The 68,961-nt window shown below is 40.5% G+C and overlaps 9 protein-coding genes and 1 pseudogene across 9 annotated transcripts in view; 1 reads left to right on the top strand and 9 right to left on the bottom strand.

Moving 5' to 3' along the window:
* Positions 1-173: 173 nt before the first annotated feature.
* On the bottom strand, positions 174-4,578 carry LOC138596815 (extracellular calcium-sensing receptor-like). The gene is made up of 9 exons (XM_069668230.1): positions 4,469-4,578; positions 3,981-4,275; positions 3,808-3,894; positions 3,349-3,618; positions 2,699-2,905; positions 2,346-2,621; positions 1,376-1,603; positions 1,155-1,278; positions 174-1,087 (listed from the first exon to the last, which is right to left on the bottom strand). Exons 1-9 carry the CDS (start codon positions 4,576-4,578, stop codon positions 174-176), a joined length of 2,511 nt encoding a protein of 836 aa, XP_069524331.1.
* Positions 4,579-7,445: 2,867 nt separating this feature from the next.
* LOC138597418 (uncharacterized) lies at positions 7,446-24,290 on the top strand. The gene is made up of 20 exons (XM_069669015.1): positions 7,446-7,589; positions 7,737-7,889; positions 8,049-8,201; positions 8,288-8,488; positions 8,690-8,830; positions 8,969-9,199; positions 9,343-9,473; positions 9,589-9,685; positions 9,778-9,901; positions 10,026-10,498; positions 10,586-10,666; positions 10,881-11,219; positions 19,962-20,203; positions 20,336-20,684; positions 20,866-21,153; positions 21,430-21,981; positions 22,078-22,299; positions 23,079-23,202; positions 23,310-23,782; positions 23,868-24,290. The coding sequence occupies exons 1-20, from the start codon at positions 7,446-7,448 to the stop codon at positions 24,288-24,290; spliced, it is 4,941 nt and encodes a 1,646-aa protein (XP_069525116.1).
* LOC138596816 (extracellular calcium-sensing receptor-like) lies at positions 13,123-16,517 on the bottom strand. Its single transcript, XM_069668231.1, has 6 exons — positions 16,381-16,517; positions 16,024-16,309; positions 14,724-15,548; positions 14,397-14,618; positions 14,180-14,303; positions 13,123-14,021 (listed from the first exon to the last, which is right to left on the bottom strand). The coding sequence occupies exons 1-6, from the start codon at positions 16,497-16,499 to the stop codon at positions 13,123-13,125; spliced, it is 2,475 nt and encodes an 824-aa protein (XP_069524332.1). The 5' UTR covers positions 16,500-16,517.
* A 1,734-nt stretch (positions 24,291-26,024) lies between the features above and the next one.
* On the bottom strand, positions 26,025-29,262 carry LOC138596808 (extracellular calcium-sensing receptor-like). Its single transcript, XM_069668217.1, has 6 exons — positions 29,126-29,262; positions 28,709-28,994; positions 27,785-28,603; positions 27,442-27,663; positions 27,198-27,321; positions 26,025-26,917 (listed from the first exon to the last, which is right to left on the bottom strand). The coding sequence occupies exons 1-6, from the start codon at positions 29,242-29,244 to the stop codon at positions 26,025-26,027; spliced, it is 2,463 nt and encodes an 820-aa protein (XP_069524318.1). The 5' UTR covers positions 29,245-29,262.
* Positions 29,263-31,756: 2,494 nt separating this feature from the next.
* On the bottom strand, positions 31,757-34,778 carry LOC138596850 (extracellular calcium-sensing receptor-like; annotated as a pseudogene).
* A 12,828-nt stretch (positions 34,779-47,606) lies between these two features.
* Positions 47,607-50,636, bottom strand: LOC138597419 (extracellular calcium-sensing receptor-like). Its single transcript, XM_069669016.1, has 6 exons — positions 50,437-50,636; positions 50,049-50,337; positions 49,145-49,957; positions 48,840-49,067; positions 48,604-48,730; positions 47,607-48,526 (listed from the first exon to the last, which is right to left on the bottom strand). The coding sequence occupies exons 1-6, from the start codon at positions 50,634-50,636 to the stop codon at positions 47,607-47,609; spliced, it is 2,577 nt and encodes an 858-aa protein (XP_069525117.1).
* A 912-nt stretch (positions 50,637-51,548) lies between these two features.
* Positions 51,549-55,100, bottom strand: LOC138596783 (extracellular calcium-sensing receptor-like). The gene is made up of 6 exons (XM_069668136.1): positions 54,895-55,100; positions 54,473-54,770; positions 53,554-54,336; positions 53,240-53,467; positions 53,005-53,128; positions 51,549-52,462 (listed from the first exon to the last, which is right to left on the bottom strand). Exons 1-6 carry the CDS (start codon positions 54,996-54,998, stop codon positions 51,549-51,551), a joined length of 2,451 nt encoding a protein of 816 aa, XP_069524237.1. The 5' UTR covers positions 54,999-55,100.
* A 2,360-nt stretch (positions 55,101-57,460) lies between these two features.
* Positions 57,461-60,605, bottom strand: LOC138596781 (extracellular calcium-sensing receptor-like). The gene is made up of 6 exons (XM_069668133.1): positions 60,400-60,605; positions 59,980-60,265; positions 59,045-59,869; positions 58,733-58,963; positions 58,507-58,630; positions 57,461-58,374 (listed from the first exon to the last, which is right to left on the bottom strand). Exons 1-6 carry the CDS (start codon positions 60,603-60,605, stop codon positions 57,461-57,463), a joined length of 2,586 nt encoding a protein of 861 aa, XP_069524234.1.
* A 1,193-nt stretch (positions 60,606-61,798) lies between these two features.
* On the bottom strand, positions 61,799-64,899 carry LOC138596782 (extracellular calcium-sensing receptor-like). Its single transcript, XM_069668134.1, has 6 exons — positions 64,679-64,899; positions 64,310-64,598; positions 63,402-64,211; positions 63,085-63,312; positions 62,828-62,951; positions 61,799-62,709 (listed from the first exon to the last, which is right to left on the bottom strand). Exons 1-6 carry the CDS (start codon positions 64,897-64,899, stop codon positions 61,799-61,801), a joined length of 2,583 nt encoding a protein of 860 aa, XP_069524235.1.
* Positions 64,900-66,476: 1,577 nt separating this feature from the next.
* The window catches only part of LOC138596784 (extracellular calcium-sensing receptor-like), a 2,990-nt gene continuing 505 nt past the window's right edge, over positions 66,477-68,961 (bottom strand). Inside the window, exons 2-6 of the mRNA XM_069668137.1 lie at positions 68,877-68,961; positions 68,045-68,794; positions 67,739-67,966; positions 67,530-67,653; positions 66,477-67,375 (exon numbers count right to left, since the gene is read on the bottom strand). The exon at positions 68,877-68,961 is cut by the window's right edge and continues 204 nt beyond it. Coding sequence (XP_069524238.1) covers positions 66,477-67,375; positions 67,530-67,653; positions 67,739-67,966; positions 68,045-68,794; positions 68,877-68,961 — 2,086 coding nt within the window. The remainder of the gene's footprint in view (positions 67,376-67,529; positions 67,654-67,738; positions 67,967-68,044; positions 68,795-68,876) is intronic.

A 68,961-nucleotide genomic window follows, 5' to 3' on the forward strand; every position in this document is an offset into this window, starting at 1 on the left:
CCTCATTACAACCCTGGACCAACATTAAATACAATCACATCCCTTTGACAAATTCAGGTTAGAACAATTGAATAGTAAAGAGAACAGATAAAAATCCATGTATAAAAGAATTACAGGAATATCTCTGAAAAACTACCTTGAAACTGTCATGCCAGTGTGCATTACACAACGTTTTATGACTTAGGGGTTCCTCGACCCATGATTGCTTTCTTTGTGTTCCTCTCTGGTCTCAACAGGATTATGTAACATTTGGGTCCAAACAGTGCCACCAAGAGGCCAAAACTGGAGGCCAGGATGGCAAATATCTCCACTGCATCTGCATATTTGCCGGGTGAGTTGACATACACAGGGACAAAGGCCACCCACACAGCACAGAAGATGAGCATACTGAACGTGATGAATTTGGCCTCATTGAAGTTGTCAGGAAGATTTCTTGCCAGAAACGCTAAGAGAAAGCTGAGGATAGCCAAAAGGCCAATATAGCCAAGCAGAACCGCAAAGCCAACTGTGGACCCAACTACACATTCATACACTATCTTGTCATTGTGGTACTCAGTGTTTTTATGTGGAGTTGGCGAGGAAGACACAAACCAAGCAGTGCAAATTGCTGCCTGGATAGATGTAAGAACCAGAACTGTCCCTCTTTGTTGCACAGCACCAAACCACTTCAGAACCTCCCCACCTCCTGGCTTGGAGGCCTTGAACACAGCCAGAACCACCATGGTTTTCACCAGGATGCATGAGACACAAAGAACAAAGATGATCCCAAATGCAGCATGTCTCAGCTGGCATGTCCATAGTCTGGGGCGGCCGATAAACAACAGTGAGCACAGGAAGCAAAGTTTTAGTGACACCAAGAGCAGGAAACTCAGTTCTGAATTGTTGGCGCGTACCATGGGTGTATGTTTATGATAGCTGAAGATTCCAAGTACAACAGCACAGATAAAAGTGCCCAGCAATGAGGCAGCTGTCAAGCAAATACCCAAAGGCTCATGGTACGAGAGAAACTCTGTTTTCTTAGGAACACAGTGGTCACGCTGAGGGCTGGACCAGAAGTCCTCTGGACAACTGGTGCACTCCATGGAGTCTGAAAAAAGGGGAAGTAGATGAAGTACATTGCTTTGTACGGAAAAATATGGAAGATGAAAACTCACCAGTTTTATTGCTGATCTTGCCGTCAGAACACAGGATGCAGTCAAAACAACACAGAGGTTTCCCCTTCTTTCTTGCCATGCGGGTACCTGGGAGACAGCTCTCACTGCACACTGACCGAGGTGGCTGCACAGAGGAAATTAAATCTGTCACCATGTTGATTGTAAATTTCTTTGCTCTACCGTCCAAAATAGGAAATTGTTTCTGAACAAAAAGAGCTAACCTTTTTCAGTTTAAAGCTCCAGACGATTTTGTCTTCATCAATTTTGAGTTCTTCACCTCTAGAGTCTGACCTCTTAACCTCACCCACGTTCTGAACTATAGTTCTTCCATCAGGGAGCCACACCCAGTTAATGATGTCATAGATTGGCAAGGCATCACCATTCTTATCAAACGACACTTGATCACCAAATTGCGTGGTAAAGTTGACCTTTTGCAAATAATGTGTAAGCTACAGATGGGTGAGAAAAGACACAAACAATAATGATACAACAAACTACCAAATGTAATCCTTTTACAATTCACTTGTTACTAATCAAATTTGAAAAAAGGGCAGAGTGTCATGAATTAGATCAAAAAGGGTTAGTAACTTTTTAGAAAGTGTACTGGTGTTGAACACAATACTTTACTATTTATTGTATTATTTTATAGTAAATAGTATTGTACTATATATATATATACAACTCTATAATAACTCTTTGATGGAAAACACCACTTAGTTGGCCCCTCATGATGTGAAACATACGGTGGCCAAGAGATTTTGAACGAACTCTTTTATCCGAAGCACTCTGAAAATTTGAAAAACACAAATGCTAAAGCCGAAACACGAAAACAAAAGTCACAACGGAAGTGAGTAAAAATGTGCAGAATAGTGTCTCCAGTCTGTAATTGTTGTTGCACAACCTTATACATGTGGGAGAGAGAAGTACCTGCCCATCTGAGAAGTAATTGAAACCTTGTTTGCTGGATTATTATTAATTATTGTCACTATCACTATGTATTTGATCCAAGTGCGCAATGTTGGGCAATGTCTTCATATTTTCAGATTTATGTGAGCCTAACATTAAACGGCAGAGTAGCCTACATAAATCTAAAATATATACAGACATTGAACAACATTGCAGAACCTCTCAGCCACCGTAGAAACAGCATTTAAGAATAAAAAACGGGTGGAGTCTAAACTTATACCACACCTGCCAAGGCTCCAGTCTTTGCAAACTGGCACAGCTGTGCCCACTGAAAGGCCCTCTCCCGGGCACACAGCGCAGCAAGTCATTGAGGGCATACGCCAGAGAATACACAGCCTTGTACACATTGTACTCAGGCCTGAGCTCTGACACATCCAACAACTCTGTCCCCACACTCTCCAGATCTTCCTGCCCAGTGCATAGTGCTCCCCCAGCTTCCAGCCAACCTGCTGGAGGGGGTGCAAATCTACACTGAAATGTGAACTCCCAAAACTTTCTCACCTGAGAGAAGAAATCAAGATTATAATTATGATGACAATGTGACCTTTACGTGCTGATGTAATGAAAAGGGACATTACTAAGCTATTTCCGTAGGTGTTGTTGCATTGTTGGTCGGGACGTATTTGTAACAGGAATTCCCTGAGCCCTGGTATTTCCCCTCGACGGATGGCGATGCCCAGTGTGCCACCCAAGTATGGCATGTTCTTTGGGGTTTGGAGCACAGTGGATGCTGTCCAGGCTTCACTTGCCATCCACTGTCGGCCTGTTACATTTTGCCTCACCACCTGTACAACACACCATACATAAATTGTTAGGTCACAGTGACACTCAAGTGAATATTATGTGACAAATTTTCCATTTAGTCTTTTGGTTGAACCCTAATATTACACAGTGGTTTATACCATCACATACTCTAATTCATATAACCGTATTTCAGAACAAAAGGTAATAAAAGCAAGATCAAGTTTAAAAAGTCAAAACAATTATAACTATTAAACAAGAGCAGCACAAAATAGCAATAACAAACAGGTGTATATGATCATTTTAAATCATCAAATCATCCTTCATTACAGCAGTAATAAAACTCTAATTCATATAACTGTATTTCAGAACAAAAGGAAATAAAACCAAGATCAAGTTTTAAAAGTCAAAATAACTATAACATACCCCTGTGTATATATGATCATTTGAAATCATCAGCAGTAATAAATAATTTTTAAAGCCTTACCTCTTCCATGAGGGGAATCATGTGGGCCTCATGTGCAAACACAATCACCACACGGGATGTGGATGTTTTTATCAAATCCACAATCCTTCTGAGTTTGGCTGGGTCATTGCCCCACGGCAAGATCTCTAAGAAGGCCAGACAACCTCCACCAGACTGTGCTAAGTCAGATTGAAATGACCGGGCAGCGTGTAGTCCATAATCATCATCACTGACCAGAAGGCCCACCCAAGTCCAGCTGAAGTGGTTTAGAATCTGGATCATAGCACGCACCTTATTATATTGGGAAAAAACAGAGACTATATCTTTAGAACTCATTTGACAAGAACAATCATCATGTGCATCATCAAATCCACATAGGTTCTTAGTGACACATAATATACTTTGTTTTAGATACAAGGAAGTGAAAATATCATGCAGGTTAGTATATTCTAAAGTATTTGATTTGCTGCTCTAGAGTACCTGGAAAGTGTCGCTTGGAATTGTTCTAAAGAAAGATGGAAAGCGTTGCCGATCACTCAGACAGGGACACGTGGCAAAGTAACTCACCTGTGAGAGACATGTATGAATGAGGGGTGTGTGGACCCATTCAATAAACTTTGAATATTCAAAAATAAAGAATATATGTTACTTACAATGGGCAGTTTGTATAAGCCTATCACGCTTGACATGGCGATAGTAAACGTTGAGTACGAATCACCCACGATCCCCAGGACTGGAGGTGACCCCACACAGGTCTCATCCAAAAGAAATTGCTCCTCTTGACCACTGGCCAGAGACAATGAAGCCCGAAATGAAATTCCAAGTGTTTCACAGCTGTCATACAGACTGTATCCCAGAGTCACATTTGGTAGCAGGTTTGAGTTTCTGTTGATCTCATTAATAGCAAAGGCCATGGTGTGAGCATACCTGAATCCTAGAATATCAAAGCTAACACACAAAAAGTCAACATTACCAAACAACAGATAATGTGTCACCATTACAACTGAGTACAAAAACACATGAACACTCATATTGTCATTAATTCATGACAAAATCCTCAGCAGTTATTTCATGTTAGTTTCTCTGCTAACTCAAAGGAGAGAAGAATAATTAACTACATTTTCAGCTGTGTGAAACTCACCCTTGGCACCTTGGCTGATTTGGCTCAGAGGTGAAGGAAAGTTCAGGGAAGATGGATGAGTAATGGACCCCAAACAGTCCACCCAGAACCACATCACCAGGCATGTGCATACCTTCGAGATGAAACCGTCTCCGTAAATTACAAGTTTGGTAAAGAGACAAACACAGAGGCAGTAAGAAAGAGGAAGAAAACAAAAACAAGACACACAGGTGTGTGCCAAAAAATGTACCCATAACTTCCCTCCTCCTTTCACCTGTTTTCTAATCTATTTACACAGTCAGTGTTATATATACAACTATGCCATCCCCTTTGATATACGTCATTGTTTGTTTAATCTCTTACACCACCCAGTTCTGTAGGTGATGTAGAGGCAGGGTATATTACACATTAATGAGCCTCACTGTCAAATTTTTGTTTATCACATAATATAATATTATCTGATAATTGCATTAGACCTTTTTTTAATCACATTTTTAATAGATTCTATAATTATAGTTTGAGATTAACAAATAAGTTGCCCTCAGAGAAAGGCCAATTCCTATAATTCAAATCATGAAAAGGTCAAATAAATAATGACCCTTTAGGAAAGTAATGCGCAAGTTAGTGATGGAATAATCTTATTTATTTTAAATGATGATAATTTATACAAATCGGCTAAGCATCAAAAATGCTCAACGTTGAATCAGCAAAAAAACGTGCATACAACACACCCTAGCTTTGAAGTCCAGTAGGTGGTAGCAGTATACCAAGCCTTATTCTGAGGTCAAGTGGCAACTATACCTTTTCAATAATGATACCTAAAGTAGGATTTATTTTTTGAAATAATACCAGAAATTACAAAGATTTACTATTTCCATATACATGTCCTAATGCAATGTTTTGGTATAAAAGTTGAAATTAAAATGTGATTGTTTGAATTTAAATTGAGCCTTCACAGTTCTGGCAAGTTACTGTGACTACAGAAAGTTGTTTACTGTCAATGTATATTCTCCCTGGCACCTTGTGGGGTATACTACGAAGCAGGATTTGCTGTATCAAGATAACTATCAAGGTTAACTCCGGGTTTTCAGTTTCCCACTAATTTGCCCAATAAGCGTTTTTGACTTATTTTCTATAAATGTTATTATAAAGAATAAGGGCTTTTTTTTTTGCCAAAAGCTATGGTCATGTGACCTAATGACTCAAAATTAATAAGAAAAAATAATCCTAAGGGAAATTAATAAAATTATGTTTCTTTCAATAGCTTCCATGTCATGTGACAGTGTCCTCAAATTAAAAAAAAAACCTTCTTATATTGGATTTTTTTTTTTGCTTTGTCCAATTTTAATTATTTATTATTTTATTGCCTTTTCTATTAATATTTTCATGAAAAATGTTTTTTTTTGTCAATAGCTTCCATGTAATTTGACCCAGTGTCTTCAGATCAATGTCTGATGTTAATACTTAGTAGTACATTTTTTTAATTAATTAAAAAAAAAAAAATTATCTCATTAGCTCCATGTCATGTGACCTAGTGTCCTCAAATCAATGTCAGATGTTAATACTCACTTTGACAAATAAGACTCACCTCTTTATATTGGGTTTGGTTTGTTTTCTTTCCATTTTTTCAATAGCTTCCGTGTCATGTCACCCAGTGCCCTCAGATCATGATGACACCGAAGCTATCGGCAAAAACAGCCTTTTTCTTCATAAAATTATTTATAGAAAATGAATGAATAACACTCAAGCATTTAAAATTAGTGGGCAACATGTACCCAAATTAGTTGAATTGTTTAATCCTAATTTTTATATTGGCAAGTCATGGATTTATTATTATATATTTATTATAATATTATTTAATATTTAACTGTAACAGTAATTTAGTGATGGTCCCTAAGTCTGGCTTAGCCTGTTCAGTGCGAGAGCTTGAAGTTCAGCTAACCATCCTCCCTCTTCCAACTCTGGGGGAAGCCGAGTAAGAAAGTGTTGCTGGTTCCTGAGTGAAAGTCTTGCTTTTTCAATTAAAACAACTAATGACTAATTTCTTTAGTACAGCTAGGTCTAACCATACAAACAGGACCTAATATCAAAACCCCACAACAAGTAAAGTTTGGGATAAAATGACAGTAATTGTTGAAATGCTACATGGAGGAGCTAAAAAAAATCTTTCTTTTTTGTTATAGTCATTTGTAACAAGACTTTTAATGTGTTTATTCATGTGAAACATCTCGTATCCTCTCTCCTCTGCTTTTGCTTTCCACTGTGATTGGTTCATCTTGTGATGACTCATGTTACCTTTGAATATGAGGCAAGCATCACAGTTTTTATATTGCCTACTTGATTAGCCTTTCAGAGAGTATGTTGGAAAACAATCATCTCCAGCACACACACTTTATTTCTTTATGGGGTCAGTATGGACGCTGAATTCAACCCTTATTGGGGCTTCTCTCTGGTTGTTTCTTTGGGCATTATTTACTCTTCTTTCTCTGGTGTGCTCTGATGTTTCTAAAATTGTGGATGAAAAGAAAGAACTACATTTGGAGAGAGATGTGTTGAAGAAAGAGGAGGCTATATCAGAGAGACTGGGAGGTGTGGGGATGAAGGGAGAAAGTGGTGTCAGTTCTAGATTTCAGTGTGTGAAACTGAGCCACAGTGAGCATCTGGCCCTGCAGGCTGGAGGGGATGTTGTGATTGGAGGGTTTTTCCCTCTGCATTATGTCGCTCCTAAGCCTCAGCACAGCTACCAAAGCAAACCTCAGCTCACACCTTGCAGCGGGTGAGGATCCTTTTGATATCTGACATGGTCCTACATTTAAAATGTGAATTTAAAAAGAAGTAATTGAATTGATTTCCTCTTGATGTGATTTGATCTCACTGTCATTCCTACTGTGTATATTTTGACTCAATGTGCAGTGATACTGTTTTTCTTAAGTTCTCATGCTGAATTACATAGACTGCATTCAACCTCTGCAGCTTTGACCACAGAGCATTCCGCTGGATGATGACGATGGTGTTTGCGGTGGAGGAAATTAACCGTAATTCGAGCTTGTTACCAGGTGTTAAACTAGGCTACAGGATCTTGGACAGCTGCGATCATGTCCACACAAGCCTGCAAGCTCTCTTCTCCTTAGTCGGACACTCTGTGGATATACTACAGGACAGGGGTGCTAAAAAGGAGACAGTTGAAAAAAGAACACAAAAAATGACGCTAAATGCAGGGAAGAAAAAAGGCGCTGTAATGAATATGACAATGCCTCAAAGTCTTGAAAATCAAGGGAGTCACAGTAAGGATAATGTGACACAGGAGAGAATGTATGGTTCGAAGTCTGAAACTTTGTCCTCATGTCTGTCTGATTCTCCTGTGCCTGCTGTGATCGGCCTTGCATCCTCTTCTCCGACAAGAGCTGTAGCTCAAACTCTTGGCCCTTTCAACCTCCCACTGGTAAGAAAGGAATAAAAAGTACAAGATTGTGCACTGTACTGTTGTTTTAATAGGCTGCCCTTCCTGCCTCCATTAGTTTTTTGTAATAAGCACAATGTTTTAAATGTTTAAAAAATGTTTTGTTTTTGGCTTCTGAAAAACCCTATTATATCCTTATAGGTGAGTTATTTTGCTACTTGCACTTGCCTGACTGACAAACATATGTACCCGTCATTCTTACGGACTGTGCCGAGTGATCTCTTTCAAGTTAGAGGTCTTGTTCAGCTGGTCACCTTTTTAGGCTGGCTCTGGGTGGGCACAATAGGAACCACGGTGAGATAAAAACTTTGTTTTAACCTTTCATTAGTTCGTTTTAAACACTATCATAATTTACAAAATCCTTTCTCTACATATTTCAGGATGACTACAGTCAATATGGCATCCAAGCATTTTCTAATCAGTTTAAACAACAAGGGGGGTGTTTGGCATTTCATCTGACTATCCCCAAATCACCCACAGTGGCTGAAATACAAGTAATGGCGGACAGGCTGCAGAGCCCAAACGCACAGGTAGTGGTGGTCTTTGCAACGGAGGGACAGCTGGTGGATCTGTTCTTAGAAGTAAGCACTCTCAGTAAATGTTTATGTATTCAGTGAAAATGGTGCTCATGGAAATCTGTTTGATTTCTCATTTATATTGAATTTCTCTGCCTTGTTTTCCAGTTGGCTGAGAGAAATGTGACAGGGATCCAATGGGTAGCAAGCGAGGCCTGGGTGACCGCCACCTTGCTGACCTCATCCCGCTTCCACCCTCTCCTACAGGGCACGCTGGGCTTCTCCTTCCCTGGAGTCAGGATCCCCGGCTTGAAAGAATTCCTGTTAAATGTCCGCCCCTCTCCCGAGCCCGGGATGGAATTTGTCAACATGTTCTGGGAAGAGCTGTTTGGCTGTAGGCTGGGGTTTACAGATGACAGATCCAAAGAAAATGATGCAGATAGGGCGGATAACTTTATGGGATTGCAAGGTTACAAATCAGACCCTCTAGACGTCTCTAGGTCCCTTGTTAGGCCGACTGTTGGGAAAATAACTGCATTCAAAGCATCGGCTGATAAAAACTATGAAGGTGCGGGTGAAAAGCCTGTATGCAGTGGTTCAGAGGAGCTGAAGTACACTGATAGCAGTTACACTGATGTATCTCAGGTTAGAATATCCTATAATGTGTATAAAGCTGTATACGCCATCGCCCATGCTCTGCACACTTTATTGAACTGTGATTCTGCAGGACAAAAGAAGGGAAAGTGTGAGAAGCATACATCCTTTACTTCAAGGCAGGTCAGTTAAATGAGTGCAAAATACATAAATCTATTATTTATTTGAACTACATGATTTCTTAATTTTTTTTTATTTTGGTGTTATGAATTTTTCTTCTGGCCTGTTGTTCTCTTCCCTGTTTGTTTCTTCCTCCTTTCATACAGTTGCTTCATCACCTGAAGACTGTGAATTTCACCAACCAGTTTGATGAAAAAGTATATTTTGACTCCAACGGAGAGCCGGTCCCTCTCTATGACATCATTAACTGGAAGAAGGACAGCATGGGTGAAATTAGGTGGAATATTATATTTCAAGGCCCAGCCATAAAACGACCAATTTCAGCACGACTGAGAAGATATGATTTGTGTTTATTGGCTTTTTAAGCATTGTGAAATTGTTTGTGCTGTTAGATTTGTCAGAGTGGGGAGCTATGATGGTTCAGCTCCATTGAGACAGCAGTTGCAGCTGGAGCAGAGCACCATTGTATGGACAAAAGGACAGTCACAGGTGGGTCAAATATGATATTATTTGTCCTCCAGAGCATCCAGTCTGCTGCAAAGCAATTTTTGATGTGGGATTTTACACCTTTGTTTGTTCAGGTGCCTGTATCTCAGTGTAGTGCTCCGTGCTCCCCTGGCAGCAGGCAGGCCAGACGTCCAGGAGAGCCCCACTGCTGCTTTGATTGTTTGCCGTGTGCAGACGGAGAGATCAGCAACCAGACTGGTAAATGCTTTTTATATTATATTTTTTGTAATAGGAAAAGGTCATTAAAACCACATTCAAGTGTCACAAAAGCATGTAATGTGGATACAAACACAGTGTATGCCAACGATATGTGTCCCCAAAGGTTCCACCGAGTGTACAAAATGTCCGGAGTACTACTGGTCAGACAAAGCCAAGGTGAAATGTGTGGCCGGGGTCGAAGAATTCCTGTCTTTCTATGACACCATGGGCATCATCCTGGTCGCGCTCACACTGCTGGGTGTCGTCTTAACAACCATCATCACTGCAGTCTTTCACCATTTCCGTTCCACGCCGATCGTCAGGGCCAACAACTCGGAGATAAGTTTCTTGCTTCTCCTGTCACTCAAACTCTGCTTCCTGTGTTCCCTGATGTTTATTGGCCAGCCGTCTGTGTGGACATGTAAGCTACGCCAGGCAGCATTCGGGATCAGCTTTGTCCTCTGTCTGTCCTGCCTCCTCGTCAAGACTATTGTGGTTCTTTTGGCTTTCAGAGCCAATGCGCCTAGCTCCAGAGCTCTGAAGCTGTTTGGTCCCTCTCAACAGAGGACTCTGATTCTTTGCACCACAACTCCTCAGGTTAGAGGGCTTACTGAACTTCCACCAACCTGAAGTTGTTTGTGCTATCTTTTTTGAAAAATGCCTATCATTTGCTTTTGCTGTCAGGTTTGCCTCTGTGCTGGTTGGCTGTTGTGCGCGCCTCCCTTCCCATTCAGGAACCCAACCTACCAAGCCTCAACTGGAAAAGTAAGCATTTAACCACAGTCTCCTCTTTGATCTACCATGAGAGGTCACCAGAGTCAGAAATATTCAAATCCAGCACATATGGGCTTTCATGTTTATTACTGAGATCAGAAAGGAACCAAACATAATTATATAGAATTTGTTCATTAACACCGTCATGCAAATTGTACTATAAGTGTTTATTAATTTGTACTCTTGTTTTGTTGGACATAATCAGATTGTCGTGGAGTGTAAGGAGCCATGGCCACCAGGATTCTATCTGGTCCTGGGCTACATCGGCCTACTGGCCTTCCTCTGCCTCCTCCTGGCGTACCTCGGACGCAAGCTGCCAGATACATTCAATGAGGCGAAGCTCATCACCTTCAGCATGCTTATCTTCTGGGCTGTGTGGATCTCTTTCATCCCAGCATATGTGGGCTCTCCTGGGAAGTTCACTGTCGCTGTGGAAGTATTTGCTATATTAGCCTCCAGTTTTGGGCTGTTACTGTGTATTTTTGTGCCTAAATGTTACATAATTTTACTGATGCCTGAGAGAAACATAAAGAAAGGCATGACAGGGACATATCTCAGATGAACTTGGCATTTATGTTGTAGATGGTGATTTTAAGTTGCCAGTAAACAAACAAAAGCAACAACTATTTTATTACATTTACCCTTAATTTTTTGGTCAAGTTCCAATATTTGACGTGTAACAAAATAAAATGGCACATTTAACTGTATACTGTTTGCTAACAAAACCATACCTGATGAGTTAATTTTTTTTACTTCTTAATACTGCAACACACACAAAAGAATAATTTGTTCTAACTTCTCTATACAAGTGACAAATTATTTGCAGAGGTATCTGTATGTATAAACAAGTCCTCCTGAGGCCTTTGTCAATCAAGATTAGTGACTCTGAGCAGAAGCATGAAGGCTCCCCCTAGTGACTCATTCAAGCCTCTGCATCTTTAAAAATGTGGTACAATTACTGGCCTCGATGAATCTGTTGAGCTTCTGATCCTAGTTTTCCTGGGACCCTAAAAGGTGCAGAAACAAGTTACGGATGTAACTACAGTTCTATGAATTCTGGATGACTACCAGAGTCGGTACTTTAGTCCTGGATATAATCCGTCTCACGCATTCGCAGGTCAAGTATATGATATCAACAGTCACATGTGACCTGAGATTGCATAGGGTGCATGTATATAAGCCCTACCACAGAAGTTGTTCCTACAGAATCTTCTCAAGATTCAAAGTAACAGAGAATTCTGGCGGTAATCCAGAAAACTAAAAAACAAAAAACAAAAGTTGATTTCATTCACGGCCCTTGTCATGCATAGCAGTAGTAACATAGCCTGTTCCCTCAAGTCCCATAAGGGAACCTTGAAAGCCTACAGGGGTTTTCATTGAAGTGCTTGTTTACAGATCACCAGAGTATGGGACCATATGGTCTGGTTATCCACTCTATGATGCCTGGCGGAAAACGCTGCAACATAAACCCTCAGAGTAGAGGAGCTTCTTGTCCAATAAAAACTGGGCTCAGTTGCCGGATGACACTCTCTAGCTGCGGCAGAGGTCTCACCTCTTGGGCAGGCACCATGGAACTCCACCCAAAGCCTGTACATTACTGGCGTCCTGTCCCAATGGACTCGTCTTCATCCCTGCCTTCGGCACTGACATCAACATACCCAACATTTTGAAACATGCTGAACTTCAACTTCCTGTTCTAAAAAACGAAAGAGAAGCTGGAGTACTGCCTCCACATCTGATGGGAGTCCATGGTTAAGCCAATGAACACTACCTTTTGGCTGAGTGTGAGAAAACGTTTGGCATGCCTTGGCTCTAGTATCCTGTGTTGGAGCACAGCTTCAGGTCTCAAGACCTCTGGCTCAGACAATAACAGTTGGCATTCTGCATAGAGGCCAAGGCGAGACAAAGACCTCAGGTCTGGGCAGCCGCTCCTTAATAGCTGAGAGGGCAGCAACAGAAAGAGCAGCCTGGGGTGGGGCCAGTCTAAAAACTTAATAGATATAACCACTCAAATGATCAATAAGAGTGTTGACAGTTGGCAAATTTGTGTGTTTACTGCATATACACTTAGTTCATTAAGGTGTGTCCCAAATATAAGGAATCCATAGACTTCCCAACGTTTTTATTTTCTCTATAGTTTCATCTTAGTTTTACACACCAACTGCTGTATATGCACTGAAAAAACAACTTTGTCACTCAATAAATGTTTGTTACATAACATTACAATGATTTTGTGGATATGCAATGGAAAATCAATTCCTGATCCAACAGTTCATTATTTTGAAATTACAGTACATCTGTGCATCTTTAATGTAATGTAGAGAACATTTGTCAGTAAGTATCACTGTACGATGTAAAATGTTACATTATTTAGCTTTACACGCATTAGATTACATTTAGGAGTAACAGCACGACCATCTTGTAAAACTAAATCATATTTCTTTTTTTCACAGCTTTCCCATGACATGTTTCTTGGTATTGTTTTCTGGCTTGATCAATATAATATAACATTTAGGTGCAAAAATGCTAATTAATAAGCCAAATGCTGATGACAAAATTGCAAATATCTCCACAGCTACAGTAAACTTTCCAGGAGAGCTGACGTAAGCTGGGATAAAGGTGATCCAGACAGCACAAAATATCAGCATGCTGAATGTGATAAATTTGGCTTCATTAAAGTTATCAGGCAACTTTCTCGCTAGAAATGCCAGGACCAAACATATTATTGCAAGTATCCCTATGTAACCGAGCACTGTGTAGAAAGGAGCCTCAGAGCCTGTGTTACATTCTAAAACAATCTTCTTATTGTTGTATCTGAAAACCATGTCTGGGAAAGGTGGGTTTAACTTCAGCCACAACACACAGATCACTATCTGAATCAAAGTGCAGGAGCAAACTATTATCCTTTGCTGTGCTGGACCAAACTTTCCTGCAACTTTCTTTCCAGGAAATGTGGCTTTGAAAGCTGTAACGACAACAATAGTTTTACCAAGAACACAGGAAATACAAAGTGCAAATGTTACTCCAAAAGCTGTGTGGCGCAGCATGCATGTCCAGACTGTGGGTCTGCCAATGAAAGTGAGGGGACAGAGAAAACACAAAAAAAGAGAGAACAACAGGAAACAGCTGAGCTCGGAGTTGCTGGCCTTTATGACAGGAGTTTCTCTGTAGCCGATGAAGACAATCATTGTGGCCAGTGACAGGGAAGCCCCTAGCAGGGATACAACCGTGAGAGCTATTCCCATCGGCTCATGATATGTCAGGAACTCAATTGTTTTAGGAACGCATTCATCTTTCCTCTCATTGGGCCAGTACTCCTGTAGACAGGGTGTGCAGTCCACTGCACCTGTTGAACATTAACAGAGGGAATCAGTTATATTACATTTAGAGAAGAAAATGCAATGGGAGATCCAACACTGAATAGTATTTTAAACCTACTGAAACTAAATACACGCTATGACATTGTATTCTGTTTGATTGTTTAGTATGGCATGCTTTTGATACCTGTCAAGTTGGCTATAGTTCCATCAGCACATGGGATACAGTCAAAACAGCAGATGGGTTTTCCCTTTATCCGAGCTTTTCTGGTTCCTACTGGACAAACATTAGAGCACACCGAAATCGGGACCTGGAGGGACAAAAAGTTCAAAAGACCTTTTATTTTGTAGACATGGTAAAATAAATCTTTTAGCTTATTGCATGAAAATGTCCTGTAAATTACCTTATTTCCTGTCTTCCACACAATTTCTTCTTCCTTGAAGCTGAGCCTATAGTCACCGTTAGCAGCAGAGGCAAAGTGACCCACTGTGACATGTTGCACCTGCCCATCTCTCAGCTGCCAGTTAATCATATCATAGGAAGCAGGAGGGTCACCATTGACATCAAAAAACACATCATCACCAAACTTGGTCCTAAAATTCACCCTTTGTAGGTGTTCAGTGACCTGAGGAAAGGAACAGATTGTTTCTCTAATGTTTCTACAGAGATGCAGTACATTTGTTTGGCAGAGAGTTTTGGGTGTTGGGATTATACTTGCACTCTTTCTCACCTCTTTGGGTTGAATTTCTGATAAATTCAAACATGGCCTCCCTGTTTGTCCTCCAACTGGTTGGCAGAATACCAGCTGATGCAGGGCATGAGCAATGGCATACACTGCTTTATACACATTATAAGACACTCTAAGCTGTGTGACATTGAAGAACACATCCTGAGAATTCATTAATGTCTCACTGCCCGTGCACACTTCAAGTGTTGCATCAGTACCAGTGCGCTTCACAGGTGAAACGGGTTTACAGCCCACCACAATCTCCCAGAAATCTCTCACAAAGGCTGCACTTGGATCAGTGTAGGGGCTAATGCTTGTGAGAAATTCTTTCAGTTTTGGAATAGAAATCTTCTGGGGCACAAAACCCAAGGCTCCACCAAAAGCTGGGTACATTTCAGGTGGCGAGAGCAGAGTTGCAGTTATCCAGGATTCACTGGCAAGCCACTGAATTCCTGTAATGTTCTGTTTCACAACCTCTTTCATCAAAGGGTGAAAGTCGCCCTCTGGAACAAAAGCGAGGATGACCTTGACAGCTGACTGCTTGATCATATCCACAACATCCAGAACTTTATCCATGGTGTACGTACGTGATATTGTCCTGACAAATGCAATGCAAGCCCCATGCTTTTGAACCTCCTCAGAAAAAGCCTTGACCCCGTTCCGGCCGTAATTATTGTCTGAGTGCACGGCCCCAATCCACTTCCAGCCAGAACGTTTAACCAGTGCTGCCAAAGCTTTCGACTGGAAGTAGTCGCTGGGGATTGTCCGAAAAAAGGTAGGGTATTTACTTCTATCACTGAGGCAGGCACATGTCGAGAAGTAACTTATCTAAAGAGAAAAAGCTAAAAGTCAGGAAAAAAGAAAACCTCCAAACAACCAGAGTTAAAGCGTAGAGTATCACAGTATTTGGACTGCACAACTCAAGGTAGAACTTCTGCAGGTCATAAAAAAGGTGCTTCTTGAGCAAAACACAAAAATACATACATTATCTTTCCACCACTTGTGCTCACCTAAAAGCCAGATGCTCACATGTCTGTGTGTCTCTAAGCTGCTGAAACTGCTGCTGACAACATAACCCTATCTTTAAAAGGATATACCAATTTGCTTTTTAGAGTTGCTTTCCCTGACAGTAGGCTCATAAGTTTGAAGAGATGAGTAACAATCAGAAATGAAGCAACAAATTATACCTAAAATTAAAGTTAAATTTCATATCTATTTGAAAATTAAACATCTCACAATAATCATTACAAAAGCATAACATATCAGAACACAAATGCAATAAACACATCATTTAATCTCTTACTATTGGCACTTGAAATGGTCCAAGGGCTCCAGCAGCGGCTGAAGACTGAGACGATCCTGCCTCTGCTATGAGGGCAGATATAGCGGGAGAACACGGCAAAGTCAGCTCTTTCTCCTCTGGTCTACTCGCCAGTGTCATTGCAGCACGCAATGTATTTGTAGGAGATGCACAAGAGTCAAGGATCCTATGACCAAGAGATATGTTTGGCAGGAGAGCAGGATCTTTGTTGATTTCTTCAATAGCAAATATCATCACTTGGGTCCAACGAAAGGCACGCAGGTCAAACCTAAGGAAGTTTGCAAGTTTGTAAGATAATAGTAGAAGACATATATACAAGTCTAATGCATTAAAACTTACCCCACACACGTCACTCTGGGTGGCTTGCTCTTGAACGTAGAAATGCCACTTATCTCTTTTTCAAAAACCGGGAAAATCCCTCCGATCATTATGTCTCCCTGATTGAACAAGCTTGGCATGTCAAATCTACCCAACAGTTTACAGCCAGAAACTGTTTTCAGGTAGAGGACAAACCGCAATAAGATAATAGCTCTCTGCAGCTCATGCATGTTTGCTCTTGAAGCAGATGAGAACACAGCTCTTATAAACACTGTTTCAGATGCTGGTAGATGTTACCTCTTCATAAAAGGTTGATTTATGTCCCACAGGGCACAGCAGTCTTGGATGAGTTGAGTAAGATACAAGAGGGAAATGTGATTGCACATTCCACGTACTGTACATTGACTTGGCACAAAGACACACACATCACACACTGGTCAAATCCCAACAGTCTCCTGGGCACAGTTAATCTCAAGTTTCTAAAGTGGTTTAGTAAAGTGCATTGATTTTAATAATGGTGAAATAAGTAGCTTTGTAGCAAACGTGGTCTTTATTCAGTGTGTGTTTGCTTGAATGGGTTGCATTATGTAGAATTGCATCATGTAATTTCTTATACTAAAATTTATATTTTAAACAGACTTAGGCTACCAACATATATATGCTAGCACATAATACTGTATGTGCTAGCAGAAACTGAATTTAAATTATTTACAATTGAACCTGCACTTCATGTAGGTCACGGTAGATAGCGGCAGTTGCACTGGCAGGTCTCTGTAGTCAGCTGTAAATATATAATATATAATAATATAGCCTAAATCAGGGATAAAAGTGCTTAGAATTTACATAAAATAGATGAACAGTAAGGCAATTACAAAAAGTCCACAGACCTCCTGATAAAATGTCAATGTTAAATATAGAATATAATGATCAGGCCCAAAAGAGATCAACAAGAGATGACTCTAAATAATATGCCAAAATAACAAGTGTGAACAAACTGAGCTAACACAATGAGACAAGAGTGAACAAATATAGTGGTTGACCAAACCAAAGAACAAAATAATACAAATAGGGGAAAACAAATGTAAACTAACTACAAGTAAATACCAGGCAATACAAACTGATCCCAAATCCCCCCATGATATTGGAACATGTGGTATGTCCCAACAAGCTGGCTCCAGCATTAAAGTGTCCTGAGCCTTTGACCACACCTTTTTGCCAAACCAGGAAGTGACCTACCCAGCCACAGTACCTCCAACAAGGAAACAAATTCTTACACAAATCTGTGTGTAATTAATTTGATAAAGATGCAACAATTGAAACTTTACAGTCCGACTTGACAAAACCTCACAACACATTGGGACACTTTTAAAAGGTCTGTGAATGAATACACAGTGAGACAGCCACTGTGTGTTACATAGGAGGTGAGGGAAACAGTCAGATAGTGAGTCAGCAGTTGTTTAGTAATGTGTATCACGTAATAGGCATGGCCTATACATTTTTGTTGACCCTCTCCTGCACAGAAATGTCCAAGAAGTTTCTCTACATTGAAGTTTATCAAGCATCGCTTCAGATACAGGATGTGACAGGACAATTTGAAGGCCTTCATGATGATGACGATGCAGAAAGTGAGGCCTAATGGCCATGTGATTGACAAGGTTGTGGAGAACAGCAAACTCCTCTGCAGCTTGATAACTACATGAAGGTAAGACATGAATTTATTATAATATGCTGCAGTTGTGGACAGTGCTGTTTTCATATTACCTTGAAGAAACTGTAATATGCACTGTGGCTGTGTGCAGTGCTGTTTTGAAATTCTTAGGGAGTTATTTAAATATGCATTGTGGCTATGCGCAGTGGTTTTTCAAATTCTTATGTAGTTATTGTAATTCGCACTGTGGCTGTGTGCAGTGCTGTTTTCATATTAGCTTGAAGAAACTGTAATATGCACTGTGGCTGTGTGCAGTGCTGTTTTCATATTACCTTGAAGAAACTGTAATATGCACTGTTGCTGTGTGCAGTGCTGTTTTCAAATTCTTATGGGGTCATTGTAATATGCACTGTGGCTGTGTGCAGTGCTGTTTTCATTTTACCTGAAGAAACTGTAATATGCAGTGTGGCTAAATGCTTTGCTTTATTTCTATTCTGCTGTAGTTATTGTAATTTGCACTGTGGCTGTGTGCAGTGCCGTTTTCATATTACCTTGAAGAAACTGTAATATGGACTGTGGCTGTGTGCAGTGCTGCTTTCATATTTTTATGTAGTTATTGTAATTCGCACTGTTGCTGTGTGCAGTGCTGTTTTCATATTACCTTGAAGAAACTGTAATATGGACTGTGGCTGTGTGCAGTGCTGTTTTCATTTTACCTGAAGAAACTGTAATATGCAGTGTGGCTAAATGCTTTGCTTTATTTCTATTCTGCTGTAGTTATTGTAATTTGCACTGTGGCTGTGTGCAGTGCTGTTTTCATATTACCTTGAAGAAACTGTAATATGGACTGTGGCTGTGTGCAGTGCTGTTTTCATATTACCTTGAAGAAACTGTAATATGCAGTGTGGCTAAATGCTTTGCTTTATTCCTATTCTGCTGTAGTTATTGTAATTTGCACTGTGGCTGTGTGCAGTGCTGTTTTCATATTACCTTGAAGAAACTGTAATATGGACTGTTGCTGTGTGCAGTGCTGTTTTCATATTACCTTGAAGAAACTGTAGTATCCACTGTGGCTGTGTGCAGTGCTGTTTTCATATTTTTATGTAGTTATTGTAATTCGCACTGTTGCTATGTGCAGTGCTGTTTTCATATTACCTTGAAGAAACTGTAATATCCCCTGTGGCTGTGTGCAGTGCTGTTTTCATATTACCTTGAAGAAACTGTAATATCCCCTGTGGCTGTGTGCAGTGCTGTTTTCATATTACCTTGAAGAAACTGTAATATGCAATGTGGCTGTGTGCAGTGCTGTTTTCATATTACCTTGAAGAAACTGTAATGTGCAGTGCTGTTTTGAATTTCTTAGGGAGTTATTTAAATATGCATTGTGGCTGTGCGCAATACTTTTTCAAATTCTAATGGGGTTCTTGTAATTTGCACTGTGGCTGTGTGCAGTGCTGTTTTCATATTCTTATGAGTTCATTGTAATATGCACTGGGGCTGTGTGCAGTGCTGTTTTCATATTACCTTGAAGAAACTGTAATATGGACTGTTGCTGTGTACAGTGCTGTTTTCATATTACCTAGAAGAAACTGTAATATGCACTGTTGCTGTGTGCAGTGCTGTTTTCATGTTACCTTGAAGAAACTGTAATATGCACTTTGGCTGAATGCTTTGCTTTGTTCATATTCAGGTGTGTAGTCATCTTGTCATATACTCTTTATATATTGTTATTCTTATACATAATGAGAGTTATCTATGAAGATACCCTTTTTTCATCTACCCAGAACCATAAGGTGTTACCTTTAATGATGTCACAACTACTGTACCTGGGCGGTCCCTTTGGAACTAATAACAGTATATAAACTTACTTTATCCTGAGATATCATATTTACTAGAAAGTGCAGCTGCTCTTGTATACTGAGCAGTTTAGATATTTACTGATATTACTGAGCAGAAAACTTTCCTCAAACCTGAACCACCCACGGCCATGCTCTCTTTACTTTTTTTACTCTCTCTTTTTGGGGGCAAACGTTGCTCAGCTGCTGCTCTGGATGATTGTGTTTTCTTAGGGGAACTGGAGGAAAACAGTCTGTATGAGGATGGAGATGTAGTGATAGGGGGATTATTCCCCTTACACTACAGCTTGGTGTCCTCTCTTCCAACTTACAAAACAAAACCACCACCTACTAAGTATAAGTAGTAAGAGACCTTTTGAATGTATTTGAGTTGGCTTATGTACTACACAGTGAATTTAATTTAATTGGATTTGTTTGAGGTATCTGATATGTTTTTGTTTCCACTGTGTGAACTGCTTTCCTTTCTGCACAGCTTCAGCTCTCGTGCCTTGCGCTGGATGCAGACCATGACTTTTGCAATCAAAGAGATAAATCAGCGCACTGACCTGCTGCCACAGCTCAAGCTGGGTTTCCACATTCGTGACAGCTGTGATGACATACCTGTTTCTCTGAGAGCATCTCTGCTGCTTGTGAATGGCCAGCCTGAGATTGGCTCCAGAGCAGAGAATGTGAAAGAAAACAAAGGTCCAGAAAGAAACATTGGTTCTGCTTTACGCTGTGCTGCCGGACAAAAGACTGTGTCCAGAGTAATCATAGGAGATGCGGCCTCAGGGGTGTCTATGGCTCTGCTCAGAAGCCTGGGTTCTTTCCACATCCCCCTGGTGAGACTGAGTAGTCAGTAATAACAAACCTTCAATTTTCACAGCTTCCTAAAAACCTGAATGCACCACTGAAAGCTTGTAAAGACGGTTGTATTGTTTGGTGAAATGTGATGCTTGTTCAGCAGCCTTTTAACTGAGCCAAAGTGGGCAGAAGGTTAATTATTGTTTTCTACAATACCAGGTGAGCTACTTCGCATCCTGCAGCTGTCTGAGTAACCAAAGGGAGTTCCCCACATTCATGCGCACAATGCCAAGTGACACCTTCCAGATCAGAGCCCTGGCCCGGCTCGTTAGCTATTTTGGCTGGACATGGGTGGGAGTCATTGGCGTGGAGTCTGATTACGCTCGCTTTGCCATCGAGCTCTTTCTGCAGGAGTCAGTGCAATATGGTGTGTGTGTTGCCTACACTCACTTCTACCCTGTAGTCCTGAGTAAGCAGGCTCTAGTTGAGCTTCTGGATGTTATTCAGGTAACTATATGGGTCAATACAGGTTTGGCATACATATAGGGGTAGACAAAATTACAAACACCTGTGATTAACTGAGGCTGAAGTTTGTGGTTTATGATTTATTTATCTTTTTTCACCCCTGATACATGTGGCCTTTTCATATCTATAGTCCATAGTGCCGTAATTTAAAGTGCGATCATGCTTACTATTATATGTGCTTGAAGTGATCCAACACAATCACTTTATTGAAATTCTTATAACAAAATATTAACTGTACCCACATTTCACACTGTTTAGATGGCATCCTCAAAGGTCATCATTAACTTTTCTGGTGAGTCAGAGCTGCAGGGTATTCTGGAAGAGATACAGCGTCGCAATATAACGGGTCTTCAGTGGATCGCCAGTGAGGCGTGGGCCACTGCCAAATCACTCTGGGACAAGTTTGGAGATCTCCTAACTGGAACAATGGGATTTGCAATCCGGAGAGCTGACGTAATTCCGGGGCTGAAACAACACCTCACTAGTCTCAGACCTTCCTATATTCATAAATCAGCTTACTTGGCGGAATTTTGGGAAGAGCTGTTCAACTGCCGATTGAACGGGTCGGTGAATGGGCACTCTCATGGGGGTGACAACTACCTTGACAGATTACCATGTAAAGGGACAGAGGATTTAAATGATATTTACTCTCCTTATTCTGATGTGACACAGCTAAGAGTGTCCTATAATGTTTACAAGGGGGTGTATCTGGTGGCACATGCCTTGCAAAATATGAATAACTGCACAGTTGGACAGGGGCCTTTCCTCAATGGCACCTGTGCGGACCCAATGAACTTTAAACCATGGCAGGTGGGACAAATTGGAGGTTAAAGCTATTTTTAAGTAACAAATGTAAATACTGAACCATGTTTGCGTTGAGATAACATATTTTTCATACTCCCTCAGCTACTCCACTACATGAAACGAGCACATTTTTCTGCACTGGGAGAGAAAATCACTTTTGACCAAAATGGTGACCCCATTGCTTATTACGACCTCTTAAACTGGCAAAAGCGGCCGGACGGCTCACTTCGTTTGGTAAAAGTAGGTTTCTATGACGCCTCCTCGCCTGCTGGACGCAGCCTGGTCATAAATGACTCAGTGATTCAGTGGCCTGTTGGGAAGCAGGTGTGTTCTGTGCGAATGGGCTTGAGACCATGTTCATCTCTTAGATTGCTGTATGTATTGTTGATTAACACATCAGTTAGTTTGATCTTATTAGCGTGCAATATACTTCATTGTTAAACAAGCAGACAGAGGAAAATGTGAGCAAGTTGACATAAATTGCATAATGGGTAGCAAAAAATAAACCACATTAATAACCCAATATTGAAATAACAATTTGCTATCAACCCTTTCTAATTACCATATGTTTATCTTTACATATATTTAATATATGTAATTTATGAATATATAAATGGAAGTTATATCTCATTTGAGGTTTAGCTCATAATCTAGTATGCATTCTACAAAGAAATATGTCAAACTACAACTAAAAATTACAGGAGGATGATTTTTAAAGATTTTGCATTTCCAGAATAAAGTCAAAATGTCGGTAATGAAGTTTAAATGTTGACAACAAAATTTGACTCAGTAATTCGAGATAAGCACTTGAAACATTTGAAAGTTCAAGTTATTCTTGAAATGCTAAATAAAAACAGTACTCTTTAGTTGATTACAGCTCAAATATGCCGTAATGTTAACAAGTAAAGAGCAAAGGCCTAATATTTATTCAATATTTATAATTTTTTTTTAAATATTTATTTATGTTTATAGAGGATTGGTCTTACTCATGTCCGACAAAGACATGAGTATCAATTTTCTCTTGATTCTAAAAGAAGGGACAGAAGGCCTGAATTTTTTATTGAAATCAGTGCCTTTCTGAGCGGCTGAACTTTGCCTCTCAGGCTTTCCGGTCCGTGTGCAGCGGCAGCTGTCCTCGAGGCTCTCGCATCGCCAGGAGAAAGGGGGAACCCATCTGCTGTTTCGACTGTGTCCCTTGTGCAGAGGGAGAAGTTAGTAACTCGACCGGTGTGTTAAGTTTTGTCTTTCTTGTGTTATCCAAATGTAAACTTGCCTGCCTCTATCTAAATTTGGCTTCTCTGTTGTAAAACATTGTCTTCTATCTCCATCTCTAGATTCTTTAGAGTGCTCACGCTGCTCGGAGAACTCATGGCCCAATAACGCCAGAGATCTCTGCATCCCAAAGACTGTAGAGTTCCTTTCTTACCATGAGCTGATGGGTATTGTGTTGTGTGTTGTATCAGTCCTCGGAGCTTGTATTTCCCTTTCAATCCTCGCCATTTTCTTTACCTACAAAGACACACCACTGGTTCGGGCCAACAACATGGAGTTAAGCTTCCTTCTCCTGGTGTTTCTTGCTGTCTGTTTCCTTGTTGGCCTCTTGTTCATTGGCAAGCCCTCAGACTGGCTTTGCCGCATCAGATACCCAGCATTTGGGATCAGTTTTGCCCTTTGCATTTCATGCCTACTGGCCAAGACGGTAGTGGTCCTAATGGCTTTTAGGTCCAAACTGCCTGGAAGTAATGTCATGAAGTGGTTTGGACCTGACCATCAGAGAGCTAGTGTGCTTTTAGGCACAGTTATACAGGTAGAAACCCTTTCCATAAGTCAACTATATCAGTATTTTTAACTGTGAAGACAAAAGTAAAACCTCTGTTTTTCCTCTTGCTCAGGTAATAATTTGTCTTATCTGGCTGCTCACTAATCCACCCTATGCCAACAACAACACAAATTACCACAGCGCTACCATCATTATCGAGTGTGTTGCTGGGTCAGAGGTCGGCTTCTGGTGTGTACTTGGATACATTGGCATCCTGGCCTGCATGTGCTTCCTAATGGCTTTTTTTGCTCGTAAGCTGCCTGATAATTTCAACGAGGCGAAGTTCATCACCTTTAGCATGCTGATATTCTTTGCAGTGTGGATTACTTTTATTCCAGTTTATGTGAGCACAGCGGGAAAATACACAGTGGCTGTCCATGTTTTTGCCATTTTAGCCTCAGCTTTTGCTCTCCTTTTTTGTATTTTTGTTCCAAAGTGCTATATTATAATTCTGAAACCAGAGAAAAACAGCAAGAAAAATGTGATGCAAAGATGAAAATGACAGAACATAATAAATTCTTTTCATGAAAGTTATTATCTTCTTGTGGTCGTAAGACCTAGACTCATGCAGGGAAAAAAAACAAGCAAATTATTTTGAAATAATGTTGCCCAAATTCCAGCTTGTACCATTTTCACTATTCACAAAGCTTCCTAGCAACACTTTGATTGCTAAATGATGTCTCAGAAGTCAAAATTGTGGGCTTCAGTGCATAAACAGGAGATGTCAGAGATATTTTAAAGCCCCTTTCCACTTGAGGCAATGCCATTAACTTCTTTAACATTAAGTCCTCTGCACTTGGCTGCATTTGATCCTACCTGGGATAGTTTACCCCCAGGGAAGACTCTTTTCCCTGGGGAAAAACCCTCTGCTGGCCACCCCTCCCCCACCACCCCCTCTAAGTGTTTGTCAATCTGTACATGCATGGCCCTTCTCACCTGCTTAAGGGGGACCATGGTCGGCTAGCCCGGTCGTAGTTATTTTTCCATTGGTGTCTGTGTATAGTGGTAAGTGTGGTATACGGGGACATTACGCTCAAGCTGGGGACTGTGGTGGGCTAGCCCTGTTCTCCGTCATGGCTTTTCCCAGACTTTACCTCCAGAGAAGCTCCCCCTCTCCCGATACGTTTTTTCCTTTGGTGTCTTTGTAAATACTGGTAAATGTGGTATACTGGGACATAACCTGCCAGACAGGGGCCTTGGTCAGCTAGTCCCATTCACCTGGCCTGGTTCTTTTCAGGTTGGGTTTTTCTGAGAATTCACTCCCTCGGCTGGCTCCCCTCACCGATTAAAACCCTTTGGCTGAACCTGCATTTAAACCAGGAACAGATTGCTGTGAGGCTAAAGTGCTAACCACTGCACCACCATGCTGCCTTAGGGACAGTGTTTTCATTTTTTATTGGTTATCATACATATAAAAAGCATCCATAAACTACACAGTAATGCAGAGGATTTTTTGGTAAAGTATTGGTGAACAAATTTTAGGGATGATTTCCTCTAAAACACTGTGTATGTAGAAATGTTAAATAGTTCCTCAGTCCATATGTCGAGTCTAGTCCAGTCAATACAGACTGTGCACTGGTAGCTGGAACGGTAGTAGTTCGACTCTTGGTCACTAAGAAAAAAATCTACATATCTAATAATAATGTATAATATAAAATCTCTCTCTATATATATTATAATCGGATAATTCAGAACCTCATGCTGATGTGGGCAGCTTAATATCTTGTAGCCCTATCACTCTGGTACCTTTTCAAAACAATTGTGTTCATTTGTATTTCTGGTATATCTGTATGAAATAAAAAACTTGTATAAAACTTTGAGTTTATTTTCCAAGCAGTAATAACAAAGTTATTCTTCCTATATACACTTTTAATTCATTATATTGCGTTACAATATACAAGCTACTCATATTTTTATGACTAAACAACTCAGTTTTACACAGTACTTACAATGATTCAGTAATGTATACAATATAATTATATTATCAATTATTAATATATTATGCATTCAGTAGTAATACATATCAAGAAATAATTTCCCACTATGGTTTGCATCTGGGGTACAGCATATCTTTAGTGGAATTTTATGTGAAGAACATTTGCTAGTTAAATTTCGGATTCAATGTGATTTAATTTATGTATGATATGAAGCAAATCTTATTCTACGGTGCATAATATAAAAGTTAGACAAAGCAGACTCATCATCTTAAAAGGAGAATTTTTTTTAATGTTTACAGTTTTCCCATGACATGTTTCTTGGTATTGTTTTCTGGCTTGATCAATATAATATAACATTTAGGTGCAAAAATGCTAATTAATAAGCCAAATGCTGATGACAAAATTGCAAATATCTCCACAGCTACGGTAAACTTTCCAGGAGAGCTGACGTAAGCTGGGATAAAGGTGATCCAGACAGCACAGAATATCAGCATGCTGAATGTGATAAATTTGGCTTCATTAAAGTTATCAGGCAACTTTCTCGCTAGAAATGCCAGGACCAAACATATTATTGCAAGTATCCCTATGTACCCCAGCACTGCGTAGAAAGCAGCCTCAGAGCCTGTGTTACATTCTAAAACAATCTTCTTATTGCTGTATCTGAAAACCATGTCTGGGAAAGGTGGGTTTAATTTCAGCCACAACACACAGATCACTATCTGAATCAAAGTGCAGGAGCAAACTATTATCCTTTGCTGTGCAGGACCAAACTTTCCTGCAATTTTGTTGCCAGGAAATGTGGCTTTGAAAGCTGTAACGACAACAATAGTTTTCCCAAGAACACAGGAAATACAAAGTGCAAATGTTACTCCAAAAGCTGTGTGGCGCAGCATGCATGTCCAGACTGTGGGTCTGCCGATGAAAGTGAGGGGACAGAGAAAACACAAAAAAAGGGAGAACAACAGGAAACAGCTGAGCTCGGAGTTGCTGGCCTTTATGACAGGAGTTTCTCTGTAGCCGATGAAGACAATCATTGTGGCCAGTGACAGGGAAGCCCCTAGCAGGGATACAACCGTGAGAGCTATTCCCATCGGCTCATGATATGTCAGGAACTCAATTGTTTTAGGAACGCATTCATCTTTCCTCTCATTGGACCAGTACTCCTGTAGACAGGGTGTGCAGTCCACTGCACCTGTTGAACATTAACAAAGACAATTATTTTTTGTGTCTGAGTGTTTGCTGAAAATTAGTAAAATTATTCAAAATTCTAAGCAAAAAGATTATACAAGTGCAGAGACACAAGCAAAGTGTTCGGCCCTCTACAGTTTAAACAAATTAGAAAAGTACATTTTCCAATAACCAAATTTCAATATCAAAGTTGTATATATATTTTTTGTAATTCATGTAAAATTATGAGAAAGAAAATCACAAATGTATAAGACTTAATACATTTATGTTTTTGATACCTGTTGAGTTGGCTATAGTTCCATCAGCACATGGGATACAGTCAAAACAGCAGCTGGGTTTTCCCTTTATTTGGGCTTTTCTGGTTCCTACTGGACAAACATTAGAGCACACCGAAATCGGGACCTGGGGGAAAAAGTGTAAACCATGCAATACTAGTGCAGCAATATTCATTTGATCTTATTTTCAAACCATACAATTGGTCATTCACCCATAAACCAATGCATTAAAAAATTTTCCATTTACCATTTTCCCTGTCCTCCACACAATTTCTTCTTCTTTGACGCTGAGCTTATAATCACCGTTAGCAGCAGAGGCAAAGTGACCCACTGTTACATGTTGCACCTGCCCATCTCTCAGCTGCCAGTTAATAACATCATAAGAAGCAGGAGGGTCACCATTGACATCAAAAAACACATCATCACCAAACTTATTCCTAAAATTCACCCTTTGTAGGTGTTCAGTGACCTGAGGAAAGGAACAGATTGTTTATAGGTGTTCATCTTCAGATAATTCCTACAGAAAAATATACTGATTATTTATTTACACACAGTTTTGGGTGTTGGGATTATATTGCACTCTTTCTCACCTCTTTGGGTTGAATTTCTGATAAATTCAAACATGGCCTCCCTGTTTGTCCTCCAACTGGTTGGCAGAATACAAGCTGATGCAGGGCATGAGCAATGGCATAAACTGCTTTATACACATTATAAGACACTCTGAGCTGTGTGACATTGAAGAACACATCCTGAGAATTCATTAATGTCTCACTGCCCGTGCACACTTCAAGTGATGCCTCTGTGAGCTCCACAGATGAAACAGGTTTACAGCCCACCATAATCTCCCAGAAATCTCTCACAAAGGCTGCACTTGGATCAGTGTAGGGGCTAATGGTGGTAAGAAATGGTTTCAGTTTTGGAATAGCCATCTTCTGCACCACAAAACCCAAGGCTCCACCAAAAGCTTGGTACATTTCAGGTGTGGAGGGCCGAGCTGCTGTTATCCACGCCTCACTGGCAATCCACTGAATTCCTGTAATGTTCTGTTTCACAACCTCTTTCATCAAAGGGTAAAAGTCGCCCTCTGGAACAAAAGCGAGGATGACCTTGACAGTTGACTTCTTGATCATATCCACAACATCCAGAATTTTATCCATAGTGTATGTACGTAGAATCGTCCCGACAAATGCAATGCAAACCCCTTGCTTTTTAACCTCTTGAGTAAAAGCCTGGACCCCATCGCGCCCATAATCATTGTCTGACTGTATGGCTCCAATCCACTGCCAGCCGAAACGTTTAACCAGTGCTGCCAAAGCTTTTGCCTGGAAGTAGTCGCTGGGGATTGTCCGAAAAAACGTAGGATATTTAGCTTTGTCGCTCAGGCAGGCACATGTCGAGAAGTAACTTACCTATTAAAAGAACACCAAGAGAGGTCTGAAACAAACACCACAAAAGAATCACTACAAAAGCATCACGTCACACAAACCACTAATGCAATAAAAATGTTGTCTTACTATTGGCACTTGAAATGGTCCAAGAGCTCCAGCCACAGCGAGAGACTGAGTCGACCCTGACTCTGCTATGAGGGCAGATATAGCTGGAACACACGGCAAAGTCAGCTCTTTCTCCTCTGGTCTACTCGCCAGTGTCATTGCAGCACGTAAAGTATTTGTAGGAGATGCACAAGAGTCAAGGATCCTATAACCAAGAGATATGTTTGGCAGGAGAGCAGGATCTTTGTTGATTTCTTCAATAGCAAATATCATCACTTGGGTCCAACGAAAAGGTCGCAGGTCAAATCTTAAAAGGTTTAGGTCATTGAAAGAGATTAAGTTGCAGAGCTTTTGCTGAATATTTGTATACAAATGACTTGGTATGATCACAGAACAGAATGGAAAAGGTTTACAAAAGTCAGATGTATGAAAACTTACCCCACACACTTCACTCCAGGTGGCTTTTTCTCGAACGTAGAAGTGCTACTTATCTCTTTGTTGAAAACCGGGAAAATCCCTCCGATCATTATGTCTCCCTGCTTGAACAAGCTTGGCATGTCAAATCTACCCAACAGTTCACAACCAGAAACTGTTTTCAGGTAGAGGACAAACAGTGGTAAGACAATAGCTCTCTGCAGCTCATGCATGTTTGTTCGTCATATTTTGACAAAGATGAGAACACAGCTCTTATAACAACTCTGCTTGGTGCAGGTAGATGCGTTCTCTTCTTAAGAGGTTGATTTATCTCCCACAGGACACACCAATCTTAGATTGATAAGATTAGTACAACAGAGAAGGGATCGTCAAATAGTATGCTAATGAGAAATTTAAAGATAATAAAGTTGACTTGTGTTAATTGTGTCCAGTGAAGACTTTTTAAACATTATGTGATAGTTTCAATATATATAAAATTTGGTGGCACATTTTAAATGTTAAAGTAGTGGGCTGATTTGTTGTTACAGAAGTGAAGGACGCTCCAAGTTGGGGGATGAAATAAATTCTGTTTTGTCTTTGTCGACAAATTCAATGTGGTCTCTCCGTGTTCACAAACTTTATCACTTTGTTCATGGCATATTAGGACAGCACGGGGTCCCCAGAGTTAACAAAAATGTTTTGATCTCAACATCAGATAACTTAGATAAACATTAACAGTCATCTGCATAGAAGGTGAAGTTTTGTTGTTTTTTTAAAATGATTTTTGTGTATGTGAAATATAATGTAGCCAATATTATTGGTAATTAAAAAGAGGCCGAGAACTGGCGTTGTGTAGTGAATTTAAGGTTAGCTAGTTGATAAGAGGGAGGTTTTTGTTTTTGCGGGGAGCAGATGAAGTGCCAGAGGAAAGATGAGTTGGTTATTTATGGTAACTGTCATGGTACTGAGTGCTATATATATAACACTGGGTGAGAACATATTTAAAAGTATGATCAATTTAGACAGGTTCATGCTAAAGCGACTCAGAATTGACCTTGATTTGTTGTTGATAAAGGCTTTTCAGTATTTTACAATATTAATGTTCAATTCTCAGTTCCAAAGCAGTTGTGAATGGCCTAAACAGATCAGCCAAGAGTGTCTGATTGGTCAGCAGTAACATGTACTTTACTCCTCAAGAGTTCTTGTTCTCAGTCTTAAGTCCTTTTTATGCAAGTGCATGTACAGCTGCCTGTTGCATTGATGGCAAAACAAAGGATTCCAGATCTGTAAAGCATTTTCAAAGAACTGTAATGAAACAGAAATGTCTAACATATAGTTAACACACTGACATCTGCTGGCCAACACTGACAATGCTGTTCATTTGTAGCAAATCACATGTGCCATAACTCTATCCTTCTATCCTCCAGTATAATAATTCTTCAAGTGTGTATTCATGATGAGATCATACTGTCGGCTTAACGACATTGCTCCCCAAATCCATCTTTGTACCTTTTATACAGAAAGGGGGTGCTGAATGGCAGCGTTACAGTTCAGCCTTGAACATGCGTGTACAAAGCGGTAAATGATGAGTTCGTTAAGAAGAAGTTTCCAGACTTTCTAACAGAGAGAATCAACTTAAAGCAGCCACATCAGACAAGTGTTCGCCTTGACCACTTCCCCTTACATCTCTTTTCATATCCATTCGTTGATCTGTAAAGCATCCGAAAACTGGATCACTCCATTTTCATTAAGCTCATATCTTGTGCAGATGAGTTGAGCTTTAGGTAGAAGACGTACCACCTAGTGACCTAGTGTGGGTGGAACCACTTGGAGTTCAAAGCTTGAATTACTACCTATTATCTACCTAGATCTTCCTCTTTTGCCTCCTCCTTCAACAGGGCTCTTTTTCTTTATCCTTTGCTTGTTAGAGTTTCCAGGTTAACTCTGATCGCTGAGTTGGTCCCATGGTTGTTGCATAGTCCACTTTTTTTTCTTTTTCTTTTTTTTTTACCATTAATGACCCCAATTAGTATTAATATTGTATAGCCATAACATTATGATAGCAACTTTTACTCCATTATTTAAATTTAAATACTCTAAATGTGCATGCTAAGTGGTATGATGACACTGTACAGCAACCACATGTACCATAAGCCCTTTCCCTCAGACGTGTCTCACTGTAACTTTATTTTTGCTACAATATTATATCATTAGAAAACTGCACTGTAATAATTTTTTTGTCACCTGTGAAAGTTCAATAGAACTAAGGGTTTTTATTATATAGGGTTGTCTATACAAGGCCACTGATTGGCTTGACTAAAAACTGCTTTGTCGGTGGACACTCTTAGGGCTGTTGTTGACATAGGAGGAGAATGTAGTGTTTCCCCTATCTTGTTTCATTATTGTATGTATAAAAATCCAACATGGATTTCATGCCACGTTACAAACTAAATATCACACACTGTCTACTTTTTATTGTCAAATATAATGAAAAAAACAGAGTCAGTGTATGCAGTTTATTGAATACGCCACAAGAAGTAAAAGGTCCAAGTATAACATCTTGAGTTTCTACATTACATATAAGACTATGCAGTAAAGTCGATTTATTTGTTGTCACACAAAACCATTTGGTTTGAAGGACACTAAATTTACAGATTAAAGAATTCTTGGTGGTATTTTCCCCATCAAATGTTTTTTTGAGTTGCGTTCTGGTCTGAAGATTATTATGTAACATTTTGGAACAAAAATGCATACGAGCAAACCAAAACTGGAAGCCAGAATAGCAAATATCTCCACAGCTACAGTAAACTTCCCCGGGGAGCTCACATATGCTGGGATGAATGTGATCCAGACTGCACAGAATATCAGCATGCTGAAGGTGATCAGCTTAGCCTCATTAAAGCTGTCTGGAAGCTTCCGAGCAAGAAAAGCAAGTACAAAACACAAGATAGCAAGAAGTCCAATATAACTTAACACAGCCCAGAATCCAACAGCTGAACCCAGGGCACACTCTAAGATGATCTTGTCTTTGTAGTACTTCATGTTCTTCTTTGGGAATGGAGGGTTGACTGTTAGCCAAAGTATACAAATCACAACCTGAATGAGGGTGAAAGTCAGAACACTGAGTCTCTGGTGCGTCGGACCAAACCACTTCATGACTTTACTCCCTGGAAGTGTCGCTCTAAAGGCCATTAAAACCACTATAGTTTTCCCCAGAACACAAGAGATACAGAGAACAAAGGTGATGCCGAATGCTGTGTGTCGCAGCATGCAGGACCACACGGAGGGCCGGCCAATGAAGGTCAGAGAGCACAGGAAACACAGCTTTAGTGAGAATAACAACAGGAAGCTCAGCTCAGAGTTGTTGGCTTTTACAATGGGAGTCTCTTTATGGATCAAAAAGATTATTGATGTCAGAAGAGAGAAAAAAACACCAACACAGCCAAATCCAGTTAAAAGTGCCCCCATAATCTCCTTGTATGAAAGGTACTCAGTGGGCTTTGGAAGACACTGATCTTTCTTTATATTTGGCCAAAATTCAGGAGGGCAGATTAAACACTCTGGAGAATCTGTAACAGAAGTGAAATCACACAGAAATACAATCATTTTATTAAAATGAAAAACATCTATTATCCATTCATCATTAACACAATACACATGAATTAATTTAACTTAAAAATCCTTACTGACTTGTTTGATTACTTATTGTTCCCTCGGGGCATTCAAAGCAGTCGAAGCAGCACACAGGCTTTAACTTGTTTATGGCCTTACGAGTCCCCGGTGGGCACGGCTCTCTGCAGACGGACCTCACAACCTAATTAAACAAAACACAGCGTGTAATAATTCAACAATGCAACAAACTGTAAAATGAAAAAAAAATAGTGGGATTCTCTACCCTGCCAAGACTACCTCTCCACCCTACATATTCCACATGTTTAGGACTGACCCCGGATAGCTGCTAGGATACTCCTTAAGACACATCAACCGTGGTGGTCACAGAGTATCCAGATCAGCTGTCCCTTTACAGATTAGTCCCTGTCAGTATGGAATACATTGGGTGCTGAGATCTAGGTTACGTATGCTACCTGAGTTCACTTTACCTCATTGCTGTTTCCTCCCCAAACAATTTTGGCGTTGTCCTTTAGTTTAAATTTTTTCCCCTCTGGAAAAGAGGTATCATATTGACCGATATTTACAATCTTAACCGAACCATCGTCTTCCATGTGCCAGTTCACTAAGTCATACTGGGCAACTGAGTCTCCATTTTCATCAAAGAAAACCTTGGCCCCATTAGGTGTTGTAAAGTTCACATACTGAATGTGTTCCAACACCTATGGAGGGACAATTAGCACATTTTAGGATACATACAACTTGATAGCAAAAGAGAAAACACATTTAGTATTAAAATGGAACCCGAACTGAATACCTAGTCGATTTTTAATATCATAAACATATAAAAGCATACTGTCTTGAGCACATAAAGAACTTACTAGCTTAGGCTGGACTTCGTTCTTGTTCACACATGGATTTCCTGTAGTGGGATTTGAGCCATTTTTACACTGCAATAGTGCATGCAGGGCATATGCCACCAAGTACACAGCTTTGTACACATTATTCTCAGCCCTGAAATGCGTCACCTCTGTGTAGTCATTTGAGACCATCATTAGATCCTCTGTGCCAGTACACATAGCAGTTGTATTTGATGGAGAGAAACTGCAGTCAAAGAACTTCTCCCAGAATGCTTTAATCATTGCACTCTTGGGTTCATCAGAAGGTTTCAAGTTGAGTAAGAATTCACCAAGACCCGGTATGGACGCCTCAGGAAGAGCAAAGCCCATTGCCCCCTGTAAAATGTTCTTCCTCTCGACAGAGGCCAGGTCCGCTTGTGTGATCCAAGCCTCACTGCCAACCCACTGCTTTCCAGTTATGTTATACTCGTCAATTCGGGACAGGAATGATTTAGTAAAATAAAAGGACATGAACAACAGAACCACTTTTGACGAGGATTCTCTCAGAGTCTTCAAAATAGTTTCGAACTTGGTAGATGTAGATGTCTTACTGTAAGTCAATATGTATTCAACACATATGCCCTCTTTCTTTGCTTCCTTGGTGAATTCGGCTGTACCTTTCTCAGCATACATACCTTTAGAGTAAATAATCCCCACCCAACGCCAGTCAAAGTATTTCATAAGCTGCACCAGGCCAATGATTTGGAATTGGTCACTCGGTACAGTTCTGAAGAACGTGGGGTATAATCTTTTGTCACTTAAACAGGCACAGGTTGAAAGATGGCTCACCTTCACAAGAAATAAAAATAAACAAGTTCAATACAAATAATTTACATATTTTTTGTGAAATATAAAAAAAACATATTTCTGCTCACCTGTGGAATGGATAACGGGCTTACTATGATGTTTATGTCTTCACTCACGCCAGAGGAAGAATGACCTAAGAGAGCCTGAATCTGACCACTGCAGCCGTTTGAATCCTCTCTAGTTACAGCTTCGACAGCTGCTCGAATGAGATTTTCACTTCCACATCCGTTGTATAGCCTATAGCCCAGGCTTACTCCAGGGAGGAGCTTAGTATCTTTGTTGATCTCATCCACCGTAAACATCACAGTGCGGGCAAACTTCAATTCCCTGTCATTCAACCTTCAAACACATTGTTGACCCATTACAGATAAACCAGTTATTATAGACACACATTTTGCAACACTTTAACTCAACACATGAAACATTGTTTTTTCCTATCACATGTCAAACAAAACATACACATTTTGACTTACCTTGTGCAGTATGCATATGGAAATGCTTGATAGCCATTATCAACCAGTTTGCGTGAACTACTCATAGAGAAAACACCTCCTATAAAAAGATCACCTTCTTTTGAGAATTCCATGAACCCTGTCTGCCCAATCACTTTGCATGTTTGGTTCTCTGACTTTGTCCTTGCTAGCAGAATAAATAAGATAACTGTGATCCAACCCATCACGAGCCACCCTCCCCTTCGCTGAAACAAATCTGAAGTGAAGGTCAACCTTTTATAGTTTTTTTTTACCATAAAGGACATATCAGCAGCCAATGTGAGCGCACTCTCAATTCTCGAAAGAATTCGGTTTTCTTGCTTCACTGCATTTCAAAGAAATTGATCCTGCTCATTGACATGGGGAAGACAAAGCCTGATTATTAATAAACAATGACAATCGGGTGCGGACATGCTTCACTGTCCAGTAATAGTCACTCAGATAAGCAGTAAAAAGCAGCTTTGAGTGGTCGCAAAGACTAGAAAAGCGCTATATAAGTACAGTCCATTTACCATAAGGCTGGCAGGCTTACAACCTGCTGAAACATGTTGACTGTTCGTTTTCTTCCGCAACCTTCAGAGCAGTAAAGGACGGATTGTAATACTCAGATACTTTGGTATATTGTAAACTATCACATAAACAGTACAATAGGTTCTCCATGAGATGTCTAGCCATGACATAAAATCATGTATTTGTTGTACAAGGAATATATAAAATAAAATGTATATAAATATACTAATTAAAATATAACATGAAATAAAACTAAATGAAACCTGAGTATAAGATGAAAGTTTGAATATCTGTATGCAGGTCTAAATATATAAAATATATAAAAAAGTTCAAATATATTAATATAACAGGTGGAATATATATAGTTTGCTTGCAATTTTTAATAGAATATATAGAATAAAGGTTTGAATGTGTTGAATAAATGAAACCCAACTATAAAATGAAAGTCTGAATATACTCTAGGCAAGTCGGAATATATGAAATTAAAGTTATCCTGTTATAACTTGCTAAGTTAACATTATAATTTATCACGTTATAACTTGATAAGCTTTATGTTATAACAATATAATTTATCACGTTATAACTTGATAACTTTCATGTTATAACAATATAATTTATCACGTTATAACTTGATATAGCTTTATGCAACTAGATAATGTGTTGACTCATACAGAAAAAAATTACGTATTGAAAATGAGCCAGTGCAAGTGCCTCGACGATGTTAGATTACTTTGTTATTGTCAAGTTTCCTTCCCATATATTCACAATTTTTTTCCATATATTATTGCATCTTTAATTTACTTTAAATATGGTAATATTGTTATTTTTGTTTAGTTGTTGTTAAGACCTCACATATATCTGTTTACTGAACTGAATTAACGAATTTCTAAAGGTCATTTTCAGCTTTACCATCATATAATGCATAACAGATTCTGTATTTATGATATTATAAAATATTACTGTTAAAGTTGTAATTTTTCTTTTGAATTATGTCTTTTGCCAGTGCTATTATAATTATCTATTTTTATTTCAATTACAATATGGATAAGCTTTATTTTTTCCGATTACCTTTTCTGTTTTATTTATTTATTTTATTCATTACAATTTATATTTTATACTGCTTTCGTATGACAAATGGCTTTTTTTCATTAATACAGGAAGTGTTAGAGCAAGCAACAGATATATATTAGACGATATAATGCGATTAAAAGAGCCATCAGAAATTTTAAAGAGAAATTTAAAAGCATCTTCAAATCATTAATTTAAATTTTCCAAATGAATGTTTAGGGATGTACACATAGACTGTATAGACTCCCTAAAAGTGAAACCAAAACATTTTGGGCGCCCCCTGCTGACTGGCTGCAGTATAGGTCATAAAGCCCGCCTCCTCCATGTTAACAGATGGGACATGGGTCAAACTATAAAATCAAAATACACTCCCAATACATTTTTCTCAAACATGGTTTCTGTCATTATAGTTAGTTCTTATCATGCTGATTCACATCCAAGTGTTCATTTTTCTGATAAGTTTATTTTTAATTAGTTTTTTGATGCTCTCAAAATGATGATTGACAGCTCTGTTGACAAATTCGGCTCCTGCAGCCGATCAGTTCCGGGTGAGCAGAGTGGAGGACGATCCGCGAGTGGAAACGTAACTAAAACAATCACTACAGTCATTGAAGTTTCCATACCTGTGAACGTTAACCTCAGACCAACACAGAGAAGCTGTTCTGCTGTTAAATACGCCGGTGTGTGGGATTCTTGCTGTTTTTTCAGTAAGTTAAGTGAGTTAGCGGCTGCTTCACTCGCCAATCTCTACTGCGCAGTCTCTGGCTCCAAATGACGTCACCATCGCATGGGGCTATTTTGTTATCAATTTCGTACAATGGGAGCAGATGGAGACGCGTTGTCCATCTATATATACAGTCATTGGATACATAATGGCATTTAATCAATTTGTTACTTGAATCTGAATTATTTTTATTATCAATCCAACTTGGAGTCATCAAAGTACAAATTTAATTAAACCACTTAAACCACCAAGCAATTCAATTTTGATAATATTTAGAGTTCCAGGACAGTGAAGGCTCCAGTCTAACAGCATTTAGAGTAAGATTTGAATTGCTGCTGTTTATCAGTTGTTACAATTATTTTGCAAACCAGCAGCCTCAGGTTTGTCCAGTTGTATTTGAATGATTTAATGTTTGAAAATCTAAGTACATACAAGTTTTAAACATTTGTAACAAACACACCTCTTTATTCTGCACTGTTACCTATATTTTATATGCATTCAAAGTCATTACTGAGCTCTGATTATTTATTTAAATAAATATTATGTATACCATTAAGGCTTATTGTATCACAAAGGACACATTTTTTATACCATGTAAAAAAAAAAATCATCTTTAATATACTTAGAAACACCGGGTTGTATAGCTGCATGCATGAAAAAAACAAAACATTAAACATTTTTGCATCTCTGTTTTTCACATCATTTTTTTTTTTTAAATCAACCTGTTGATCTTGATAACAATTACATACTTTGTTGGGACCCTTGAATTCTGTAGAAAAGTCACAAGTTGCCCATTTAAGAGGACACTCAAAAAATTCATCTTTGTCAGGATGGATTGTAGCAAACTAGGAAGTGAGACAAACACACAGTACAAAGTAACAAGTAGCTCTATCTGCCCAAACACAGACCAGGATCTTAGTGTAGATCCCACACTACACTTATCAAGTATGTCTTCAAACCAGTCTTTTACATCCTTATTGACAAAAGGGGGGCTGAAAGTGATCCAGATGAACAACACAGTAGCAGGGAGAGGCCTAAAGTGCTGGTGCGTGTTACAAAACAGTTTCATGACAGTGACAGCAGTCCTGCAGGCAATTAACACACGAATAGTTCTCCCCAGAGCACAAGAGAGGCAGACGACAAAAGAGATCCTGATACCTATCCGGGACCACTCAGGGGGCTGGTGGACGGTTGCTGATGGTGAAAAAAAGTGCAAAGTCATAGAAAAAAACATCATCATTGTGCAGTTACTGGTCTGAGCAGGACTGACTCTGTTTGATGACAGTTTTAGTCTCCTGGTGAAGATTCCAAGCAGTAACACAGCTGCAAGAAAGAATCTTGCACCCCATCTGGTTGCATCTGTGGGCCGAACACTCTCAAGTCTGCCTGTGTTAACAATACATTTGATGTTATCTAAGGATGATAGAAAGTTTTATGTTATTAGATACTTTAAGGAAAGTTAGGTATGCTTTTCTTTTAATGAATGCCATATTTATTATCATTGATATTACCTGCTTGTGTTAGAACGGCTTCTTTGGGACAGTGTGGTGCATAGAAAGATGATGGCATCTGTTGACAGGATTTGAAAATAAGTTACTGCACACACATCACACATTCACAAAACAATGACTGTCCTACATGATATGATATAGTACTCTGTAATATGACTCACAGTTGTCAACTGCCAGCCTTTTCCTATAGCATTTCTATCATGGTTACTACTTCATGGTCATATATGATTAACACATTTACATTTTAATTATGGCTTATGATCCAGCCCCAAAAGGTTACATCTATTTCCATATTTCGATATGGTTTATAATAAAATACATCACTATATATTTCTATACAATATCATATTATGCATGTGGTTCATGGAGACGTACACAGCAAGGTATTTTCATATTACTCTCATATCACCAGCTTGATATTTGTCCTCACAACATCCATCTCTGTCGATAAGATTTCAAATGTAAAGACTTCTTTCACAATCATGATTACTACTAGTAAGTAGCTAACATGGTTAACTGTATTGTGTTTGAATTTTCTTATAGCTCCCAGCAAGAGTAGGCCCTGATAATACTGTGAAGCACACTACATTCGAGAGACTGAGGCAAAACTAACTGCACAGCACTGCACAGAAATACTATAAATAGAAATGTTATTTGCACGTGCAAACCTGCAAGTAGCAGATCCTGACAAAACACCTTTGGGATATTTCTGCAGACATCAGCATCACTTGGCTCTCAGACAGGATGAACATTACAAATTCTGGAAATGCATGTCCGAGTTCTTTGTAGGAAAAAACTTGCAGGATTTTGCCCTCAAGGTTGCATGCCTTACACAGGCAGATACAATCCATTGTTTGCCAGTGGTCAAATAATACAAAGGTTATGATGGAGGAGCAGTGAGCCACAGATCTCAGAAGAACAGATGAAGATGAATGCGTGCTGTGATTATCAGTCTTTGCCTGCATGAAGGAAATCACAGACAAGTGCACAAGATAATATTAATTTCTTGATATATTAGTTAAGCAAGGTACTGCACTACTTTAAATACACATCTGAATTCATTTCACATTCAGTAAACAGAACTTAATGCCCTTTTAACATCTTATGGCACTCACCTCTATTGGTAGTTGAAGGCAGCTGTTCCTAGAAGAGAAATATACCAACAATTGCTGCAGTTTACACATGCTGATATGCCTGTTTTGCAACTCTCCATTCTTAGTCTCCTTCACTCTTTGCAACAGGTTCACACTGCCATTGAAAAGCGCACTGTTCAAAGTTACAAAAGGGAAAAGGGTAGTCATTTTTAACCCGGCACTGAACTAAAAATCTTCATTACACAAGCAGTCATTACACAGGCTTTAACCGAGACATTTGGCATTAAAAAAAGCAAATTAAATCATCCTCTACATCTCCAAATAAAACAGTGCAACATTAACAGCATAACAACCCATCTGTGTGTCTTTTACAGTGTTTATAATTACAGTAAATTGACTCAAAAACGCTTCTCTAGAGATTGTCTAATTGTCTTTTAAGGGGTGTCTCAATATGGTGTTTAGGCTCCCATAATTCAGGCTGGATCCCCGCTGAGGAAATAATTTAATTACAAGGTAATTGCTGAAGAATCTGTGTGAAAGCAAAACCAGGGTAGCCAGGTTCTTGACAAAAAAAACAACAAGCCAGTTAATGAAGAAAGATACAAATGGAAATGGAGAAAACAGTGAAATAAACCAACAATTTACTCACCTCTCACATGTCTGGGTCAGTTTAGCTTTGTCATGAATAACAACGTTTTTATACGTTGCACTTGAGCTGAGGAGCTGTGTGTCTTCATCATGCCCATACTGACTGACCTCAGCACACTGGTCCCATCTGAGCCATGTGCCAGACGACACCATCCAAGTGAACAGCGTCAAGAAGATGAGTGTGACTGTTGTCATCTCAGAGCCTCGCCTTTGGCACAGTCCAGATTTTTGGAACGGTGTGTTTTATAGCTTCCTATCTGCTACTCCGGTGTAGGAGGCACTTACCGGGCCATCCTCAGAGGAAGGAACATGCAAATCTTAAGGATGTCAAGCATGAAGAATAAATCTGACAGGAATACTCCTGGGCCCTATTTACCTTAGAGTTAGAGTATTCACGGAGGCCATTCTTTTACGATTGATTCTGTTCTTCATGTGAATGACATTGATTACATTTGAATTTGTGTATTAGACTGTAATGTAGCCCATAAGTAAATAATTTGTCACAATTCATGAAAGTGTTAAAACTGAAAGTATCAGTTTTGTTTTAGTCTACCCTCTGCAGTACTGCCATGAGGTCTTCTATGTCTACTAGAGCAGTGGTTCTCAACTGGTCTAGCCTCAGGGCCCACCACCACCGCCTTAATGACAAATCACAACCCAAATTTTAACCACTCAAATTTATTTAATAAAAAACATCACAGTATGTCAGCATCGCAAAAGAAAACAGTATAATAGTCAATCAAAATTACCATGCCAAAATATTCCCTCTACAGTTCATTCAGTTGACAGCCTTTTTTCAACTGACATGCAGTAAAAAAGTGCAACATAAATGCAACTACTGTCATCAAGTTGCAAGAATGTAAAGGTAACTGTAGCTGGGATTACCCAATCAGTGGATACATGGAGTGTGAATAACCTACACTACTATTGCACACACATCATAGGAAACCATGTCCTTCATAAAAGCACAGCACAGACTTTCAGCTGCAACTTTTTTTTTTTCAAGCACACACCCGCGACCCACTGAAGACAGCTCCTCGACCCACTTTTGGGTCCTGACCCACCAGTTGAGAACCATGGTACTAGACCCTTAAACATTAGGCCTGATCCAGGACCCCTTAGAGTTTGGGTTCACCTTTTATAAGTTGTATCAGGTCTTGGATGCTGCAATGTGTTACTGTAGGATCCAGGTCTTTTCATGATTGTGTTGTAATACACAAGTGGATGTGAGAAGATCTCAAATCAGCTCTGACAGTGACTTAATTGCATAAGCACTGTGTGTGACTTTTGTTTTGAATGAGGCTAACTTAACTTAACAAGAGTGAAAGTAAGGGGAAACAAAGCTGATGAGCAGACTTTATATAAATATTTTTACATGATGTGGTCAATTCTGATCCAGAAACAGATTCCTCTGGTCCATCATTTTTGACCTGCCTTTAGTACAGCCCTCTACAGAACACTTTTCATTAATGACATTATAAAGTGCCACTTTAGCAGAACAGGTTAGAATAAAATGATATCTTTTCATGCTATGCATACCATTCGAGTCAAAATGTGTGCCTAGAATAAAACAAGCTTACATTTTTTAAATTTAATTTTAAGTGCTGAATGAATTATAAAAGCATGGAGGCAAGTGAAGACACTGGTATGCATGAGGTTTGGTTAAAGCTCTGTTTGCTGTTTCACCGATGGCCACGGAAACCATTTGGTCAATGAAACAATGTATTTTTCACATTGGTGACCAAGAAACTTAAATATCTAAGCAGGTAACAAAATTGACGTCATGTGATCCTTTTATCCTCCCGCTCTGCTGCCATGTCATTATCTTGTTTTCTGTCTTCTCAGATTTGTGAAGTAAAATACATTACAAATTTTATATTACCTGGAAGATATTTCATACAAATTATTTTTAATTAAATTAAAGTTATACCTAATCCAACACTAATGATGCTTTAACAAAGAAAGACAAAAAAATAAAAAAAAAGCTGCTAAAAAAGAGGCAATGATAAGACCACATGGCCTGGAGTTTAAAAAATGAATGCAGAATTTATATTATCAACCAAAAATTATGTTAAATGTTGATGTAAAATTGTCAATTTTGGAAGAAACTTTGGAAGAAAGAAGAAAATACCTAGCGCACTTTTTTACCTGCCAATTATTTCATTTTTTCCCATTAAAGTCATTTAAAAAGGAGGAAAATAATTTATCATAATAAACTTGAAAACATATATATAATTTATATATGCAGTGGTGTGAAAGATATAAAAGAAATTTATGTTGATGATTGGGGATACTCAAAATAATATCAAGCTAATTGATTTATAATTATTTTTTATGGACAGAATTACAACCTCTTTATTATTGGGATACTGATAATGCAGAAGGAAGATGGATTCCTTTGCAAAATCGGAAAAGACATATTTTTGAAAATATATAACAAGAGGCATGTTTTAAAAAGACAGGAATCACATCATCATGTACGCTATGTGTTTGACCTTTATATGCTTAAAGCTCATGTGAGGAACTTTTGGTTTGGGTTGATTTTGGCGCCCCCTGTGGACAAAGCCGTACCTCTTTTTAACAAAAAATCTCATCCTGCTTTCTTTAACAGTCATATGTATCACTCATTTTAAATAGTTGCCCTGTAAAATGTAAACAAAGGCAGCGTGCAGTTAATCGCTTCGTCTGACACATACCCCCCGCCAGCAGCTTCAGGCATTAAAGATAACTATATAGAAATAATCAATCTTGTCACTGATGGTCTGGTTTGCTTTTGTAGCTCATATAGAGTAATCAGAATTAATTTCAGTCTGTTTCATAACCAGTAAAAAACTCCTCACAGGAGCTTTAAAGACAAACAATTCAGCATCAAGTTATTAAGTAAAAATTTTATTGTTTTAACAAGTCTTTTTCTCTCTATTACAACAGTCAAATCAACATCTTGTTTAATCAGTAAACCTGTTAACACAATATATTTTTTTACTTGTTATAATGTGAAATATTTCAAGTTACTCCATGGAATATTTAAACATTTCACATTTAAATCTTACTACTATGACATGGAAGGTGTCCTGTTATAAAAACACAAGTTGGTCTCAGGTATAAAACACTCAGAAGGCAGAAGGATGGAGGTCAGAGAACACAGGAAACAGATTCACTGAGAGGAGCTGTGGTAAGCTCAGCTTATGAGTACTGGCCCTGAAAATAGAGTAGAGTAGAGTTTACTGGAAGTGAAAGACAGTATTCATTAATATTTTCCCATGAAATATGAAAAGAGAAACATTCAGTGATTGTTGTTTGCATTATGGCTTTACAAATGACTGGAATATATAAATATACCATATAACTTTAATCTCCCTTCACTATCTTCATGCTATTCATCATAAAGCAGTCGTGAGGAGGCAGACAAGCATCAAAAACACCAACTGTGGCAGCATCCTGGTAACATCCTGTAAGATCGATGGTCCCTCATTCCCCATGAATTGCCGTGTCAAGGACCTGTTTGCTTAAATGCCTGGTAATAATGTATGAACACCCCATCTTCTGTGTGCAGCTTGTATCAATGATGGGATCCATTTTTTTTAAACAGTCTCCGTTTCTGTTACTTATTGCCCAGACTCAGGCCCAGCTGCATTGCTAGGCCAGCTTTGCCAGGACTCTGCTCTTGTGGAGGTCACTTTGAATAGTTTGGAAGAATGAAAGAAACTCCGCTTGCTCATGTTGCTGAGAAGACATTTAGAGAAACAAATCATTACAGATCACTTAAGACATATATATATATATATATATACATATATACTTATATACACAAAAGAAGTACAAATGTTACCACTGGTATCTGGAAACTCCCCAAAAAAATGTCTGAGGGGCCAGAGTTGTCTCTTACCACCTGTACAGTTCGTCTCATCTTTGATCACCCTCTGCCCACTGGTTTAATCGTGTCCTCTTAAACACTGCCCCTGTGGCTCTCTTTATACACTGCTGAGGCCTTTTCACCCCAGTTTATGTCTCCCCCCATGTCCATGGACCTGCTGTGTAAAACAAATCAGGTGGTGACCCCAGGGAAAGAAAAATCAGGGGTGTGATTTACAACAATCAAAGAATACTAGTAGGCATACTTACTTGACATATATCCCCAAAATAAGAGGGGTCATAAACAGCTTCTGTTAAGCTGTTTAAAAACATGGAGTTAGTAGGCATTTTAAATACTTTTTCCAAACATCTGCTACTAGTTAAGTTATAGAATTTCCAGTGTTTCTTCGGGGTAGTCTCTCAGGTTGTTAAATAATTATTGAGTGAACTTTTATTACACAGTATGTGTTGGTCAAGCGTAGTGTGTAGAAACCCCTCAAAACTTTGTAACCGGTGCAGTTTACCTGCTGCATGTATCTCTTCTGTGGGCAGCAGGTCAAGTGGGCGATGCAGCTCAAATATTCTAAAATCAGCTGTTTCATGAAGGTTAAAGTTCATTACCACTAACGTGTAGGATTGTACAGCTTCTGTTACTGTAAAATGAAGACGGCCCTCGTACAGAAGAAAAAAAGCCCTTTCACTTTTTATTTAAAGTTTTAAGTGATGAAAAAAAAATCTACTTTAAGGATAAATCAGATGAAAATTGCATATCAATGCTTGAGTGTTCCTCTTATGGTGTCATGCAGGCCTGGCCTGCACCAACATGGTTGCAGGTTACATCATCATACTGCAAAATTGCATGTTTTTTGTTAATTTGACAGGAGTTTTAGGGCCTTCACATTCTTCACGTTAGCAGTCTGAAACATTATCACTTAGTTGTGTCAAACAGTTTAAGATACATTTAATTGAGATTGCTGTCAAGGGGACACAATGGCGAAGAGGAGCCGAAAACACAGGAGGAAGAGAGAGATCAAAACAAAGCCTTAATTGATTTGAGATGCAACATGTGCATGTTGTGACACAGGTGTTCATTAATATAGACCTATCCTTTCAGCTTGAGGCAATATGCCAGCTGTTGTTCCTGTTGTTTTGTGAAAGGATGAAGCAATCTCCATTGTTAATCTCTGGAGTCTGCGTCCGGGGCCCCGATGAAGCTCTCCCAATGGAGTCAAGCCTCTGGGTAATAAAGTCAAGAGATACAACAGATGGGGACTTGTACACTGTTATTTCTTTAGTCTTGTTTTTCTCTGTGTTGCATCATTGTATTTTTGAACTTGAGAGCATCAGTGTCAAAGCAAATGTGTTTTTTTAATAAAGGTCAGGGGAGATCTGGGGCTGTGTTCAGGCCTTAGGCTTTATTCACACACATCAGAGACATGTTGTAATAGTTCTATCAAACTTTCTCACTTTCATCGGTGTTATTCAATTCTTCATAAAACTTTCTTCTGATCTTTTTGAGGTCATTTAGTGTTCTGAATCAGTTTTGCTTTACATAATCCTGCTCTGGTAATACAGTATAAGGTGCTGACAAATCAATTATCCCAACACTGCAGATAAACCAGCGATCTGCTAAGACTCCTTAGACTGACTGAGGTTTAGATGAAACATTAGATTCATTTTAACCCAAATATTTAGTGTACTCACATAAAGGGCAAGTATTAGCAGGATATGGCAAGGTAGCTCACTTTGTCAAGCATGCGCCCCAGAAGCTGAGCCCTCACTGCTTCAGCTCAGGCTTTGATTCAAGTCCTCGGCCCTTTGCTTTATGTCACCCCCTCTCTCTTTTCCCCGTATTTCCTGACTCTCTCTTGCTGTCCTATAAAATAAAGCTAAATGGACAAAACAGTTATCTTTAAAAAAGTGCTGACAGAAAGAATGATTACAGGGACTAATTACTCATTCTGTGTTTATATTGGCATGTGAGTAGCATACAGTATGTATGATAGAATTGGAACAATGTAAACCTCTCGTATACAAAAAGGGAGACTTAAACTTTATTGAAGTAATTAAAAAGCTTTAAAAAATTACAGCCAACATTTCTTTCAACAGTAACTTTATTGAAAAGGGCAGAACGTGCCGTCTGTGCAGCTTGCATACTTTGAGTATGATATAAGTGCAAATATGACATTGTGATTTTTGCATAATGTTTACACTCCTACTCTGCCATAAATAGTTTATGACTGTGGGAGCAAGTGTGCACTTCCTAGTGCCCTTGCTAGAGACTCCACGTCCAGAGGGCAACTCTACTTTGGACTGGATCAATACCACATTTACTCCTGATCAAATGTTCTCCACTGTGCTGGTCTCAATAGAAGAAGCTACATAACCTTGACAGTCCTGTTCATAAAATCACTTTTTGAGCTCAGTGTCATAAAAACATTGAATTTAAAGATGTAATCTCAAAGATCTTAATTTTATTGTCTTTGGCACCTATGGGGATAAACGGTAATTGCAGGAGCACACTTCCCAAATATCCAGACAGCGTTGCATGTGTGACGTCCACGGTTGGCTCTGGTTCTAACTCTTGATTTTCCTCGCTCGTTTGCCTTCATCTGAGCGTCGGATTTGTTTCTTTGTCTTTGGATTTTCACTTATTTTTGAAGTTGTATCTGTAGTTTTTGTGTTATCTGAGGGCCCTTGGAATCACAAAATATTGCTCATATCAACTTGCTCATTCATTGCTATGACTAAATCACTATATAACTATACTGCATATTGTTGCTGATGATGCTATGTGTAACACCGTCCACTGTGTAACACTGGTATACCACTGGGTTGTCATGGCGTTAACTATAAACTTGATAGACTTAATTAAATATACCTTTGGGATGGGGTTTAAGCAAGAGCATTGGGAAAACCTCAGCTGTGTATAATGTCCATCTCATCTGTAGGACCACCGAACACTCCTGACTGTGATACATCACTCCTAAACAAGATCATTTCGCCAATCTTAATCAACACTAACATGAAAGAGTGCCCTTGTTAAATAGTGCCCTTTCTTAATTATAGAACGAATACAGTAAAATATTCCAAACATAGCTTATATCTTAAAGTGTCAGAAGCTTTATTATATATTTCTAGTTGCAGAGAGGTTGTGTTGCTTTATGCATGTGTATAAGCAACACACAGACACAACAAACTTGAATTAATTATTTATTGATCAAAAAAACAGAAAAAGATGCACAGATTACATTTTGGTTACACTGGATCAAAGAGAGAGAAGATACACTTGTTAATAATGTATATCATTATGCGATGTCTTTCCCATGATGTGTTTCTTTGTGTTCTGATCCGGTCTGAACAAAATTATAAAACATTTTGGAAAAAAAATGCAGAAAAGTAGCCCATAAGTGGACGCTAAGATAGCAAATATCTCCACAGCTACAGTGAACTTCCCAGGTGAGCTGACATAAGCGGGGATGAATGTGATCCAGACTGCACAGAATATCAGTATGCTGAAGGCAATGACTTTAGCTTCATTGAAATTATCAGGCAGCTTCCGAGCCAGAAAAGCGAGTACAAAACACAGTAATGCTAAGAGTCCAATGTATCCTAACACGGCCCAGAACCCTACCGCTGAGCCCAGATTACACTCCAGTATAATCTTCTCTTTGTAGTGTGTCATGTTCTGGAAAGGGAAGGGAGGGTTTATTGTCAGCCAAAGGATGCAGATTAAGACCTGTATGAGGGTGAAGCCCAGAACGCTGAGTCTCTGGTGTGCAGGCCCGAACCATTTCATCACATTACTGCCTGGAAGTGTCGCTCTGAAGGCCATCAATACAACTAATGTTTTCCCAAGCACACATGATATACAGAGGACAAACGTGATGCCGAATGCTGTGTGTCGCAGCATGCAGGACCACTCGGAGGGCCGGCCGATGAAGGTCAGAGAGCACAGGAAACACAGAGTCAAGGAGAAGAGCAGCAGGAAGCTCAGCTCAGAGTTATTGGCTCGGACTAGAGGGGTTTCTTTGTGGCAGTAGAAGACTAATGTCGTGATCATAGTAAGGAAAACTCCCAGCAAGGAAAATAAGGCTAACAGTGTTCCTAGGATTTCATTATACGCCAAGAATTCGATCACTTTGGGGATGCAGGCGTCTCTCTGCTTGTTAGACCAGTATGCAGGCGGACACTTCATACAGATGATTGAATCTGCCAAACAAAAAAACAATATGTATTATGTTGTAAGTTCTGTTATGACGTTACGTGTTATATATTCTGTTGCATACCTGTTATATTACTGATCTCGCCTAACGGACATAGGATGCAATCATAGCAGCAGACTGGCTTCCCTTTCTGTAGCACCTTATGAGTCCCCGGGAGACAGCTCACACTGCACACTGACACAGGCGCCTCCTAAACACACACAAGAGAATTATAAACACATTTTAATGGAATCTGTATAACATGTAGATTTAGATTGGCAGCAGAAATATATAATACATATAACATCAGTCTGCTTTACCTCTGTTCGCCCATTCCCCCAGATAACCGGGGTGTTATTTGTGATGAACTGGTGACTCTCTGGCAGAGAAGCGTCATAAATGCCAACTGTTACCCCCTCCATTGTTCCCTTGTTCGTCATTTGTAGATTAACAAGTTCGTATCTCGCCAGTGAGTCTCCATTACTGTCAAAATACACTCTTTCCCCTTCCTGGGTGGTGAAATTCACATTGTCCAGATACTGTAAAACCTTAGTAAAGACATGACGTTAAGTGGCAGTGATTCGTGCTGTTATAACTTTGTCAAACTTAAACGGTGGATCCTCACCTGCCATGGCTGAATGTGTTTCCTGTCAGCACAGGTGCCGTTAGTAAAAGGCCCTTTACCCTCCTCACATTTCATCATGTTGTCGAGAGCATGAGCCACTGCATACACAGACTTGTACACATTATTAGTGAATCTCAGCTCGGACACATCAGTGAACTGCGAGTCGATGTTTTGCAAGCTCTCCGTGCCGCTGCACGGCTTTCTCTGTGTGTTTGCAGTTTCATTCAGAGCGCAGTCGAACACTTCTTCCCAGAAATCCCTGACAAACTCACTGTCGGGAAACTGCGAGGGGTGGAGCTGCCTCAGGTGCTCCTCCAGCCCGGGGATCTTAGCTCTGCTGACAGCGAAGCCGAGCGAGCCCACCAGGATGCCGTGCCCCTCGCTGTCAGTCAGAGAGTGATCCGTGACCCAGGCGTCACTGCCCACCCACTGCAGTCCCGTAATGTTCTGTTTGTGCAACTCTTTTGCAAGCAACTTGATTTCTCTGTGAGACACAAAAGCCATGATCACTTTGGACGTTGCGTGTTTGATAATCTCAATCAGTTTCTGCAGCCTTTCAGGTGGATGTGAGGATGAAAATGCTTCAGAATACTCGATGCACACTCCTAGTTCTTGCGCAGCTTGGATAAAAGCAGCTATGCCGTTAAGGCCGTATTCATTATCCACAGCTATAGCCCCGATCCAGGTCCAACCATAGTGTTTGACCAGCTTTGCCAGGGCTCTGCTCTGGTAGTAGTCGCTGGGAATAGTTCTGTAAAAAGTGGGATACTCTTTCCTGTTGCTCAGGCAGGCACAGGTGGCAAAGTGGCTGATCTGCAGACAAGCATACAAACATCTTAGTAGCAGCATCAAATAGCATCTTGCAGAGTCAACATTTAGTTAAATGCAACCGTTGCCGACTTACCACGGGTATATGAAACCTTCCAACAACAGGAGCAAATGCAATAGTCGGTCTCGAGCCTGAATGTCCCAGGATAGCTCGTACCGTGTCAGTTTTAGTGCAGTTGCTGTCACTGACTTCTCCCTTCACTCCGCTCACCAGAGCCAGAGCAGCTCGCAGTATGTCCATTGTTCCACAGATACTGTACATCTTGTAGCCCAGTTTAACGTGAGGGAGCATATCAGGGTTTTTGTTGATCTCATTTATAGCAAATATCACAGTTTGAGCAAATTTGAATTCTCTGAAGTTAAAGCTGTGGTGGTGAAACACAGAATGGTAAATACATGTATATGTTAGTGTCGCAAATACAGTACATAACAAACCATAAATATCCACATCAAACAAGACATACTTTTTGCATTTACGCACAGCTGGAACTGTCTGGAACGAGTCAACTACATAAATCTGCCCCGTGCGAAATGAAAAAATGCCTCCGATAACAAGGTCACCATCTTGGGCCAGTTCAGGTGGTTGTGCTGAGCCTTGCAGTCGGCACACAGAGTCTCCCTCTCCTGATAGCAGAACCAAGAGGAGCAGCCTCAACAATGGCATAGCTCTGCTCTGCACCTCAGGCCGGGCCAATCAGCTGTACAGGTGATTGCAGGGCTTTATACAGGTTCAACAACAAGGGGCAAGTTGTCATGGTTGAACTCAGGCCTCAGGAGAGCAGAGGAAACAAAACAAGATGTTTTTGTCCGTCAAACTGGATTTTATTCTTTTGAAGCTGCATTAAATATTATAAAATCAGCAACAGATAAGGTTGAGCTTGTGCATTTTCTCATGCTTCCTGTGCGATATATGTTGGTTAATATAATTGTATCTTAAATTACATGGTGCGGTTGTTCCTGGTTCAGGGGAAGTGGACCTTTCTGTGTGGAGTTTGCATGTTCTCCCCGTGCATGCCTCCGGGTGCTCCGGCTTCCTCCCACAGTCCAAAGACATGCTCACCAGGTTCACTGGTGACTCTAAATTGCCATAGGTGTGAATTATGAATTATTATAATTATTATATTGATTATTACTTCAAATGGTGACTCTAAATTGCCCATAGGTGTGGGTATGAGTGCGAAAGTCTGTCTCTATGTGTCGGCCCTGTGATTGACTGGCGACCAATCCAGGGTGTACCCCGCCCTTCGCCCAATGACAGCTGGGATAAGCTCCAGCCCCCCGCGACCCTGCTATTTGTATAATTACATGATGCTTTGGCAATATTGTAACTGTTACAGTCATGCCAATAAAGCTTATTGAATTGAATGTGTTCAGTTCAGGGTGTATCCCGCCTCTCGCCCAATGACAGCTGGGATAGGCTCCAGCCCCCCCGTGGCCCTGAACAGGATAAGCAGTATAGATAATGGAAGGATTGATAAATAAAAAGTCACAGAAACATTACTGCAGGTCTTCATTTAAATGAGGAGGAGAAAAATTAGACACTCAAAGGCCTTTTCCATCATTTTATTTGTATTTTTCACAGTGATTTTGGGGCCCCCTTCCCCATCATATTCCTTTTAGTATTCCTCTCTGGCTTCAGTAAGATAATGTAACATTTTGGAATAAAAATACAAATGAGCAATCCAAAACTTGAAGCCAGAATAGCAAATATCTCCACAGCAACGCTGAACTTCCCAGGAGAGCTGACATATGCTGGGATGAAGGTGATCCATACAGCGCAGAATATCAGCATGCTGAAAGTGATGAATTTGGCTTCATTGAAATTATCAGGCAGCTTCCGAGCCAGAAAAGCGAGAAAAAAGCACAACATGGCCAGAAGTCCTATGTACCCAAGTACAGCCCAAAAGCCCACAGCTGAGCCCAAAGCACACTCCAGTATGATTTTGTCCTTGAAGTCTTTAAAATTCTTAAAGGGAAAAGGAGGAGAGATGGTTAACCAGAGGATACATATGACTATTTGTACAAGAGTGAAGCCCAGAACGCTGAGTTTCTGCTGTGCAGGCCCGAACCATTTCATCACATTACTGCCTGGAAGTGTCGCCCTAAAGGCCATTAAAACCACAATCGTTTTTCCCAGAACACAAGAGATACAGAGGACAAATGTGATGCCGAATGCTGTGTGTCGCAGCATGCAGGACCACTCGGAGGGCCGGCCGATGAAGGTCAGAGAACACAGGAAACACAGAGTCAAGGAGAAGAGCAGCAGGAAGCTCAGCTCAGAGTTGTTGGCTCGGACAATAGGAGTCTGCCTGTGTCTGAAGAAAACAAAGGCGACAACAGCAGTCAAGCATGTTCCAAATAGGGAGGCTGAAGTGAGCAGTGCTCCCAGGATCTCTTTATATGAGAGAAACTCGGCCTCCTTCTTTACACAGGCGTCTCTTCTCTCGTTTGACCAGTAGTCAGGGTCGCATTGCTGACAGGTGATAGAATCTGTAAGATAATATTGAAGCAGTTGTTAAGTATTTGTTTTTTGGTCTCTATTGTCTCTACAAAAAAGTGTTCTATTCAGTATTCATTTCTATGTAGACACTGACTTTGGAATTATTTTGAATGTATTTGAGTTAGGGGAACTGATCATTCAAATATAGATATTTGGGGGCGTTGGTTTAGCCTAGCGGTTAATTGGCACCACATCCCATATACAGAGGCTGCAGTCCTCGATGCAGCGGCCTGGGGTTCGACTTCCACCCTCAGCTCTTTGCCACGTGTCATCCCCTGTTTCCTACACTATCCACTGATCTCTCTCTCTAAATTAAGGCATAAAAGGCCAAAACATTATTAAGAACAAACCAAAAATATATATTGATTTTTGATGTAGCGATATTGACTTTTGGTTGCTTAAAAAAATACTTTAAAATTACTCTATGATCCCTGCAGGAACTCCCCCCATGCTTAAGGAATGAAGCAATTCTATGACTTGAACCTGACAACATTTAAACATGTATTCTACGTTGCATTAAATAATACCACACCTGCAATGTTGCTTATTTCTCCCTCTGCACATCTCAAACAGTCATAGCAGCAGACAGGCTTTCCCTTCTGTAGAACCTTGCGAGAGCCTGGGGGGCATTTCTCACTGCAAACTGACAAAGGAACCTGCTTAAACAAAATGAGAAAGATGTATTTAATTGTATCTTTGATGCATCAAAACAAAACATTATGAGTAACTTATTCCATTGTAAATTTAGATATTCCGTTGGAGGTTACCTCTTTTGAGTTCTGTGCCCAAATTAAAGACTTATTCTGCAGAATCAGCTGCTTGTCTGCAGGTAAAGACGCATCATAAAGACCAACGATGGCAAAGTCCACTGCGCCACTTCTTGTTGGCTGCCAGTTTATTATTTCATACTTTGCTGGTGGGTCTCCGTTCTCATTAAAGTATACCTCATCTCCTTCCTTTGTTTTGAACTGAATCTTTTGTATTTGCTGTAAAATCTGAGAAGATTTGCATCCATGAAGCACATTATCTATTGTCTCAACAGAACAAACTGTTACACTAAAATTCTTGGTGTTCAACTCACCGTAAAAGGATCAAGCTTCACTTTGTTGTTGCATGTTTTATTACAGCTGAGAATCTTATGAAGTGCATGGGCCACAGCATACACTCCTTTGTAGACATTGTTAAAGATAGGCATGAGAGACATATCAGTGAAGCTGTTTTGCACTTCAGTCAGATCTTCATGTCCAGAACATTCTCTCCGATTCTCTGTCTTCTTGAACGTACAGCTGAATAATGTCTCCCAAAACTCTGTAAACATTTCATTACTAGACAAATTTAACGGCTTGACATCCAGCATGAACTCTCTCATGCCACTCACATGTGCTTTAGGGATGGACAGGCCGATAGCACCATCCAGAATATGACGCCCACCAGTGGCTGCGATTTGGGAGTCAAAGATCCAGCCCTCGCTGCCCACCCATTGGTACCCAGTCAAGTTGTGGTGAGACAACTTGTTTGTTAGCATGTGCATATCCGTGGCAGAGAGAAAAGCGACAATCACCTTGGAAGTGGAAGCCTTGATAATGTCAATTATCATTTGTATTTTGTCTGGTGGGTCTGTTCTAAACACAGATACAGAGTACTCTAGACAAATGCCCAGCTGCTGAGCGGTGGCTGTGAATATGGCCATGCCATTGTTGCCATAATCATCGTTTGTTCTAACAGCTCCAACCCAAGTCCAACCAAAGTGCATCACTAACTGGGCCAGGGCTCTGCTCTGGTAGTAGTCGCTGGGTATTGTTCTGAGGAAGGATGGGTACTTGGTTTTATCACTGAGACACGCACAAGTAGCAGCGTGGCTGATCTAAAATAAGAAGGAGATGGAATCTAAGATACAGAACATTTACAAAGCACATTAAGATTTTTGAACACCTTTTGCTGAGACCGTCAGGAAGAACATACTTTTCACACATAATTTCAACATCAACAATTTTACTCACCAGAGGAACACGAAAGGGTCCAATGACAGTAGCTATAGCCATGCAAGGAGATGAAAAGGTCTCTCCCATGATGGCCTGCACTTGGGCGGGTCTTGTACATGGTTGCTCAGAGGGTGAAGATACCATATCATTACCATTAGCCAAAGCCAGTGCGACTTTCACAGCTCTGGCAATGGAGCCACATGAATCGTAGATCTTATAGCCCAGAGAGATGCCGGGAAGTAGGTCTTTGCTGTTGTTAATCTCCTCTATGGCAAAGCGCATAGCCTGGGTGTACTGGAACCCTCTGAAATTCAACCTTCATGCAGACAGTTAAAAATTGTGAAACTTCATTGAAAAAGAAACAATAATGATCCACATAAGACATATTTCCTATTCTGATACTCAGTTATATAACCTTAGATTTTAATGTTATCATTTACCTGGTACATTGCAGTGGCAGTGGTTTGTGTGAGTAGGTCTCCTTTCCTTCTTTCCAGCGGCTGTGGAAAGAGAAGATTCCCCCCAACATAATGTCCCCATCCATAGAAAGCTGGGGGTATTCAAGATCCCCTCTACGCCTGCACTCCGGCTTCTCAGCCTGAGAGGCAGACACAACCGACAACAGCTGTAATAGTGCCCAACCCTTCTCTAACCACCCCTGTGTGGATGCCATACTGTCTAATAGAGCTAAATCAAAAGCTTCCACTGGTATTTATACATTTTGAAGCAGTGTAAAAAATTACACATGCAACATAATAGCCCACTGTGGGTCCACAGAGAGAATGCATGGCTGAGATAATAAATATGCACATTACCAGTATATTCAACTGTGCTGAACAAAAGCTTAAATATTTTAGCTCTAAAGAGGCACAATTAATTCTTAAATATACAAATATAAAAATATACAATTGCTTAATTTTATTTAAATGCTTGGGCTACTTGGGCTCACAGAAATGCCTAAACAGTACTGTTTTTAATTTATATCATTTTTTGTTTGTTCGTTTTTTTAGGGGCAACTTTGAAGCGGATACACTTGGCTTCATTGTTAAGTATAATGGTTGTCATCTGCAAAAATAAAAAGGTGCATTTGCTCATTATGGTATTATGGTATCTAAAGGAAGCATAAGATGAAATTTAATGGGTCCTAGTACTGAACCTTGTGGAACTCCAGAACTTACTTTGGCATGCCTAAAATAGTTAAATGATCCAATAAATAGGGTTTAATTCAGCTTGATGCAGAAGCCAATCAAGCATGTCAGTCTCTGTACTAGGAAGTGATGGTATATTGTGTCAAGTTGAGTGCATGAGATCCTGTCTTAACAGCAATCAGGGGATCATTTTGAAGTCATCAATGCTGCCTTTGTTCTTAGATGTATTTGTAATCCTGACTGAAAAACCTCAAACAATTGCTATGTAGGTAGTCAAATAACTTATTGGCAACTTCTTTCTCAAGGATCTTCTACAAAGGTTAAATATCAGTGTAAAGATGGCTAATGTGCCTGAATAAAGAGTACTTACAAAGAGTAAGATTGTCTAAAGCAGTCTAGTAGGGATAGGTCTTAGAGACAGGTTGATGGTTTAGATGAAGAAATCAATGAACTCAGTTCAAGATGGTCAATTGGTGAACAACAGTTTTTGTATATCAACTATTACAGCTGTTTCTAAGGCTCCCAAGTTTTAGGGAATATCAGTATCGGTAAACCCTGAACTACAGTGGAAAATAAACACATCACATTTTAGCTATCCCTAAAGAGAATTTGTAAATGTTTAAGACCACATGTAGATGATCAGTGGGCCTTATTGTTTATCCACACAGTGCTCTTTTTAAATAGAAAATGTGTTTATAGGTCCGACCATCACAGGTTAACATACTGTGAGAACAGTGCATTTCGATACCCTCTCTATCCAGCTTGAGAGATAGGCAAGCATGTATACCATTCAGGTATGCATCATGTGTGCCTTAATATAGCCCAAAGCTTACCCTGTTATTTATACATCCTGGAGCATCATAACAACTAATATTACAGCAGTGATGTTTTACCAATTTGTACCCACAAGGCAGCTTGACGGTGGGAGGTGCCTCGAAAAAGTTTTAGGGCTTAACCTTAATATGTTATTAGATGAGAAGATGCATTGTGCCTTGCAAAACGTTTCCCATGATAAAGATTTGAACATTATGGCGGCAGAATACTGTATTCTTAATCTATGCCTATTTTTTGTATCCTTAGAGAGTCTTTTTAGGTCACTCTCATGTGTATGGGCCTCACTCATGACCCTTTAATTGTTTGTACACAGGGTAGAGAGCACTTAAAGTATACATTGCTGTGGGCTTCAGAGTGGTTTAAACAGATCAGTATTCAGTCAGATCTGCTGCATTGCATCATAAACTTATATATACACTGACTGCTTCTAAAAGTATGAATTCCCTTATGTGTTCTGCTCAACAATTCAGTGTTGGTCAGTAGTTTCCTGACATTTTCACAGTTTTCTACTTTGATATGGAACTACTGTGGCGTTAATTAAGTTCATCTTTTATGATGGTGAGAAACAACACAAAGACACAAAGAAGTTTTGTATAGTATTTCAATTTTATTTGTTTTCTTAATATATATTTTATGAAAAAAAAAATCAAAATACTTGGGAATCCTTGTATATGTGACAATAAACATTTAAGGCTGACAATTTATTTCTGAGACTGTTATATGGGAAAATACATTTCTAAATCTTTTCCAGGTTTTGTTCTTATTCATTAATCGCAGTAAACTTAATCAGTGAAATACATTTTCAAGACATCTTGGTTACTGATATGTAACACCAGGGATGTTTTAGTGGAGAGTTATAAACTGCTTTTACATTTAAGCTAGAGAGTCGGCTCTTTAATTAAACTTGTAGTGTATGTGACCACTAAAATTACATTATTTCAGAAATGTATATATGTAACAAGATAATTAGATAAATAGCAAATATATGATAATATAAATATGTTGGTATGATTTATTATACAGCTCAAAGGGATTTTGGGGCCGCTTTGCTCATCAAATGTTTCCTTGTATTGTTCTCGGGCTTTAATAAAATAATGTAGCACTTGGGCAAAAAAATACAAAACAGCATCCCGTAACTTGAAGCCAGAATAGCAAATATCTCCACAGCTACAGTGAACTTCCCAGGAGAGCTGGCGTAGGCAGGGATGAAGGTGATCCAGACTGCACAGAATATCAGCATGCTGAAGGTGATAAATTTAGCTTCATTGAAATTATCAGGCAGCTTTCGAGCCAGAAAAGCGAGTATAAAACACAGGAGGGCTAAGAGTCCAATGTATCCTAACACAGCCCAAAACCCGACAGGAGAGCCCAGTGCGCACTCGAGGATAATCTTGTCCTTATAGTGTTTCATATTTTTAAAGGGAAAGGGAGGATTTATTGTCAGCCACAGGATGCAAATTAAAACCTGTATGAGAGTGAAAGCCAGAACGCTGAGTCTCTGCTGTGCAGGCCCGAACCATTTCATCACAATACTGCCTGGGAGCGTCGCTTTGAAGGCCATTAATACAACTACTGTTTTCCCAAGAATGCAAGAGATACAGAGGACAAACGTGATGCCGAACGCTGTGTGTCGCAGCATGCAGGACCACTCGGAGGGCCGGCCGATGAAGGTCAGAGAGCACAGGAAACACAGAGTCAAGGAGAAGAGCAGCAGGAAGCTCAGCTCAGAGTTGTTGGCCCTGACAATAGGAGTCTGCCTATAGTGGAAAAATATCAGGGCCATAGTCATCGCCAGGCAGGCACCAAAGACAGAAAAAGTGACCAACAGAATACCCATCAATTCTCTGAAGGTGAGGAACTCTATAGCTTTCAAGTCACAGTTATTCCTCCCGTCGTTGGACTTGTACTCAGGAGGGCATTTGTCACATTTCACTGCATCTGAAAGCATAAATATGTTTAGGCTGTACAGCACACACATCTTCAGATATGCCAGTAAAGTGCTGGCAGTGATTTTGCCCAACAGAAAGACAATGAATGCTACAGTAAAGGCTAGGAATCCAGCTGTCTCACTTGTACTGTTGCTGAACTCCCCGTCAGCACAGGTGATGCAATCAAAACAGCAGAAAGGTTTGCCCTTGACAAAGGCCCGGCGGGTTCCTGGCAGGCAGCTCTCACTGCAAACAGACCTTGGCACCTGCATCACAAAGAAACACTCCTGTTCGTTTATACACATTTCAGACCACGTTAAACGATAAATCAAAAAAATCTCATGAGGACATTTTCTACATTCAATTACCTCAAGATTCTCGCCTGCCCAGATGGCACTCACACCTGCTTTCATCTCAAACTGCTGACCTTCAGGCTGGGAGGCATCGTAGAAACCAATAGTCTCAAAGAGGATATAACCCGTCTCATCCATCTGCCAGTTCACAAGTGCGTAGCGTGCCACAGGGTCACCCAAAGCATCAAAGAACACATTTTCACCTATCTTAGTGGTGAAATTGACCTGCGTTAGGTAATGCAGCACCTGCAGAGAAACAGTGACGTCATTTAAGTGCATGCTCAGTAACATGTAGAGTTACACGTTGATTTATGCCTGATTTATTACCTTCCATGGTTGCACATTTTTCCTATCAGCACATGTATTGTTCTCAAAAGGCCCCTCTCCATCTTTGCACATAAACAGCATATGCAATGCATGAGCGACAGCGTACGTGGCCTTGTAAACATTATTCAGCAGGCTGGCGTCTGAAACATCTGTGAAGCGTGTGTTTGTGTCCCACAGAGACTCCTTCCCCGTGCACGCTGCGACTGAACCCTGAGCTTGAGCCGCTGCTTGGGGAGTCAGGGTGCAGCTGAACACCGTCTCCCACAACTCCACCAGCCCCCGATCTCCCTGAGCGATGGACGGCCTGCTGTTAGCTAGGAACTCCTGCAGTCCGGGGATGTGAGCGTTTAGTGCTGCAAAGCCCACTGCCCCCTGGACCACAGCGTAGTTCACAGGAGAGGCAATGTAGCGATAGGTGATCCAGCCTTCACTGCCCACCCACTGCAGGCCTGTTACATTCTGAGCATGAAGCTCTTTTATGAGTATATCAAGATCTGTGCCATCAGCAAATGCAACTATCACCTTAGAGGTGGATTTCTTTATAATCTCCACCACCTCTAAGAACCACTTTCTAGGATCAGTTCTGTAAATAGCCAGGGAGTACTCAACACACACTCCTTCCTTCTCTGCTGCTTCAAGAAAAGTGGCCATTCCACCATTCCCATAGTCGCTGTTAGTTCTGATAGCACCCACCCAGGTCCAGCCAAAGTGTTTCACAAGCTTTGCCAGGGCTTGGCTCTGGTAGATGTCGCTTGGTATGGTTCTGAAGAAAGAGGGGTAGTCCCTCCTGTTGCTAAGACATGCACATGTGGCTGAATGACTGATCTGAAACACGCGTAAAACAGAGACATAGCACATTCTCAGGTTGCTTCAATATGCATCATGAATCATACATGGACAGGTGTGCAGAGAGCATAGACGCCTCTGACACTCACCACGGGTATATGGAAGGGTCCCATGGTGCGTGCGATGCCTATCGTCGAGGTGGATGTGGTTTCCCCAATGACAGCATGCACGTTGGAGAGTTTGCTACAGCTGTCTCCACCGCTCTCGTACCGATTCATCAGGTTTAGCGAAGCCCTGATAGAGAGAGGGACGCTCGGACACGAGTCAAAGATCCTGTAGCCGAGTGTGACTCCTGGCAGCAGCTCTGAGCTGTTGTTGATCTCCTCTATGGCAAACATCATAGTGTAGGCATACTGAAGCTCACCTGGGTCCAGGCTGAGAAATGGAGATGGAAAATATTGTGCGATTTTAAGGAAAACATACATAAAGATACACGAGGATTTACATTGAAAACATGAATAAACAACACATATCGTCATAGGGTTTATATTTTTCGTTCCTAATCTTACCCTTCACATTGGATTGTCCCTGGGTTGACATGGAGAGCTGGATTGACCCTGACTGGATTCTGATGGAAGGAGAAAATGCCTCCAATGTTGATGTCTCCCTCCTTTGAAAACTGAGACAGTTCTTTTGTCCCATATGTTTGACACAGAGGCTTCCCTCCTCTGATAGCCAGAAGGGAAAGAAGTAGCAGATCTGCTATCAGCAGCATAATTGCTCACCTCAATATTTACTGCCCAAGGCCCAAAGATAAAGACCCTGAACCCCGAGCATTTTATAGGTTTTTTTTCTTCACTTTTCACAAAGCCACTGGGGCGTAAGAGCAGCTGAGGTGAATACTGTGTTCGTCTCAACCAATGACAGCACCTGTGGTGTGACTGACAAATGAGTGGGCCCATAGGAGGGACTTTTACGTCATAACCACATTCTTACAGGAAATCTAGGCCGTTTTTTTATTGTACATTTTATCTCAGTTTTCCATTATAATTTCATGCTGAATGATGAGAAACATTTTTTGACTTTTTTTTGAGAATTTTCTCCCCAGTGAAACTAAAACTGGAAGTGTGACCTTTTAACAAGGAGCTGGACTTTATTTTCCAAATCGGTTACGTCACAGAAAAATCACTGTCTGGGGAAACAGCCATACTCAAACCAAGTCAATCTGAAAGATGCTGATGCTCTAAAACATGCATTAGTGAGTTCCTTTCAAGTGTCCTGCATTTCAAATATCATTCAATTTGTGAATTTTACAGCTCATTTTTTCATTTAAAGCTCCTGTGAGGAGTTTTTCGCTATTCATGAAACAGACTGAAATTAATTCTGATTACTCTATACGAGCTATAAAGCAAACCAGACCATCAGCGACAAGACTGATGATTTCTATATAGTTGTTTTTAATGCCTGAAACTGTTGGCGGGGGGGTATTAACTGCACCCTGCCTTTGTTTACATTTTCCAGGGCAAACATTTAAAGTGAGGGATACATTTGACTGTTAAAGTAACAATCTTGAACATTTAATTGAAATAAATGTCTGTTAAGTCACTATCTATCACCGAATGAGGTAACACAATGGTGATTGAGCCTATGGTCCACTGATGAAAGCCATTTGCAGTATATAGTATTATTGTGGACTGGGTGTCTGTGGCGACATTCGTGGAAAAAATCACAAGCAGCGCCCAGTTAGTGACGCATTTTCCATCACCCAGCAGTGGTTAGTCTGTCAGAGAAGGTAGGCGGAGCTAAGCGGCTGCTCTTCTGGTTTCTGTAAGCATTGCCAGTAAACAGTAATCTACAATGGCTGAACAAACAAAGAAAAGATCGATGACTACAGATTTAACTTCAAAAATAAGTGACAATCCAGAGAAAAAGAAACTAATTTGACGCTCAGATGAAGGCACAAATCATTTAAAGTGATTTGGATTGGTTTCTTCCCATCATATGTCTTTTAGTATTTCTCTCTGGTTTCAAAAGTAGAATGTAACATTTTGGTGCAAATATACAGAAAAGCAACCCAAAGCTAGAGGCCAGAATAGCAAATATCTCCACAGCTACAGTGAACTTCCCAGGAGAGCTGACATACGCAGGGATGAAAGCGACCCAGACTGCACAGAATATCAACATGCTGAAGGTGATGAATTTGGCTTCATTAAAGTTATCAGGCAGCTTTCGAGCCAGAAAAGCGAGGATGAAGCAAAGCACAGCCAGGAGTCCTATATACCCCAAAACAACCCAGAACCAAATCGATGAACCTAAGTCACACTCTAGAATAATTCTTTCAGTGGCATGAGCTGTATTTTTGTAAGGGTTAGGTGGGGCGAGAGTTAACCACAGCAAACAAACAAACACCTGCAGTAAAGTGCAGCTGAGAACGCTCGTTCTCTGAAGTGCAGCTGAACACTGAGGAACTGTGCGGGATGGCCTGTTAGCCTTAAAGGCAATCACCACCGCTATGGTTTTAGCTAAGATACAAGACATGCACAGAGCAAAGGTGATGCCAAAAGCTGTATGGCGCAGCATGCAGGACCACTCAGAGGGTCGGCCTATGAAGGTCAGAGAGCAGAGGAAGCATAGAGTCAAGGAGAAGAGCAGCAGGAAGCTCAGCTCAGAGTTACTGGCTTTGACAAGAGGTGTGTGACGAAACCGAAATAAGACAGAAAACACCAGCAGTGTTAAACCTGCTCCAAACAATGAGAAAGAAGCAAGAAGGGCCCCCATGGTATCTCCATAAGAAAGGAACTCCATCACCTTCAGAACACACTGGCTATGATCTTCATTTGACCAATACTCTATTGGACAGCGGGAACACTCAGCAGAACCTGAACGAATGACACCAAACACTGAGATGTGCTCATTCTGTCAGCGGAAATCTCTCAGAGCATAGCTGAAAGCATTGATTTTACATGATTCATCGACGTGATGAAAGCTTCTACTCACTGCTGGAGTTGCTGATCTCTCCAGCAGCACAGGGGACGCAGGAGAAACAGCAGATGGGTTTGCCTTTCATCACAGCCTGCCGGAAACCTGGCAGACAGCTCTCACTGCAAACAGACTCCGGCCTCTGTAACAGCAGCACAACACATCAGTCATTAAAAAGCTTTGCTCTTCTGAAATGTACTTACTTTTCAACCTTCGAGTTAATATATATATAATGGATATAAATCAACCATCAGGATGAGTAGTGCATACATAACCTTTGGGGATTCTGCAGCCCAAGTAATCTTTATCCCGTCCATGGTAAACTGCTTTCCATTCGGTAGTGAAGCATCGTAGTTCCCTACAGCTACAAACACTACGTCTCCTGCTCGGTTTCTCTGCCAGTTTACAAGCTCATAGGTCGCTGCAGGGTCTCCATTTCCATCAAAATACTCCCTCTCTTCTGATTTCAGAGTGAAATTCACGTCTTGGAGATGTTTCACAACCTACCAACAGAGAAACTGTGGTGAACAGCTTAAAGTACAGGGAACTGTCATTCAAATTATTGCTTTAACTCATGATGGCAACCTTTTACCTGTCTGGGCTCTAAATCATCTTTCCAGATACACGGATGGTTCACTGTTTCACCACTTTGTCCACATTCTAACATATTGTGCAGAGCATGAGCCACAGCATACACAGCCTTGTACACATTGTTAGATATCCTTAGCTCTGACACATCTGTGAAAGGATTGTTAATGTCCTGTAGTCTCTCAGAGCCGGTGCACGAGGTCTGGCCACGCAGCCTGGATTGGAAACGGCAGCCAAATGTGGCTTCCCAGAACTCTCTCAGCAGATTGTTCTGAGGGTCCTGACTTGGGTTGACCTGAAAGAGAAACTCTTGCAGGCCTTTGATCTTTGTCTTTCTAATGGCGAAGCCAAGAGACCCCATCAGGATTCCTGAGTACCTCTTAGTGGCCAGATGACCTGCTGTGATCCAGGACTCACTGCCCACCCATTGAAGCCCAGTCAAGTTCTGCTTCAGAGCTTCTTCAAGCAGAATATTCATCTCGCCTTGGGCAAGGAAGGCGATTAAAACTCTTGCACTGCCGCTTTTGATCACGCCGACCACCCTGGCAACCTGCTCCCTGCGGTCAGCGGTCCTTGAGATGGCTTCCGAGTACTCGATACAGACTCCTTCCTGACTCGCAGCTGTGATAAATGTCGCCATGCCGTTGTTTCCATAATCATTGTCGCTCCTAACTGCCCCGACCCATGTCCAGCCAAAGTGCTTTACCAGTTTTGCCAAGGCTCTGCTCTGGTAGTAGTCACTAGGTATGGTCCTGAAGAAGGAGGGGTACTCCTTTCTGTTACTCAGGCAGGCACATGTGGCAAAGTGGCTGATCTAATAGAGAAAAAGAGGGAAAGAAAAAAATAATCACATACACAGCCCTGAAATATACCAGAATTGTACCAGACGAGATACATATCATGAATATTTACCACTGGTACTTGGAATATCCCTAAAACTTGTAGCATCACAATGGTTGAGGACGACTCAGAGGCTCCAATGACGGCATGAACAGACGACTGGCTGGAACAGTTGTTTCCCAAAGTCTTCTCTTGTCCATTCATTAATCCCATCGCTGCACGAGTTGATGGCAGCGTAGAACCACAGGTGTCGAATATCTTGTAACCAATTGAAATATTAGGCAGCAGAGAGCTGCTGTTGTTGATCTCCTCAATGGCAAAAATCATAGTTTGAGCAAAATGGAATTCTGCGAAATTTATCCTAAAAGAGTAAGAACAGTTAAAGAGTTTTTAAACTCTTTTTAGTAATCAACAAGTCAGAACAGAGACATCAAACAGTACCTGGAGCACGTGAGAGGTTCTGGAGTATCTGTAAAAGAAAGGGAAGGCTTCGAGATTTGGCTATGGATGGAGAAAGCTCCTCCAATTGTTATATCTCCATCCTTAGATAACAGAGGAAACTCAGGGTTTCCCAGCATCTTACAGAGTGCAGGGTCTTCCTCTGCTCCAATGGCTCCCATTAAAAGCAGAAAGAGTAACATTACAAAGACACAGTCATGCATCTGTTACAAAGAAGCACACAAAAGCACACAAAAACCTGTACTCTGTGAAGAGCCCTGTCTCTCCTTTAATGCGAAGAGTTTTATACTTCTGCAAATGATGATGACCGAGGCCGTCTTATCAAATCACTGTTTGATGATGTCAGACCGCTTTGCTGTCCTTCACATGAGCTCTGTTTTTAGATGATTACGTCATTAGTGTGAAAGTTGTAAATTAAAGTTTAAGGAGGAAACATGAGGAACTTATTGACTCTCATTCGTGGTCTGATAGATTCCTCAAGTTCAGTGCTTGGCCTCTTGCATGGGTGGAAAATTAAATTATTCATATAGCACTATCACTAAAGGCCTCGAGGCTTCCATCATGATGACTGGATATGCAGTCTTTTCATGCATTTGCTTTCTTAGTCTGTGTTTTTCTGACTTTGCATTTTTTTTGTTTGCTGTTTTTTTGGGTTCTGCTGCATATCTTATTCTTTTTCAGATGCATTTTTATTTGTTAATTTTAGTAAGTGGGCGACATAATGCACTGTTGCCTCACAGCAAGAAGATTCCCGGTTCCGATGCCGGATCAGACGTCAGGGGCCTTTCTGTGTTGAGTTTGCATGTTCTCCCGTTGCATGCGTGGCTTCTCACCATGTACTCCAGCTTCATCATACAGTCCTTAGACATGCTCGCTAGGTTCATTGGTGACTCTAAAATTGCTTATGAGAGTGAGCGTGAAAGGTTGTCTGTCTCTATGTGTCAGCCCTGTGATTGACAGGCGATCACTCCAGGGTGCAACCCGCCTCTCACCCAATGACAGCTGAGTTAAGCTCCAGCCCTCCTTTGACCCTCAACAGGATCAGCAATATAGATTATGGATGGATTTTTGGAAGTGTTTTTTTTAAATGCTGGATGTTTTTCCTCGTGAAATGTTAGATATCCAAGCTATTATGGCACATTTGCTCTTGTAGACTACTGTACTTCTTGGTAAGTTCTGGGGATGGGGGGTGATTTATTGTAACCTCTTATGTAAAATTGGAACATTTCTGCAGTGGAACTTTTCTGAGTAAATTAAGGTTCAGATCTTTTGGGTTTATTCCATAAGTCATGTTTGGAGGGACTGAACACTTTGAAAGTTTGTGTAAAGTTCTGGTTCTTAACGAGTATTTTTAGAATGACCCTTGGACCCAGATGCTTTAGTAAAATGTGAGTATTGTGCTTGTGTGATAACAGTCACGAAGGTTTACACAGTAGACAGTTACTGTGGAGGCCCCTCAGGTGCTAATGGATGGTTTTTGAAATGAAAAAATAGATGAATACTGTTGTGCATCTTCAGTTTCAAAGCCATCATTGTTTATTGTAAAGTACATGCTTTGATAAAACAAATAACTTTTTTAACAGATAACGTTCAATACATGAAATGAACTGAATAAGAATGTAACAGTAAAACTGCCATTTAATAATATTTAATTGACTCTTTCTCTAGATTTTGACTTGAGAAAAAGGAAGCTAAATAACAAACATACTCAAATATATAGTATGCTTGGGTCAAGCTAAATTGAAGCCAAGTCAGAAGCAGTGAGAGAAAACAAGTAGACTTAAGATTTTCCTATAACATGTTTCCTTGTGTTCAGCTCAGGCTTGAGTACAATAATAAAGCATTTTGGTGCAAATATACAGAAAAGTAGTCCATAACTTGAGGCTAAAATAGCAAATATCTCCACAGCTACAGTGAACTTCCCAGGAGAGCTGACATAAGCTGGGATGAATGTTATCCAGACTGCACAGAATATCAGCATGCTGAAGGTGATAAATTTAGCTTCATTGAAATTATCAGGCAGCTTTCGAGCCAGAAAAGCGAGTACAAAACACAGGAGGGCTAAGAGTCCAATGTATCCCAACACAGCCCAGAACCCTACAGGAGAGCCCAGTGCGCACTCGAGGATAATCCTGTCTTTGTAGTGTTTCATGTTTTTGAAGGGAAACGGAGGATTTATTGTCAGCCACAGGATGCATATTAAAACCTGTATGAAGGTGAAAGCCAGAACGCTGATTCTCTGCTGTGCAGGCCCGAACCATTTCATCACATTACTACCAGGAAGCGTCGCCCTAAAGGCCATTAATACAACTATTGTTTTCCCAAGAATGCAAGAGATACAGAGGACAAACGTGATGCCGAATGCTGTGTGTCGCAGCATGCAGGACCACTCGGAGGGCCGGCCGATGAAGGTCAGAGAGCACAGGAAACACAGAGTCAAGGAGAAGAGCAGCAGGAAGCTCAGCTCAGAGTTGTTGGCCTTCACTAAAGGAGTGTCCTTATTGATCATGAACAGAGTGGCAACAATTAAAGTCAGAAGGACACCAAACAAAGTGAAAAATACAAGTATTATACCCATAACCTCAGAGAAGCGGAGGAACTCGACATTTTTCAGTATACATGCGTCTCTGTTTTGATTGGACCAATATTCCTCAGGACACTTTTTGCAGTCATTAGAATCTGTAATAGAAATACGATCACTAATATGAAATGAGTCACACCTGAAACACATAAATAATAGACTGTACCATCACAAGCTTTAACATGATGCACAAAGTCTGGCAAGCAAGGAATGCGTTCATATTACCATATCTAATGCCTGTGGTACATGTACCTGTGCTGTTGCTGGTTTCTCCCTCTGCACACTGTATGCAGTCATAGCAGCAGACTGGCTTTCCTTTCTGGAGGACTTTGTGAGTTCCTGGACGACAGCTCTCACTGCACACTGACACAGGTAACTTTGGATCAAAGAGAATCACAAGGTCATCTCAACAATCATCCAACTGCAAGGCTATGAAACTTCACAAAAAGGAGAATATTTGCCTCTTTCTTTCCTCCAGGCCACATTATGGCTTCGGTCTTCAGGACGAACTTTTGTCCAGGAGGGAGGGAGGCGTCATAGTAGCCAACAGGTTTAAACTGGACCGAGCTGTCGGATCCACGCTGCCAGTTCACCACCTCATACCGAGCCACGGCTGCCCCGGTGCTGTCAAACCACACCTGATCCCCGTTCTTAATGGTAAAATTTACCCGCTTTAGAGACTCCACAACCTAAAAAAAACAGTAATATAATCTGTCAGCATACTAATTGACAGAACTCATAAATAAACAGTGATCAGTTTGTTTTACCTGCTGGGGAGTAACTTCCACAGTCTTGTCACAGCCCTGACTTTTGGAGCACTTCAGGATGCTGTGCAGAGAGTGTGCGACAGCATAGATAGCTTTGTATATGTTACTGGAGTATCGTAGCTCTGCCACATCATCAACATAATCTTTAAACTCAATTAGATCCTGGTTTTCTTTGCATGTTTCTGTCATACTGTCTTTGTTTGTCTCTTTGCACTTAAATGCTGTCTCCCAGAAACCTTTGATTAAAAAATCCTCCATGCCACTGATATTGGCCTTTTGCACAGCGAAGCCCAGTGAACCTCCCAGCACACTGAAGCTGGTCGGAGTCACAAGGCTGTCCGCAGTGATCCAGGCCTCCACACCGATAAACTGCCGGCCAGTTATGTTGTGCAGACTCAACTGCTGTAGGAGGTTGTTCATCTCAACATGGGCGAGGAAACCGACAATGACTTTAGCGGTACTCTTTCGGATCACTTCGACCACCTTCATGAGTTTTTCAGGCTCTGCCCTGTGAAATTTTTCTATGTACTCCACACACACGCCTTCCTCCTGGGCTGCAGCGAGGAAGATGGCCATGCCGTTGTTGCCGTAGTCGCTGTCGCTGTTCACCGCCCCGACCCAGGTCCAGCCGAAGTGCTTGACCAGCTGGGCGAGCGCTCGGCTTTGGTAGAGGTCGCTTGCAATGGTTCGAAAGAAAGAGGGGTACTGCTTCCTGTTGCTCAAACACTCACAAGTAGCTGAGTGACTTATCTGAGTATACACAAAGAGACAGAGAGACTGAGGAGAGTTTGCATATGATAAACACATCGATACACACAGATATCCCTCTTACCACTGGTATCTTGAATGGCCCAGTGGTGCGTGACAGCACAATTGTAGAAGAGGATTCCGACTCCCCGATAATAGCATGAACAGCT

The sequence above is a fragment of the Semicossyphus pulcher genome, unplaced genomic scaffold (assembly GCF_022749685.1).
Source record: "Semicossyphus pulcher isolate SPU_LCO1_2020_fin unplaced genomic scaffold, fSemPul1.0.p SCAF_19, whole genome shotgun sequence".
NCBI classification, from domain to species: Eukaryota; Metazoa; Chordata; class Actinopteri; order Labriformes; family Labridae; genus Semicossyphus; species Semicossyphus pulcher.

Bases quoted from the DNA above. Each gene is read 5' to 3' on its own strand.
- LOC138596815 (XM_069668230.1), bottom strand. From the start codon at position 4,578: ATGCACATGCCTGGTGATGTGGTTCTGGGTGGACTGTTTGGGGTCCAT. The intron at 3,619-3,807 runs GTACTCTAGAGC...CAATATAATAAG, and splicing joins TTCCAAGCGACACTTTCCAG to GTGCGTGCTATGATCCAGAT. The intron at 1,279-1,375 runs GTTAGCTCTTTT...TCCTCTGTGCAG, and splicing joins GGAGCTTTAAACTGAAAAAG to CCACCTCGGTCAGTGTGCAG.
- LOC138597419 (XM_069669016.1), bottom strand. From the start codon at position 50,636: ATGCCATTGTTGAGGCTGCTCCTCTTGGTTCTGCTATCAGGAGAGGGA. The intron at 49,958-50,048 runs GTAAGTCGGCAA...GCTTGTCTGCAG, and splicing joins GAAGGTTTCATATACCCGTG to ATCAGCCACTTTGCCACCTG. The intron at 48,731-48,839 runs GTAAAGCAGACT...GTGTGTGTTTAG, and splicing joins GGGGGAATGGGCGAACAGAG to GAGGCGCCTGTGTCAGTGTG.
- LOC138596783 (XM_069668136.1), bottom strand. From the start codon at position 54,998: ATGGATGGGGACATTATGTTGGGGGGAATCTTCTCTTTCCACAGCCGC. The intron at 54,337-54,472 runs GTGAGTAAAATT...TTCTTATTTTAG, and splicing joins GACCCTTTCGTGTTCCTCTG to ATCAGCCACGCTGCTACTTG. The intron at 53,129-53,239 runs GTAACCTCCAAC...TTGTTTAAGCAG, and splicing joins GGGCACAGAACTCAAAAGAG to GTTCCTTTGTCAGTTTGCAG.
- LOC138596782 (XM_069668134.1), bottom strand. From the start codon at position 64,899: ATGCATGACTGTGTCTTTGTAATGTTACTCTTTCTGCTTTTAATGGGA. The intron at 64,212-64,309 runs GTAAATATTCAT...TTTCTCTATTAG, and splicing joins GGATATTCCAAGTACCAGTG to ATCAGCCACTTTGCCACATG. The intron at 62,952-63,084 runs GTTATGTATGCA...CTGCTGTTACAG, and splicing joins GGGCTGCAGAATCCCCAAAG to AGGCCGGAGTCTGTTTGCAG.
- LOC138596781 (XM_069668133.1), bottom strand. From the start codon at position 60,605: ATGCTGCTGATAGCAGATCTGCTACTTCTTTCCCTTCTGGCTATCAGA. The intron at 60,266-60,399 runs GTAAGATTAGGA...TCCATTTCTCAG, and splicing joins GGGACAATCCAATGTGAAGG to CCTGGACCCAGGTGAGCTTC. The intron at 58,631-58,732 runs GTAATTGAATGT...TTTGTGATGCAG, and splicing joins GGGCAGGCGAGAATCTTGAG to GTGCCAAGGTCTGTTTGCAG.
- LOC138597418 (XM_069669015.1), top strand. From the start codon at position 7,446: ATGATGACGATGGTGTTTGCGGTGGAGGAAATTAACCGTAATTCGAGC. The intron at 9,200-9,342 runs GTCAGTTAAATG...CCTTTCATACAG, and splicing joins CATCCTTTACTTCAAGGCAG to TTGCTTCATCACCTGAAGAC. The intron at 9,686-9,777 runs GTGGGTCAAATA...TTGTTTGTTCAG, and splicing joins GGACAAAAGGACAGTCACAG to GTGCCTGTATCTCAGTGTAG.
- LOC138596816 (XM_069668231.1), bottom strand. From the start codon at position 16,499: ATGCCAAGCTTGTTCAATCAGGGAGACATAATGATCGGAGGGATTTTC. The intron at 15,549-16,023 runs GTAAGAGATTAA...TTTTCTCTTTAG, and splicing joins GACCATTTCAAGTGCCAATA to ATAAGTTACTTCTCGACATG. The intron at 14,619-14,723 runs GTGAGAAAGAGT...TCCTTTCCTCAG, and splicing joins CAGAAATTCAACCCAAAGAG to GTCACTGAACACCTACAAAG.
- LOC138596808 (XM_069668217.1), bottom strand. From the start codon at position 29,244: ATGCCAAGCTTGTTCAAGCAGGGAGACATAATGATCGGAGGGATTTTC. The intron at 27,664-27,784 runs GTGAGAAAGAGT...TCCTTTCCTCAG, and splicing joins CAGAAATTCAACCCAAAGAG to GTCACTGAACACCTACAAAG. The intron at 26,918-27,197 runs GTATCAAAAACA...CAACAGGTGCAG, and splicing joins AACTATAGCCAACTCAACAG to TGGACTGCACACCCTGTCTA.